Source organism: Capra hircus, chromosome 3, assembly GCF_001704415.2.
Source record: "Capra hircus breed San Clemente chromosome 3, ASM170441v1, whole genome shotgun sequence".
NCBI classification, from domain to species: Eukaryota; Metazoa; Chordata; class Mammalia; order Artiodactyla; family Bovidae; genus Capra; species Capra hircus.
In genome coordinates this window covers 26,823,369-26,883,097 of record NC_030810.1, presented here as the reverse complement: position 1 = coordinate 26,883,097, position 59,729 = coordinate 26,823,369, and the positions used below count along the sequence as shown (strand labels likewise).

Sequence of the window (59,729 nt, the reverse complement as noted above, 5' to 3'; positions counted from 1 at the left end):
AGACATGTCTGCCGTTTCCAGCTCTTCTCATTTATAAAATATATATGTAAAGTGATGATAGGATAGGCTACTCTTGTATTTGGTTATAGTCAGCTCTCAGTATCCACAGAGAATTAGTTCCAGGATCTGTGGCAGATACCAAAATCCACAGGTGCTCAAATCCCATAGTTGGCCCTCCATATCCACATCTGCAGATTCAGCCAAATTTGGATCATGTAGAACTGTAATGTTTATTGGGAAAAAATCTGCATACAAGTGGACTCATGCAGTTCAAACTCACATTATTCAAAGATCAACTGTATTCTATTATGGTGAATTCTTATAAATGGAATTATTAGAGAAAAAGGATAAAAGTTCACAAAGGTTCCTGCTGTGCTATGCTAAAAAAGTGGAGTCGCTCAGTCGTGTCCGACTCTTTGCCACCCCGTGGACTGGAGCCCACCACGCTCCTCTGTCCATGGGATTTTCCAGGCAAGAGTACTGGAGTGGGTTGCCATTTCCTTCTCCAGAGGATTGTCCCAACCCAGGGATTGAACCCAGGTCTCCCACATTGTAAGCAACACGCTTTACCGTCTGAGCCACCAGGGAAGTCCACTGACTTAGCTCTGCTGTGCTAAGTCACCTCATTGTGTCCAACTCTTTGCGACAGCATGGACTGTAGCCCTTAAGGCTCCTCTGTCATAGGATTTTCCAGGCAAGAATACTGGAGTGGGTCGCCTTTTCCTGCTCCAGGGGATCTTCTGGACGGAAGGATCTAATCCATGTCTCTTATGTCTCCTGCACTGACATTTTCCTGGCCAGCAGGTTCTTTACCACTAGTGCCACCTGGAAAGCTACATACAACAAAATTGCTGTATTGCCGAAAAGTGGTTACTAATTTGCAGTTCCAAGAATCAGTATATAAAATGTGTTGGTAAGGTTATAAAAAAGCCCTAAATGCCAAATACAGTTTTTCCTTGTAAAGGATAATCTGTTTATTACAAAAAAAGCATTAAATAACAGTATAAAAATCACTAAAAATTCCATAAACCAGAAATACTATTAATATTCAGTGAATTTCATTCTTTTAAACCATCTCTTTAATACATACACACATATATATAGTTACACATACATAGGAAAAGTTTTACAAAAGTGGGTTCACATGCTGTATTTAGTACATATAGCAAATTAATTTTACTTCAATTTAACTGAAGAAAAAAATGTAAAATTTTCAACTTATAAAAAATTTTTTTCTACAAGAGAATCTGGTTCTAAGGACTCCTGAAATTAAGGACAAGTATAGAAAACATTGAAGAGGCTGGAGTTTTTTTTTTTTTCCAGCTTCATGTATGATTTAGAGATTGTATGACTCTTGTCATAAAAAATTGAGTTCTACTTCCTGCTTACATTATTTCTGTACAGTGTTCAAATATTTCATTTGTCTTAACGATTTCCCATTATTTTTATTTAAAATTTCTAAAGTGTTTACTGCCATTTCTTTTACTGCTTTTTTCCCTAAATCCTTACTTTGATTCATTTCTTGTTCGGTAACATCAGGCAGTTTTCCCCCTAGTGGTTGTATGCTTATAAGCACTTGCATACTTAAGAATGTCTATTCCCTTTATATTTTAAGGACAACCCTGGCTGGGTATAAAGTTCCTGGCACAGTTTTCCTTAGACCTTTGGAGGCTTTTGCTTCACTGCCTTAGTGGAGACCTGAGGCCATCTTGATCCTTTCCCTCACTATACATGACTTGATTTCTCTGCTTGGGTTCCCATATTCTGTTTCTCTTTAAATCAAGGTGATTTTTCTTCTATTTGAATTTTTTAAGTTGATTTGCCCAATTCCCTTTATCAGAAATATCAGTTAATCATAGGCACGGTTTCTTTATCTTATTATCTCTATAATAAAATAATATACATAGCTTGAAATCTATATAGCTTTTTCCATTTTTTATTCCCTCCAGTCTGTTTTCTATGTGCCTTGTCTGTTTTGTATTTTGTAAGGCTTTCACTACAAATCTTCATTTCTCCAAGCTCTGCCATGCTTGCTTTCCACTTCTTATCTTTTAATCTCTTTGAACTTGTATTCTTGCATTAAAAAAGAAACAGATCATTTTATCTTTTTTGAATCTGTAGAAACTTGTTCCTTTGTTTGGCTAGGAATGACCAGCATGTGAGCATTTTTTTCTGGTTAGTGCTTATTTAAATTTAGATCTGCCAAAAATAATGGAGAGGCTAGAGGAATGAACTTTAAGTTGGGTTGTTACACTGGAAGCCTCTCACCAAATCTATTGTTTCCTTTGCTCCTGAGAATACATATCCTTTAATTCTTTAGTATTAAAAGGTCATCATGCCCAATGGCAAACCTTTTAAAGCAGTATAATTCAAATTGTGGGGAGTATAAACAATTTAGTGGTTGTACACCCAACGGTAAAACTGATAATGCATAGAAATATCAGAATGTATTTTGCATACAGAATATTTTCTTGAAATGTTTTAGTGCAGAATATGTATAAGTATAGAGATAAAATGAAAAATATGTCTCTAAATACAGGCCAAAGAAAGTTGTAAACCTTCAGTTCCAAGGCCTCACTCATGCAGTAGGCTAGCACACAGATGACAGAAATGGTCCTTCAGCAAGGTTCGTCCTGAAGTCATCTGCTCTACAATTCTGTAGTTTATCAAAGGGATCTCCAGAGAGAGAGGTTTGACATGTCAGTTTGCAGTTTACACTTGGGAAGGTTTATTTTTGGTATTAAATATTACTGGGGTTTAGGTTGGATTTCTACATTTTTATACTTTTAAAACTAATATACTGGATGATAACTTGGTTGGTCCATAGGTCATTCAGCCAGAATACACTTTTTTTTTCATTTCTGCTAGGACTCTATATAACAGATACAAATAGAGGCGATTACATTTAATTTTTAAAGACAGTCCTATATATAAGTTGTATGATGAGCCATAATAACTCATGATTTTATTAGCTCAAATATTATCAGGAGAGCAATTATTGAAGAACATGAAATCTCAAATATGATCCCCAAACACTTTAATATTGATGCTAAAGTCCTTAAGTTCAACAATCAATAGGATGTTTAGCCTATGATTAGATATGAGTTTCTAAGAAACTGGATCCTGTGAGGCAGTTGGTCTTCATAATTGTTGCCAGGGGCAGAGCTGCAGGAAATATCAATTATGTTTTTCCATTTTAAAGGAGGAAAGTAAGTACAGGTAGACAGAACTCCTCTATCAAAGATCCAACACCCTCTTGATTATCAGTATCCATGGGCACTATTTAATCCTTATTTTGCTTCTTTGTCCTTAGCGTCCTTCCATCTCTCCCATTTCCTCTACCTTTCTGAAATGATTCAATATTTCAATTTTCAGTCAGTGTTTGCCCTTCTTCCTCAACAGAGTGAGTGTTGCTTATGATTCTACTAGTTTTCCTTACAAATGTACGCTCCCTAGGCATTCCATTCAATTCTACACCTACAATTACCCAAACATTGTCAATTCAGGGTTAGATCACTAGCTCAACTCCAGTTCTTATTTATAATGTCTGGGCTTTATCTAGATATACCATGGCTGTCTCAAAGTAAACTTCAAGTTAAGCTGAATGCATTTTTTTCTCCCTACTAACACAATCCTCTAAAACCTGGTTTCTTCCTGCTGTATTTTCTGGTTTTGTGAATGGTGCTGTTGTCCGGTAACTCAGGTTAAAACCTTGAGTGGCATTAGATATTTTTTCTCTCCATTGAACGTTTTCATCCTGGTTGCCCTACTGCTACTGCTAGTCTTGATAATATCAATGCTCATAGCATAAAGGTGCTGAGCACCTTAATTTGGAATTCAAGGCTGTAGGGAAGAAGAAACACTATACAATAATGCTATGTAATAGGTGTCAAGTTTTACTGTTTGTTGAACGTTTAATGCAACTGGATTAAATGATCCAGAAAAAGCCTTACAACTGAATTCATTCTTATAAAGCTGCTGATAACAGGTCAGTTTTCATGTTTATTACCATTTGCTGCTGCTGGAAGAAAAACCTGGAGCTAAAATATTTTACCGACTTGGTTTTTTTAATGGAACAGCAGCACATATCTCAGAATTCTCAAAACAGTTCAAATCTCAGTGTAAACCAAAACTAAAACCACAGAAAAACAGGAAATGGGTGTGTCAAGTTTAATAACAAAAATAACAAGGTGGCCACATCCTCCCCTTGTTTCATACACTCTATTTGAATCCATTCTACCCTCATAAATTTGAGTACAAACAAGTTTGATTGTACAAAGAAGCCAAAAGCAGCTCTCAGTTCAGGATGCATTATCTTTCAAATGTGTGGATTATGTACAATTCATAAAGAGATACAAAACTCAGCACCTCTTTCATGTTAAAAAAAAGTGAAGAAAACTTGGTTTAAAAAAACTCTAAAATACTCTCATAGCTGCCTGGGACTGAGTAGATCTTTCTTTCACGTAGACAGATGCCTTCATCTCCACAGAAGGCCACTTGTATTAAAACCAAACTGAGTCCATTACTCATTCCCTCTCCGGCTCTTCTTGTGGCTTTTCTTAGACCTGAAATGGTGACACATACAAATCATTAAATTTACCAGCTGTTTTAGGAGCTGAGGAAGGATTTCTGAGAAAGACTGATACGTGCTAACACTGATGGGGGACAAAGACAGTCAATATTCATTAAAGGTACTTGGTGTTTTTATGTTTAAGAGCAACACTGAGTTAGGCATTACTCCAAAATTTATCATTGAAGAAATGACCTCAGAGAGATCAAGTGCTTCCAACAGTGTACAGTTTCTAGAGGTATCTAATGAAAGCTTACCAAATGAAAATGACTTATCCAATGTCATTCAACTGCTAAGTATTAAAAATTGGGACTGAGACTTCCCTAGTGGTCCTGTGGTTAGGAATGTGCCTGCCAATGCAGGGGACACGGGTTCAATCCTTGGTCCAGGAGGACCCCACGTGCTATGGGGCAGCTATGCCCGTGTACTGCAGCTGCGAAGCCCATGAGCCCTAGGGCCTGTGCTCTGCGATAGGAGGGGTCACTGCAGTGAGAGGCCTACACACCGTGGCTGGAGAGTGGCCTTTGCTCACCACAACTAGACAGGGCCCAGGAGCAAAGAAAGCCCAGTGTGGCCAGAAGTAAATACATTTTAAAAGATCTTAAAAGCTGGGACAGAACCCCAGGTCTCCTGAGATTAAGGCTCATGCCTTTATCCAAAGCCGCAATCCTACAAGAAAAATAACTTCATGTATATATAATTCTAGTAATTTTCAGGGCAAGAGACCACTTTGTCCTATAATTAAGGAGAATTCCTAAACTGTATTGATGGAGATTATATCTCCATTAACACAAGAATATTTCAGGTCTAACTGAGTTGTAATTGGGACTTTAATTTGTGAGTAAAGACTTAAATTCTTAAGTCAAAATAGAAGCTAATCCATACCTTTCAGGAGATTTTGAGTGGCTCCTGTGTCTGTGACTACGGTGATGACCTAGATAAGAAAAAAAGACTATTCAGTGTACCAGTTTCTACCCTCATACTCTCTGCTGTTATTTCCCCTAGTTCATTTTTGGCTTGTGATAGGGACACCTTGTTGGTAGCGAAGAACTGAACCCACTTAGCCTTCAGGGCTTTATGGCTAAATTTCACTAACACCACACTGGGTATTTACCACTACTCTGTCATGTCTTACTCCTATAATTTCAGATGAAAACTGAAGCTCACCATCCTATCAACAAAGCTGGCAAATGACAGTTAAAATGTCAACTCTAATTTTCAAATTCTATGTCCACTTCCTTTTCTAGGCAGTAATAAAGTAAGGTACTCCTGTATTGTAGGAGGCTAATTGCTCCTATTACATTTCTTTATTGAGACAACCAACAGCAAGCAAAAGGCCCCAATGCTATACCTGGGGACTTGGAGCGGGATCTGTGCCGTCTATCTCGGGACCTGCTGCGATGACGTCTTGGACTCTTGCTCCGATGCCGTTCTCTGCGAGGGGAGGGGCTGTGGAAATGACTGGTCAGACTCCCATATCTGTCCTGACAATATAAACACAACAACAACATCCCCCCTCCCCAAATCTCTATACTTCATCACAAGTCACTAAAGGCCTACCTCCTCCTCTTGGGAGACCGACTCCGCCTACACGGAAAGAAGAAAGAAAGAAGAACCTTAGTAGGTGCCCTGGACACTGTAAATTGCAAAAATTGCCCCAAATCTTAACCCAACTCTGTTATCCATGTCCTTTGTCATTTAACTTTAATACCCTCTGACTCCAAGTCTGGGACTGGCCATGTGACTTGCTTTGGCCAAAGGGGTATTTGTACATGTGATGCAGATGCTAGAAAGATTACTTGCATGGTTGGGCTTGTTCAGTCTCATATTCTGCCACTGCCATGGGAACAGGCCTACCCTAGCCTAGAATGTGACACACACACAGATGAACTGCTCCAGTCATCCTAGCTAAGGCCATCTACACTAGCCAACAGAGAATATTGCAAAACAAGTGAGTGACCATAGCTTATACTCAAAAAACTGCCTAAGCCCAAATTAAATCACTGGCCACAGACCTGTGAATTAAATAAATGTTTGCCACTGAGGTTTTGTGGGTGGTGTTTTTGGAGCAACTAATACATTGGCGAGCACACATTCTCCACAGGCTAGCATTTTCCTTCCATGAAGTCCAAACTTTTACACTCCAGTGCTTAAAGTATCCCTGGAAGATGCCAATGCCTAAGGCCTTACCTTCTGGGAGACCGACTCCTACTCCTCCGATAGCGTAGTGTGGGAGAGCGACGGGGTTTGTCCAAGTCTCGGTAGCTTCTCCGGCGATGATCAGGTGATGGCACTCTTTCCAACTGGAAAAGAGAGGGCCTGGGTCAGTGATGAGCACAGGCTTATAGAGAGCCAACCAGGAACATGGCTTATACCCTCCTCCCCATCCCATCCCAAATTCCACCTCCAACTGACTTTAAAACACAGTAATTTGAATATATATGGGATAACACTGAGGACAAGAAAACACACTACCAAATAAAAAAATCAAAATCTAATAATCCCATTACTGTTCTAGTGCTGGTACCATTATTGTGGAACTATGTACGAGTAATGAGAGGTAAGTATGCTTATCTCCTAAGAAGCTGGATTTCCAATGTGAAAGAAGAAATAGAGATGCAAGACTGACGAGGTTAAATAGAGTGTATTTTAAGCTTAAAATTTCTTTTTCCTTTAGCTTTATCCACTGTAAAGGCCTAGAAATACCATGTAGCAATAAGCCCAGACTGGTCTCTAAATAACATATCTCAATTAATGGAACTAAGAGCTTCTTGGGAAAATGGCTACTTTTAGGTCCAGGCTACAATATAATAAGACACAACTAGAACATATCACTATCAGATAGCAAGGGGCTGAAACTACTATGATTGCATCAAAAAGTGAAGTTGAGGGGGCCCCACTGGCCAGACATAGGACAATTTCAGCATCAACAAGGACAATAATGGTCCAGAACACCAAATATATTTTAATTGATAAATTCAAATGTTACCAAGGGCAAACCTTCTTAGGAGAATACTATAAAATCAACTCTTGATTTTAAAACATGACAAAGGGAAATAACTTACCTTACTTTTCTTATATAAACTTTATTAAAAAAAATAAATGTTGATTTGGGAGACTTTTTTAAAAAATATCATTATTTTACAATCCTTAATGGATCTATGCAGAGATCATCAGTGGATCTGAATATTACAGAGAGCAGACTGTTTATCTTGGAGGAAGTACACTATACCTATGAAGCAGGTTGCTCCACTCCAAAACCCCCAAATCCAATTAAAGACTCAAGAACTAGTTAACAGAAAATAAAATAGACAAATGAACATGTTAAATGATACCACAGGGACACAATAACAAAAATAGAGATGATAAAAATTGTACAGAATGTTATGACCTGACATTTTAATATTAAGGAATCATTGATTTAAGGGCTGATGATGGTATGTGGCTGTGTCTTAGAAAGGGGTCCGTGTTGTTCCCAAAATATGAGATATATGATGGCTGTGATCTGCTTTGAGATAACTGGTGGAGGACAACTGAGTAGATGTGGAGGAAACAAAACAGCTGAGCTGATCACTGTTGAAGCTAGGTGATGGGTATATGGAGATTTATTCTCTCCATTTTGGTATGTGATAAAATTTTCCATTAAAAAAAAGAGTGCATATTTTTGGTTCACTCCCCACGGAAAAGCCCCTCAGCCGTGCCTGGCTTTCCATTCATGACTGACTGCTTCCCTTAGCACTCATCTTAACTGGAGCCTGCTACGCTCAGAACTACACTTCCATCTGCGCTACCTCAGATATCCACAGGCCAGAATTTCTTAAATTTCCCCCTAGCTTTTTCTACACATATAATTTTAATCACAAATGTTTTAGATCTTAAAAACAAAACTTACTGTAATCGTTTCCACGTTATCACATATTTTTCTGGCTGCACCAAGTGGCATGCAGGATCTTAGTTCGCCTAACAGGGAGAACTAACTTAGAACTTAGTTCTCCACACCGCCCCGCCCCACAGCGGATGCATGGAGTCTTACCCACTGGACCTCCAAGGAAGTTCACTTGTTACTTTTCATAATACTTCTAATGGCGGCCTAATACTCTGTTAAATCGTTAATAGTTTACCTGACTGCTCCCTGACAACTTGCTTGATTTCAAGTTTTCAGCATTTTAACAAATAGTGGAAGGACATGACTATGCAGTAGGTGGTTTTTATTTCCCTAAACTAGGTTTACTTCTTAGTATGCATTCAATTATGAACATTATTATTTTTGTCCCAAGTGTTTAAGAGTTACCACTTATTATGCAATTATAATGTCCCAAAGCTAAGGGCTTTATGTATATAATTTAATACTCATAAAAGTCCTAAAAGAAAGGTATCATAATCCTTGCTTTATAGAAGAGAAAATAGAGATTATATAATTTACATAACATAATGCCACTAGTAAACAGGAGAGCTGAGATACGGATCAAGTCCATTTAACTCTAGGACCCACACTCTCAATGATGAAATACTATATTTTGGGGTTTTTCTTTTTTAGTTAAAACTAAATAAAATTAAAGTTTGAAAACAAAACAAAAAAACTATTCCCATTCCCTGTAATTCTCCCTCCTTCAACCCTTAAGCTCCCAGGTGCCTGACCTTCTCATCCTCTTCTTCCTCCTCTTCACTGGACTCCACGTCATCCATGTCTTCTTCCAGAGCACTAACCCGAGGCTCCAGCTGTTCAGCTTCCTCTAGCACATAGCGTTTCTACAGAGACAACAATGAAAGTTAGAGAGGGCCCTTCTATCTCCTCTATGTCCTGAAGCTCCAACACTGGGCTTCTGGAAGTGACAGAAAACCTATGGCACAATAGCTGAGGCAATTTCATCTCAAAGATATCCCAGACACAGATATTCTTAGAGAGTTTAGCATACCTAGGATCTATATATATAAAGTTTCCCTGTAAAGAGATAAATAACAAAGATGAAGAGGATATCACTTTTCTATTGTCTCTATTCCCTGTGACCATATACTCTAAGGTCACTAGAATATCAATCAGTATAGCTGTAGCATTGAATAGAAATTATGGACTTCACACAAAAGGGTCAATAGTTGAAGACAATGTTGGCTGGGAGTTTTCCAGGAGCAGCTCAGACCAGAATCCACTAAGAGATTCACTAAGACTCAGTCCACTGTGGGGGTTTGGGTCCTCCTGCCCTTAGCACCAATTGTCTATTAGACCCAGGATTTGGGGAGCTGTATACAGACATGCATTTTGAACAAGGCTCAGGATATAAACAAACCACCTCCTAGTTTCATTTTCTTCTAAGATGTGACTTAGCAATCCTAAGTGACTAAGGACCTGAAAGGCAAAGGTGAGTTCAAGACGGACAAAAGGACTGGCTGGGTCATAAGACCCTTATGGTTTTGTTTGTGTGTGTGTGTGCACCAAGGACATACAGATCACTGGATGGCCCTAAAATAAATAGTACCATTTGTACTCTTATTTTGCTCTCATTCATCCCTGACAAAATTGTGTAAGGGTTAGGAGAAATGAGATAAAGATGCCATTCAGTGACATGAATCCCTTGAAAAAGGGTTCCTTGGAAAAGATCACCAGTCTGGGATCTAGGACTGTATGAGACACGGCATCCAGAAGCCCTGATGTTCACCAGACTTCGAAGTGATCAATGTCAACGTATTAACTTACATTATTTGTGTTTGATAAAATTAGAATTCATTCCAGAGAAGCTCCCTGCCAATGCCAGGGCAGGTGAGAAGCTATGCCCTATGGATTGCTTAAAAGAAACAAATCAAAGCTAAAGGTAGTCTTAAGGGTCACTTCATCCAGCACATAGAGAGGCCCACACCAGAACACACCTCTCAGTGATGTGGTAACATGTATCAGTCATAGTTCAACTTTCCTCTCCTGAGTGAGGTCTGCTTTGTGGGTTTTCCTTCTAGACTGCAGCAGACCACCCCATTTGCATCAACACGCTTGCTCAGAGATGACTGGACTCTAGAACCCTCAGTCCCAACCTGACTGTAGTTTGGAGTCTATCCTTTTTTACAGTATTTCTAAACATAATATCACAGCTAAGGATAAAAAGTGTGAGAACTGGACCCTGAAATCAGGTTTTCAGATTTGAAATGTCATCCTTTTCACTACAGTCTATAATAATCAATATGGAAAAGGAGAAATAATTTTCAGAATTATTTTCTATGATTTTCTGTAATTGAGTCCCTCTGGAGGAAGAGTGGTTCACTGCACTTATCTGTGAGCACTACCAACTACCAACTATCTTTATCCATCTGCTTTGCTGCCTCAAGAAAGTTAACCTTGCCCATTTATCATATTTACAATCCATTCTATACTCCATATTGACTTTTTCAGGTCCCTTTTATGTTTTTTATTGAGGTGAAATTCACAATGTACACAATCAGCAATTTTAAAGTGTAAAATTCTTCCATCATCACCTCTTACTAGTTTAAAAACTTCCTCATCACACCAGAAAAACATGCCATACTTATTAAGTAATCATTCCTCATTTCCCTTCCCTGAATCCCCTAGTAACTAATAATCTCTGCTTTGTCTCTCATATATTTACCTAGTCTAAACAGGCAAGTTTGTCCTTGGGAGTACAAAATGCAACAGGGCAAAGGCTAACAGAGTTTTGCCAAGAAAACACTGGTCACAGCAAGCACCCTCTTCCAACAACACAAGAGATGACCCTACACGTGGATATCACCAGATGGTCAATACTGAAATCAGACTGACAAAAACAAGACCCGGAACTGACTGGCTCAGATCATGAGCTCCTTACTGCAAAATCCAGGCTCAGATTGAAGAAAGTAGGGAAAACCACTAGACCATTCAGGTATGACCTAAATCAAATCCCTTACATTTATACAGTGGAAGTGACAAATAGATTCAAGGGATTAGATTTGGTAGACAGAGTGCCTGAAGAACTATGGACAGAGGTTCATAATGCTGTATAGGAGGTGATGACCAAAACCATCCCAAAGAAAGAGAAATGCAAGGCGGCAAAATGGTTGTCTGACTAAGCTTTACAAACGGCTGAGAAAAGAAAAGACATGAAAGGCAAAGGAGAAAGAGAAAGATACATCCATCTGAATGCAGAGTTCCAGAATAGCAAGGTAAGAAAAGCAAGCTTTCTTGAGTGAACAAGGCAAAGAAATAGAGGAAAACAGTAGAATGAAAGACCAGAGATCTCTTCAAGAAAATTGGAGACACCAAGGGAACATTCCATGGACAGATGGGCTCGATACAGGACAGAAATGGCAAGGACCTAACACGAGCAGAAGAGATTAAGAAGAGGTGGCGAGAACACAGAAGAACTAAAGAAAACAGGTCTAATGACCCGGATAACCGAAATGGTGTGGTCACTCATCTAGAGCCAGGCATTCTGGAGTGTGAAGTTCAGTGGGCCTTAGGAAGCATTACTACAAAGCTAGGGGAGGCGATGGAATTTCAGCTCAGTCATTTCAAATCCTAAAAGATAATGCTGTTAGTGCTACACTCATTAAGCCAGCAAATCTGGAAAACTCAGCAACGGCCACAGGACTGAAGTTTTCATTTCGGTCCCCAAGAAGGGCAATGCCAAAGAATGTTTAAATTACTGCACAACTGCACTCATCTCACATGGTAGCATGGTAATGCTCAAAATTCTTCAAATTAGGTCCAACAGTATATGAACAAAGAACTTTCAGATGCACAAACTGGATTTAGGAAAGGTAGAGGAACCAGAGATCAAATTGCCAGCATACACTGGATCATAGAAAAAGCAAGGGAATTCCAGAAAAACAACTACTTCTGCTTCACTGACTATGTGAAAGCCTTTGACTATATGGATCACAACAAACTGTCAAAAGTTCTTAATGAGAATACTAGACCACCTTACCTGCCTCCTGAGAAACCTGCATGCAGGTCAAGAAACAACAGTTAGAACCGGACATGGAACAATGGACTGGTTCAAAATTGGGAAAGGAGTACATCAAGGCTGTATATCATCATCCTGCTTATTTAACTTCTATGTAGAGTACATCATCCAAAATGCTGGGCTGGACGAATCACAAGCTGGAATCAAGATTGCCAGGAGAAATATCAAAAACCTCAGATATGCAGGTGATACCACTCTAAATAAAGGCAGAAAGCGAAGAGGAACTAAAGACTCTCTTGATGAGAGTGAAAAGAGGAGTGAAAAATCTGGCTTAAAACTCAACATTCAAAAAACAAAGATCATGACATCTGGTCCCATCACTTCATGGCTAACAGGGAAAAATCGTAACAGTGGCAAATTTTATTTTCCTGGGCTCCAAAATCACTGCAGATAGTTGACTACAGCCATGAAATTAAAAGATGCTTGCTCCTTGGAAGAAAAGCTATGACAAACCCAGACAGCAGATTAAAAAGTAAAGACATCACTTTGCTGACAGAGGTCCATGTACTCAAAGCTGTCATTTTTCCTGCAGTCATGTACAGATGTGAGAGTTGGACCATAAAGAAGGCTGATCTCCAAAGAATTTAGGCTTTTGAATAAGGGTGTTGGAGAAGACTCTTGAGAGTCCCTTGAACTGCAAGGAGATCAAACCAGTTAATCCTAAAGGAAATTGACCCTGAATATTCAGTGGAAGGACTGACTCTGAAGTTGAAGCTCTAATACTTTGGCCACCTGATACAAACATCCCATTCACTGAAAAAGACCGATGCTGGGAAAGACTGAGGACAGGAGGAGAAGGGACAACAGAGGATGAGATGGTTGGATGGTATCACCGACTCAATGGACATGAGTTTGAGCAAGCTCTGGGACATACTGAAAGACAGGGAAGCCTGGAGTGCTGCAGTTCTTGGGGTTGCAAAGATTCGGACACTACTTAGTAACTGAACAGCAAAAATACGTGACTTTTGATCTTTAAATTATTCCTTCTTGGCTTTTATCTAGAAAGGCAAGGTGGGATACAGCAAACTGCTTCAGAATTACTGAGCTACAGCAGCATCAAAAAGATCTGAAGTTCTGGGTCTTCCCAATTTGGGTTTCTGTGGTTGCTTAAAACTCTGAAGAATCTGTTCCCAGGCCCCATCTTAAACACTGTCTCTGGGAGCCTTTCATCAACGCTACCAATTTTACACAGAATATCAGAAACTGAGAGTCAAAGGCTCTTAGTCTACAGGTATCCCAATGATTTCTGCAATACATTTTACAATTTCACTGAGGTACAAGTGATGCACAATAAACTGTAATTTTTATAGTACACGATTTGATGAGTATTGTGTTGTATACGAATGTAAGTCAATACATCAGTATAACAGATAGAGCCGCTCCACCCAATAGTTTACCTGTGGTCCTTTCGGGTTTCTCATTCCCTCTCCTCCCCAATCCCTTACCCTATACCTAGGCAACCACTGCTCTTTTCTGTCAGTAGTTTACATTGATTAGAAAGGAATTACACAGTACATACAATTTTGTGTCTTTTTTCACTCAGCACAGTTATTTTATGATGCATCCATGCTACTGCTATTTATCAATAGTTCATTTTTGCTGATGAGTAGTAGTATCATTATATGGCCACATCACAATTTGTGTATTCATTCACTTGATGGACATTTGGGTTGCTTCCAGTTTCTGGCCATTACAAATGAAACTGTTAAGATTATCTGTGCTTAAGACTTTGTGTGGACATATGCTTTCATTTCCTGAGTAAATTTCTGGAAGTGGAATAGCTGGATTCAATGGTTAACTTCTTTGGAAACTTCCAAACTCTTCCAAGTTTGGTTGTTTCAGTTTATATTGTCACCAATAGGCTTTGGAGACTTCTAGTTCCTCCTAACTAGGAGGAACTTCTAGTTCCATCCTCACTAACACTTGATATGATCAGTCTTATTTTACACATTTTACTAGGTATATAGTGCATATTTCTATGCTTTTAATTTGCATTTCCCTAATGACTAATGTCTAGTCAAAGCTATGTCAAGTCTAGTCAACGTGATGGTTTTTCCAGTGGTCATGTATGGATGTGAGAGTTGAACTGTGAAGAAAGCTGAGCGCCAAAAAATTGATGCTTTTGAACTGTGGTGTTGGAGAAGACTCTTCAGAGTCCCTTGGACAGCAAGGAGATCTAACCAGTCCATCCTAAAGGAGATCAGTGGTGTTCACTGGAAGCACTGATGCTGAAGCTGAAACTCCAATACTTTGGCGACCTCATGCGAAGAGTTGATTCACTGGAAAAGACTCTGATGCTGGGAGGGATTTGGGGCAGGAGGAGAAGGGGACGATAGAGGATGAGATGGCTGGATGGCATCACCGACTCGATGGACATGAGTCTGAGTAAACTCTGGGAGTTGGTGATAGACAGGGAGGCCTGGCATGCTGCAATTCATGGGGTTGCAGAGAGTCGGACATGACTGAACAACTGAACTGAACTGAATGATCAATGATATAGAATGCCTTTTTATGTGCTACTGGTCAACTATATATTTTCTTTGGTAAAAGATCTGTTAGAATTTTTTGTTCATTTTCCCACTGGGTTGCCTTCTTGTTAGTAAGTTCAAGAGTCCTTTATAAAGTACAGATTCAAGAACTTTTATGGATATATGTTGTACAAACGTATTCTTCCAGTCTGTGGCTTGCCTTTTTAGTTTTGTAATAGCATCTTCTGAAAGGCAAGTTCTTAATTTTTATAAAGTCAGTTTATTAATTTCTAATAAATAATTCACGTAACAGGAATTTGTCAAACACGAGGTCACTAAGATTTTCACCTATGTTTTCCTTAAGTTTTCTACTCTTAGCTTTTATGAGTCTATTACCCTCTTCAAGTTTATTTTTACATATAATGTGAGCGAGGGGAAGACATTCAATCGTCTCATATGGCTATTTAATCGTTTTAGCACCATTTGTGGAAAAGATTACCCCTTTTCAATTGTTATTGCCCTAACATCTCTGCAGAAAACCAAGTGACCATAAAAATGTACTATACACTTGCTTCTGGTTCTTTCACTTTGTTCCACTGATCTGCTTGTCTAGCTTTATGCCACTACAACACTGTCTTATAATTAAGTAGTGTTTATCCTACTTTGTTCTTTTTCAAAGCTGTTTTGGATATTCTAGGTCCTCTCCATATTCCTATACATTTTAGAATCAGTTTGCCAAGTTCTATCAAGTTTTATTTGGATTTTGATTGGAACCGAATTGAATCTAAAGATTAATTTGGGAGAACTGACAATTGTTGAGTCATGGTATCAGATATACTATGAACACGATATAGCTCCATTAATTATATCTTCTTTAACTTCTGTCAGTAATGCAATGTTTTATATTGTTTAAAGTCTTACACATTTTTTGACAAAATTATCCATAATTATTTTGTATTTTTGATGCTGTTATAAATAGTATCTTTTATACAAAATCTCAAATTTAATTGTTCCTAGCTCATGTAGGGAAATACAACTGACTTTTATACATTGACCTTGCACCCCACAATTCTGCATAAATAGATGACTGGGTAAACAAATTGTGGTATATATACCCATGCAACAGAATATTATTCCTATTGAGCAACAAATGAAATAAAGAACTATTCAGTTCAGTTCAGTCGCTCAGTCGTGTCCGACTCTTTGCGACCCCATGAATCGCAGCACGCCAAGCCTCCCTGTCCATCACCAACTCCCGGAGTTCACTCAGACTCACGTCCATCAAGTCAGTGATGCCATCCAGCCATCTCATCCTCTGTCGTCCCCTTCTCCTGCCCCCAATCCCTCCCAGCATCAAAGTCTTTTCCAATGAGTCAACTCTTCGCATGAGGTGGCCAAAGTACTGGAGTTTCAGCTTCAGCATCATTCCCTCCAAAGAAATTCCAGGGCTGATCTTCAGAATGGACTGGTTGGATCTCCCTGCAGTCCAAGGGACTCTCAAGAGTCTTCTCCAACACCACAGTTCAAAAGCATCAATTCTACAGCTGATGCAATTATAAACAGTATCTTTTATATAAAATCTCAAATTTAATTGTTCCTAACTCATGTAGAGAAATACAACTGACTTTTATACCCTGACCGTGCACCCCACAATTCTGCATAAATAGATGACTGGGTAAACAAATTGTGGTATATATACCCATGCAACAGAATATTATTCCTATTGGGCAACAAATGAAATAAAAAACTATTAGTATATGCAAACATGGATATATTCCAAAATAACTATGTTAAGTGAGGAAAAATTAAAATATTCTTTTTCTAATTATTTTCCTATTTAGGTTATTACAAAGTATGGAGCAGAGTTCCCTGTGCTACACCGTATTGGAAGATATTATTCTAAGTGAAATAAATCAAAGACAAAGACAAATACTGTATGTTATCACTTATATGAGTCTCAAAAAAGGAACAAACTAGTAAATATAACAAAGAAGCAGACTCACAGATACAGAGAACAAACTAATGATTAGCGGTGAGGAGAGGGAAAGAGGGAGGGAATTAAGAGGAACAAAGTATTCGAAATAAAATAAGCTACAATGATATATTGTACAGAGCCACTGTTTTATAATAACTATAAATGCAGTACTACCTTTAAAAACTGTGAATCACAATACTGTATACCTATAACATATAATATTGTACATCAACTACACTTCAGTTAAAAAAAAATTTTGAGATCCATGGTGTTTTATAATGTACGTGTATAAAGAAACCTTTACACACGTTATTGTGTACTGTGTATGTATGACCTTTATCTCTTACCTGTAGCCGGGGAAGAATGATATCACAGACTCTCTCACTGTGCAGTAGCTCATCAATAAATTCATCTACATGCATCAGCTCAAACTCTGAAAGAAAAACCATAAGTTCAAGTAACTTGGAAATAAGTTTAAATAGTGAAAAACTTTAAGAAGTTTAAGACTCTTTATGCAAGATATCTAACAGGGTATTTGGTATAGAAAGTGTGAATTCTCTGCAGTTTCCCTCTGTGTGTGTGTTAGTCACTCCGTCGTGTCTTGGCTCTTTTGACCCCATGGACTGTAGTCCACCAGGTTCCTCTGTCTATGGGATTTTCCAGGCAAGAATACTGGACTGGGTTGTCATTTCCTTCTCCAGGGGATCTTCCTGACTCAGGGATAGAACCCAGGTCTCCCGCATTGCAGGTGGATTCTTTACCAACTAAGCTACGAGGGAAGCCCCTTCCCTTTGCCTGCACATGCACTAATAAAGCTATTGCAGTGTGGAAATTATCACTGAATAGATTACTGTCAAACGTGGGCTCAACCTACAGGCTTTCACTGCCTTGTCATCACCACCGATCTTCAACCAGTCAACTCCCCTTTATTGAGGCCATTTACGTGCCATGCTTCTTCTAGGAACTGGGGATAGTGGGATGAATGAAGCTGTCCCAATTAGCAGGAAAGACAAGCACAAAAACAAGCAGTGACTCCTGAATTATAAAAGGGTAATGTTTTTGAATAAAACTTACAACTCAAGTACAGCATCTCCTGTGAACCTACTAAGTTCCTAAAAATAAAATATGTATCTTTTCCCCTATGTGGGTCAGCAGACTTTATTAAATGGATGTATAATTGACTTGGGGCTTCCTGGGTGGCTCAGTGATAAAGAATCTGGCTGCCGCTGAAGGAGACGTGAGTTTTATCTCTGGGCTGGAGAAGGAAATGAAAACATGCTCCAGTATTCTTACCTGGAAAATTCCATGGACAGAGGACACAAAGAGTTGGACATGACTTAGCAACTGAACACATGTGCAAACCTGACTTAAGATATTATATTAGTTCCAAGTGATTGTGATTTGCTGTTTTTAAGAATCGTGTATCTCACACAGTAAGTGGAGCAATAGCTTTTTAGAATTTCTATGGTAAACATTACCTTAGTTTAGTGGTTCTCAACCAGGGGTATTGCCCCTCCAACTATGGGGTGCTAATGGCCTTTAGGGAGTACAAGCCAGGGATACTGCTAAACATTCTACAATGCACTGGACAGCTCCCCATAACAAAGAAATATCTGGCCCAAATTATCACTAGGTTTAAAAACCCTATCTTAGTCTAGCATAATATAGTCATAAATAAGTAATCTCATGATGGCCAGGACCATGTCCATCTTGCTCATCACATTATTTCCAGTTTGTAGTACAGTACCCGGTGCAACATTGTCACTTAGTATGTATTTATTCCAGTGAACAGGTAAGCTAACGAAAGTTTGAAGAATAATACCAAATTCTTAACCTTGTACTCCTTTATGTAATATTTAGATGGTAAAGGCCAATGTTACTAATCTTCTGTTATGACACTAAGAGAGAAAAAGTTCTGATTGCATTCTCTGAATCCCATTTCACCATAAAATGTGTCTCTTTGTAAAAGGTATGGAGCTGCCCCTCCTGGATATACTTATGTTTTAGGAAGATTCCTACATAAGTATGAGCACACTCAGTCCATGTATTACAGGGTGAAGTATCATATAACAGAGGCTAGTAGAAAGAACTGTGAAGATCCAACAAATGGAAAACTAACTTTGGGAGGTCTGGGGAAGGACTTTAAGGCAAAGGTCATTCGGGAGCTAGATCTTATGGGATGTAGCATGTGATGCAAAGCAGGGATTACCATAAGATGCAGCTGGAAAGACAGGCAGACAGGGGCAGACTGGGTGAGGCTGACAGGAAGCTAGTAGTCTAACGGAGTATTATTACTCCTCACGGGAGATGGAGGACCTGACTAAAGACACTAACAATCTGGATTATGTGATGCCAGAGATACTGGTAAAATAAAAACTGGCTCAGGGATGAAGGCCTGGATACTTAGCACCATACTCACCTCCATTTCGGTTCTGACTCTTGATTTTTCGATAGTCATTGTATAGAGGCTCCAAGTACTTGTAGCAATCAATTGCAGTACCTGTCAACCTCATGTAAAGTGCTCCCAGCATGCGGACATACCTGACAGATAGACAACAGTGAAACAACAGGCCATTCCAACAAGTTCCTGAGTTTTACAAGTAACTTTTCTCATGACAGCAGTGGATAAACAAGTTCTTTTTTCTCTTTGGTAGACGAGAAAGCTACATTTTTAGAGGGAGCATAGGGCAGCAGAAAAAAATAGCTAAAATATGGAAACCTGGGTTCAAGTTCTCATTCTACCACTTACTGGCTGCAGTGACTTGGGATATAATGCTCAACTTTCATAGTCTATTACATCATCTGTAAAACTAAGATACAACCTATTCACCTCATGGGATTATTTTAAGAATCAAATGAGATACTGAATTTAACAACAGAAAGTAGAGGTTTATTTATTAACAATATAATTTACACAGATTGCTATTTGCTGGAAGGCAGAATGCTGGTTATGGAAAAAAGTCAGTCATCTGGGTTCAAATTTTGATTCCATTATTTACTAACTCTGTAACACTAGGCAATTTACTTTTGCTTTCTCAATCCTTGTAAAATGATAGTCCCTAATTTGATGGCTCAGCATATTAAGTAAAAAATGAATGTTAGGATGCTAAGCGAGGTATATAGCATAGAGTAGGTACCTAATAAAAGTTAGTTATTTTCTAGCCATTAATGTTTGTAAGATTCCTTTATTTTCCCTTTCTCCTATACCCCAACTACCTACTCATATCTCCATTTTGATAAACAGTAGGCATTTGAAATTCATTTCCTTATATGACAAACAGAATACAGTGGCGAAAGAAATGGACCCTGAAATCAGCTTTGCCACTTATCAGCATTTGACCTTAGGGAAATCAATCTCTCTGTGCCTAAGTTTTATCTCCTACATAATGGGGATAATAATTTTACAGGGTAGTTGTGGAGGTTAAATAAATTATTGCATGTAAATTTCTTAGAATAGAGATTGGCAATAATAATCTATTATTACATCTGTCTCCTGTTCTCATCTGCGAGCTCCTCGAGCAGCTTATATTTTGGTGCCAGATACCATGCAACAGGTACCGATAAGAGATTTACAGCTCTTTCTTCCTTAATCCTCACATCTATCCTGAGTTGGTATTATTGTTTCCATTTTACAGGTAAAGAAAGTAAAATTTAGAAAATTAAGTAACTTCTCCAAGGTCACAGTTCATAGGTAATAGGGTCTGGACATGAACCTACAATTAACACAAACGTCTCCCTTTTCTTTACCACACTTTATGTTGCTTTCTTCATCCTTAAGTATTCAGTGCTACCAACATATTTGGCATTAACTTCTGCTTAATATATGTCAGTGAGTTTTGTGAAATACTTTTTTGGAAGAAAAGTCACCAAGGCTCAGAAAGTAAAGAAGGTTAATACAATCAAAACAGACAAAACAAAAACTCAAGGGGCAGAGGAACAAAATACCAGAGACTTTGGAAATGAGATACACTGTTTTCACTTCTTTTAACCAAAGCCAAATTCTGGGCCATGAAATTAAAATATTTATATTAGCTAGTAAATATTTTACTCACTTGAAATCTTCATTTTTTATAAACTCTACAATGATATCCTTCTCGGGTTGAATCTGAAGCATCTTCAAGGTTAAACACAAAAAAGGAGTTGGCTTTATGTTGCCACCGTAGACACCACCCACAAATCTTAACTCCATAGCTTTATCGACTACAAGTTCAGCTAAAAAACAAAAACAGAGTGGCATTGCAGACATAGTAAGACTAAGCTTTTACAGGTCTGAAGTGCAGAGAGTTAAAGTTAGTTCAAAATTTGGTGCTCCTGAATTAACAGCTTAATATTAGGAGAACAAGTGTGTAATAAATAATAACAGCAGCCAATACACACTGAAAGATTATTATATGCCAAGTACTCTGCTAAGCATTTCATATTATCTCATTTAATCTACTCAAGTCATGAGGTTAAGTTCTAGCACTGCCCTTGTTTTCAGCTAAGGAAAATGAGGGCTAAGAAAGGTTAAATGATTTGCTCAAGATTCACAGCCAGAAAGTGGCAGGGCCTGGATTTTAGTCCAAGAAGTCTGACTTCAGAGTCTGTGCTTGTCACCATCATGTTAGAGGAAAAACTGCCAGATTAAATAAGAGAAGGACGAAAACTGCAACAAACCACTCCTCAACTACGAAGTTCATCTAGACAACAGGGATAACTTTTCGATGTTGTCATCAAAATCAGACACCAGTTTTGTGAACGAGGGCAAGTCATTTCACCTCTGGAATGAGAAAAGGCCCCCAAAGTAAATCTTACATGACTCCAAAATTTAATGGCGACTCTGAAAACCAATATGACTCTGCCGTGGACACACAGCTAGGGTGATGGCAGAGCAGTAACAGCACAGGAGCAAGTAACAGTGGTAACAACCTGCACCACTATCACCACTGATTACTGAGTACTTTTATTAATATATGGCTGTAGCTAAATATACATAGCATCACCGACTCAATGGACATGAATTTGAGCAAACTCTGGCAGACAGTGGAGGAGAGAGAGCCCGGCAGGCTACGGCCCAGGGGGGTCACAAGAGTCTGACACTACTTAGTGAACGAACAAGCTGTAACTATATACCAAACACTTCTTACACTTTATTTCATTTAATCCTTAGATTTCTTGGGTTAAATCATTTAATCCGTTGACCTCTGATGTGGGTATTATTGTGCTCGTTTTACAGTAGATGAACTAATGGTTCACAGGGGAAACACAGGTACCAAAAAAAGCCAGATTTAAACCGAGTATCAAAGACGACCTGGAAGATTTCTCTTAAGAACATATATTGATATTAGGACTGGGAATGTGAAATATTGCAAATGGTCCAGATTTGGGGGTAGTAAGATTATAAATTTGGTTTCGGGAATACTGACGCTCCTTTAAGACCTTCAGGGTTAACACTACTACTACTACTACTACTACTACTAAGTCGCTTCAGTCATGTCCGACTCTGTGCGACCCCATAGACGGCAGCCCACCAGGCTCCCCCGTCCCTGGGATTCTCCAGGCAAGAACACTGGAGTGGGTTACCATTTCCTTCTCCAATGCGTGAAAGTGAAAAGTGAAAGGGAAGTCGCTCAGTAGTGTCCGACTCTCCGCGACCCCATGGACTGCAGCCTACCAGGCTCCTCCGTCCATGGGATTTTCCAGGCAAGAGTACTGGAGTGGGGTGCCATCGCCTTCTCCGGGAACCCAGTAACTTATCATTAACTATGGAATGCCTCAAAGAAACGACGTGTGACACCCTTCCGAATAAGGTCCTATCACATCTATCTGTGTTCCCAAAGCCCAACACAACACTAGGCACAGAGTAGGCGCTCAGATTCTTCCGAATGACTGAAAAATTCCCCCTAAATCTCACCCCCAGTGGGCCAGTCCTATTGTACTACTCCGGAAAACTGGGCCACGGGACGACAGGGGTTGGGGCAGGGATGGGGGGTGTTCCGCACGCTCTTGCTCACCTGTAAGTCCAAAGCACTCCTCTTTCCAGTATTTGGACTCATAAATTCGCGTCCGAATGATTTTCTCCACCAGATACTGAGGGTTGGTGCCGTGGATGCTGTGCGCATCTTTTACCGTACGGTTCGCCATTTTAGAACGCCTGACGTTCTATTTCCGTCGGGTCCTTTAAGACGTCACATCCAGGTTAAAAAAACCAGAGAGAAACGATGAGGTTGGAGGAAGTCTCACTAAACAGTTCGAGCGTCCATCTTGAACCCGGAAATGTTTTCGAGTTAGGAACTTTCTTCGGCGAACGGCTTCGCAGACCTAATCAATGATGGCCGCGGCCCGTTGGCGGATGTACGTCGTGCGTCCCTCCTTAGATGGGCGGGGCGGAAGGGCTGGCTGCTGACGGAACGTGGAGACACCCTGGGGGCGGGGCTACGGCGTTTGGCGCGAAATTTCCTTTTCTCCACCTTCTTTCCATACCTAGCGAGGCTTCCGTTTCGGCGTTGTTGCGCGCCTGGCAGCTATAAGAAGAGTCCCCCTGGGGCAGGTAGATTTGCTGCAGTTCCACGAGCTCCTGAAGCGGGGACGCTGGAAGGAGGCTTGCGCCCAGCTCCAACAAACTTTGGCGCCCGGTGAGTGTGACGTCCCAGGCTGGAGAGGGGCCTGAGGCGCGGGACTGTGGAATTTGTTCTCTGCGGACTCATTCAGCCCTAAATCCATTCAGCAGATATGTACTAAACGCCTGTTAAATGCCAGGCACTGTTCTAAGTGCATTAGGAGCGTCTTACTTTCCACATGGCGATTTCTAACAGCTTTCTGCCTCTGCCGGGGATTGCGATCTTGCAGTGGGAAACCGGAAGGTAACAGCGGAGAAGCGTGAACACTCCTGTCCTCAGCTCCTTAAGACTATCAGTGACCTGAGTCATATGAACCTTACATCCACATGGCCCGTGGGAAGCAATCGCATCTTTCTTTCAGGGTACTGTAACAAGCACCACAGGGAAGCGGAGCAGCAGAAGTTATTACTCGATGTGGATGTCGCTATTGCTCCCAGAGGGAAAAAGAGACTAGTCTTAAGTCCCTTTTCGTGACTAAGGGGCCTGAGCTCCTACTCAGATCTTTTTTTTCCCCTAGACGAGCTGCTCTTAACTGCAGTGGCACCTCTTTTACTTTCTCTAGTCTAACCCCGAAATAGAAGGGCCTTCTCTTCTGGCAAATTGGTAAAAGCACTGGACTTAGAGAAATGAGATGCAAGATTCTTATCTTGGGCTATCTGCCAAATTGCAATAATTAGATATGGTAGTTTTCTATTTTGGTTGTCTGTAGAAGTGGTACCCTCTTCCCTGCTGTTTTGGAAGGTGTCTGGTGCGAGATCATGTTCATCAAGTCCCTTTGCAACAGTTTTTAATGTAACAGGGCAATATGCAACTTCAGAAGGTTTCTGAATTCCTTGAAATTGAACGCAGAATTTTGTGTGAATTCTGTTTCATAACATTCATCAAAGTATTAAAAAACAAAACCAAGAAAAAACCACTGTCCCGTATGAATAAATGCAAAGGGTTAAGGGAGTGGGGAAGGACTTTCCTGGCAGTCCAGTGGGTAAGACTTGGTGCTTCTACTGCAGGGAGCGCGGATTCGATCCCTGGTTGGTGAACTAAGATCCTGCATGCTGCGGCCAAAAATAAATTTAAGAAAAACACAGAGAGTGGGGAAATAAATCGACCATTTTGCATTTTCTCACTTAATCCTCAGTGATTGTAGGATAATGCCCCCAGCACAGAATGGATGATTAATAAATAAATACTGGTTGAATAAAAGAAAGTTTCTATTATTATTTGCATTTTGTGGGTAAGGAAATTGAGACCCATTTGACCACTCAGTCAGCAGGTAGGAAGCCTGGCTTATTGTAAATAGCATACCAGAAGCAAACTTGTATGCCTGTGTTTTCAGTCACATGTGACTCTGTGACCCTATAGACTGTGGCCCGCCTGGGTCCTCTGTCCTGGGATTCTCTAGGCAAGAATACTGGAGTGGTTTGCTATTGCTTCCTCCCCTTAGACATGTATTAACATTACCCACTTTCACAGAAGGTGTTCTAAGGTGAAGCGCTTAAGAGCCCTGTCATTGGAATCCAGCTACTCAAGGTTTGAATTAAGGCTGTGCCATTCTGTGTAACACTGGGACAACTTACTATCTTGAAGTGCTAGAGTTTTGGTTCTACCTTCTGTCTTGGTGGATCAATACATATATGCTATCATTATTTTTAGGGCTTCCCTGTGGCTCAGTGGTAAAGAACCCAGAGACATGGGTTCTATCCCTGGGTCAGGAAGATCCCTGGAGGAGGAAATGGCAACCCATTCCAGCATTCTTGCTGAGAAAATCCCATGGACAGAGGAGCCCAGTGGGCTATAGTTCATAGGGTTGCAAAGAGTCGGATGTGAGTGAGCACGGACATTATTTTTTTTTTTCTGCAACTCATATCTGTTTTTCTTGGGTGTGGCTCCTGGACTAGATGGTGTGTATGTTCAAGATTTCTGGTATCTTCGACATTGAGCCTGTAATACGTGTCTCCTAGAAGCCAAAGTCTTCACTGGGCCAAATCTGGCCTGCCTTTCCACTCTGTTCATCACTCCTGTTGGGAAATCTCTTTGCTGATGATGAGATGCAATGCTGGGTCAAGGGTAGGAAAGTGCTGCCTCTTCAAAAGGAATCCTGATTAATTTTTTGAACTTTTCATGGAAAAATAACTCACATCGTAAGCATACAGCGCAGTGAGTTGTTTTGAAGAAAACATACCTGTGTAACCTGCATTCTAGAAGCACCCCATTCCCTCACTGGGCTTCCTTTCAGTCACTGAGGTTTCCTTTTAGTCCAACTTCTAGCATCATAGGTTACTTTTACCTGCTTTTGAGCTTTGTATAAATGGAATCAATATACTATGTATTTTTCTGGTGTCTGATTCCTTTAGCTCATTGTTATTTTGTAAGGTTTTCCTCATGTGTACAGTTGTGATTGGTTTGATTTCACTGCTTTATAGTGCTGCTACAGCCATTCTGGTTCGTGTCCTTTGATGGTTTGTTTGTTTTTCTGTTGAATATATTTTGTTGGAACTACTGGATCATAAGATATGCACATGTTCAATTTGAGTAGACCCTGTCAGTTTTCCACTTTCTCATTTATACACACTCTATCAGTGTATGAGAGTTCTGGCCGCTCTGCATCCTTATCACACCTGGTATTGTCCAAATGATTTTTAAAAACCTGTTCATTCGTTCATTCATTTGGTCACCTATTATGTGTGAAGTCTTAACCTAGGCCCTGGGGATGCAGTTATGAACAGACAAACAAGATCCCAAGATCCCTGCTGTTTTGGAAGTTAACACTCTGATGTAGAAAGTACAGAAAATAAAGTAATATAAAGGTTATTGCTTTGATAATAGAGTGGTGCAATAGAACGTGACCCTGAAGGACAGTATAAAGGGGTGGGGAGTAACTTTCCATTGGGCATCAGTGAAGGCCTATCTGAGGAAGCTTTACTGGCACTGAGACCTGAGCCATCCCTGCAAAGATATGCCAGAAGAGAGAACAGCAACTGTCTAAGTCTGAGGGGACTAACAACATGGTGTGCTTGAGATTCAGAAAAGCAGTCCTGAAGCATAGGGATAGACCAAGACGGGGCAGGTTATGTAATCCAGGCCCAGAGAGCCTTCTGGTACTCCTGCCTTCTCAGCCTTTGGTAAATCATCCACCCTTGCATACAGATATGCTTATACTGTTCTCAGTGTATAGAGCTCATGATCTAGAAAAGGAGTGTTAAATTTAATTTTGGTTTAGTTTTTGAACTAGGATGCCTGCTTTAGTAAGCTAAAATATTGTCTCTATTTAAAATCATTGAAAGCATGGATCTGATGCCCTTAGATACACATGAATACCTGAGGAGTATGGAGATAGTCCTTCTGTATGCCAGTTTTTGGTTTGAAAAATGAGATCCCTGTGCCAGTGTAACCAAATATCATAGATAATGTGACAAGTCAGGGCATCTATTCTTCAGTTAGATTATTCAAGAATTGTAGAAAATATGTTGCGTGAAAGTCACTCAGTCATGTCTGCCTCTTTGCGACCCCATGGACCCCAGGGACTCTTTGTGACTCCACAGTCCATGGAATTCTCCAGGCCCGAATACTGGAGTGGGTAGACGTTCCCTTCTCCAGGGGATCTCCCCAACCCAGGGATTGAACCCAGGTCTCCCGCATTGCAGGTGAATTCTTTACCATCTGAGCCACCAGGGAAGAAAATGTGTTGGGAGATTCCAATTTGCTATAATATCACTCTCAGTGATATTCCGTATTTTTCAAAAATGATTGAACTTATTTACTTGCATCTTTTGTCTGTACCTCAGTAGCCTATTTTGCCTGATTTCATTGTGGAAAGATGAAAAGTTCCATGGAACTTCTAATAGTTCCATGTTACATCTTCCATTAAAAGGAACATACATTGAAAGGAAGTTAGAGTTAATATATTCCCTTGGACATTTATTGAGATCCAAACACTTTTATTAATATTTTATCAAAAGATTATTGGATATAATGAATGCAAATACATTTTTTACTTGAACCCAAGTCTCCAACCTGTGTTAACTCCTCGGTCTGCTGTTTGTTCATTTCTACGATGTATTTTGTAAAAATTAGATTGATTTTAGTAGTACTGTGTTGTGAATTACACTCTAAATGTTCCTAATAGTAATCATTGAGGCATCATTTGTAAGCTATGCATTTACTGACTCGATATCTTCTTTTGCTAATTAGTTTCCTCACAGTGTATTAAAAAAATACATTTTTTAAAAGCAGAAAATTTTATGGGTCAGAATGTTCCCAAGTAGAATGTAGGACATAATGCTACTGGACTTTAGGAAATCAGCTTATTTAATCAGGATGTCTATATACTGTTCTAATTCTATTGTTTTCGACATGGACTGAAATTATTGGTCCCTCTCTCAGTAAGTCAGAGTATTCTGTCAGACTGAATTAAAAAAAATTTTTTTTAACCCAGTTTTGGCAAACTTTAGCTCTATAAGAAAAGCATTGAATTTAAAGGAAAGTTATTATTTTCTTAATAGCAAACTTAAGATGATGAATTGGCATTATTATTAGGACTAGTAGATTGTTGCTTCCAAATTGTAAAGATTGTTAAATATGTTTGGATTTTTCATTCACATTTCAGTATTGTCAGTAAAATGTCTTCTTTTTTGTGTGTACTTTAATACAACTGTTTCTTTTCATCTATTCACAGTACTTATATCTAGGACCTGTCAGTTGCAAAGAAAAATACTCCTTCCAACTGCCAGAGCAGTACAGGTTAGTGACACTGGGATTTTGTTTTGTTTTTAATGTAAGTGGAATGATACATTTGATAAAACCCATTGCCATTCCCCCAAATGTCTCTTGCATGTTTTTCCCTCCACCCCTTGGAAACCCTCATTTCATCCATCTTATCAAATAGCTATCCATTATTCAATATTCAGTTTAGAAAACCCCTCTAAGAAACCCTCCCGGAACAGTCAAAAGACCTGGGCCTTTACCTTAGCCTTTCTGGCTCTTTCTCTTGGCTCTGTACTGTTAGTTGTCCTTCCGTGCATTTTTATTTCATCCCTGCCTAGGTTATAAATGTTATAAATGTTAAAACTACTGTATCGCTGGCTTTTAGTTTCATGTTGGTAGATGTTTCTTATCTCATTATGCCTTGTGCCAAGTACTTCTAAATATCTGTAGTTTCTTATATTGACCTTTCTGTTTCCCTGGATAGGAAGAGATAAGGCACAGTACCAGATAATGCTGAATTGCCTATGTTTGATCTTCGTGGAGCCTGAATTTTTCCTCAAAAAGTTTTTCTTCTAAGGCTACAATGTGTGGGAGTGTGGTAGGGGCAGAAAAGAAGGCTGAACCCATTGAAGGCAGGAACTGTGCCCTAGAATTCATCAGAGCTTGTCATGTTAACTCAGAGTTAGTGACTTTTACACAGGAGCCATGGCGTACTGTTCTGCAAGACTGAGGACCAGACAAACTTATTCGTGGGTTGGCAGGCCATTGTTGGATCAAAAACTACACTACCAAACCTACAAGTGAGTGATAGAATTCTTTAGTACTGAAACTAATAGCTTCTCCAAGCTAAGCTGTTAATAACTTGTATCCAAAGTGTCCTAGTTATTGTAGGTTGAGGAGTGTATGTGTGTGTGCTTATGGATACTCAGTCATGTCTGACTCTGCGACTGCATGGACTGTAGCCCACCAGGCTCTTCGGTTCATGCGATTCTCCAGACAAGAGTGCTGGAGTGGGTAGCCATTCCTTTCTCCAGGGGATCTTCCTGACCCAGAAAAGTGAAAGTGAAAGTGAACTCGCTCAGTCGTGTCTGACTCTTTGCGACCCCGTGGACTGTAGCCCACCAGGCTCCTCCGTCCATGGGATTCTCCAGGCAAGAATACTGGAGTGGGTTGCCATTTCCTTCTCCAAGGGATCTTCCCGACCCAGGGATTGAACCCAGGTCTCCTGCATTGTAGGCAGACACTTTAACCTCTGAGCCACCAGGGAAGACCCATATGAAATGACAATAAGGCAGCAGGGGTTTGTTTAATGGAAGAAGATAGTAGCATAAATAGAGCAGCTAGTGATACAGGAAGACATTATGTCAGGTTAATAAAATTTGATATGTATGAGACTGTCTTACCTATTTCAGATAGGTTCTGTGTAATTCTGCATGATAGCAGGGTAGGATTAGATGTTACTATATCCTCTTCACCCAAGACTTCTCTGAACAATTTGATGTTGCTCTTGGGCAGCTTTCATGTCTTAGGAAGTGTTTGTTGTTCTTTGTGAATAACTGAGAGAAGTTAGGTTTCATAAGGAGGCCTCTGGATTAATCATCCATGCTAAAACAATTCATTTAACTCATTTCATCTGCACTTGCATATGACTGGTATATTGGTTTCTAGTATAATTGGTCAGCAGAGAAAAACTATTCAGGAGATTTTCCAGTTAAAGAGCATATTCTTCTGTGCCAAGAGGTCTGAAGAGCTTGGCCCACCCTATGAGATTTCCTAACTTGTTTCTCTGTTATTTCCTAGAGAGATCAGTGTGAAAAGAGAAGGTTATTCGACGGAGATTCACATCCAAGTTGGACAGTTTGTGTTGATTGAGGGGGATGATGATGAAAATCCATACGTTGCTAAAGTGGTTGAGTTGTTTGAAGATGGTGAGTTTGGGGGTGGAATGAAAAGCATTCCTTGTTGTGAATGATTGGGAAGTACTCCATGATGGGGGAGAAGGGTGGTTACTGATTCCTCTGCTCAGAGCAGTATATCGGGTGTGCATATGGGGTCACTTAAGCACCAGCTGTACCCTCTTCTACCTAGTGAATGTCTTTACTCACTAGAGCAGTACTGGGAAAGAGTGGGATTGGGGGGGAGGGTCTCAATAATTTAGCTTGTCCATTGTTTTTAGGAGTGGGTGAGAATGGCCGGGAAGGCAGGATTGGTGAAGTGGAAAAGATGATTTAGGAAAGGGGGGGAAGGGAAAAAATAGGTGATTTGCACTCTAATAGAAATGTGTCCTTTATTTTGGCATCAGGAAGTCAGTAATTTTGCATGCAAAGTTACTTTTACCGGGGAGTTCTTAAGTTGGATTGTGTATTAGTTGATTGATGTTCCGTCAGAAAAACAAAAACACGAGGTGTGTTATTTACACAGAGGGACTTGTATTCAAGTGTTGAGAAGGTAGGAGAGCAAACATTGGTGCTTTCCAGAGATCAATAAGGGCAGAAAGCCACTACTGCCCTTAAAGCTGGAGAAACCAAAGGGAAAGGAGTGTTAAATGGGACCTGCAAGGCCACACTCAAGCTGCTGCTAATTTTCTCTGCTATTAACCCTCTGCAGAGTAGAGAAGAGCACTGAAAAGGAGAAATGGGGCAGAATTCCAAAAGGAAGATGAAGGATAACAACTTAAACTATATAAAACTGCCTCTTCCAAAAGCTAGGAGAAGAGTATATAGTAGTTAGTCCTAGCCTGTGGCAGTTTGTGCCTAAAAGAACTGATAGAGTGGATGAAGATGTTTTACATTGCAGAGACAGAGAAGATTCTTCACCAAGTATGGAGGAGAACGTCATCAATCTAACGTCCACTAGGGGGAGCACGTCAGCAGGGTGGGCTTTTGTATATGTGGTTTGGACCTTTCTGTATAGATACTGGAATTTGTGTATTGTGCTGCATCGAATGGCTCCAGTCTTTCTCTGAAGCAAGATAAGGAAGACAGGAGGCAGTGATGATAGTGGCACTAATGCGTGTATGTGCTTTCACTTGGAGCTAAGACTGGTATGGAGTGATGTTAACAGTACATTACAATGATGAAGCTGAAGACTGCAAGCATATATTGGCCAGAAGTCATCTCAGTAGCTTATGCTCTGAGTCTTACTGGGAGTTTTCCACAGATTTGCAAAATTTGTTCAGTGCCTGTGATTAGAATTGCTCCTCTCAAATGCCTTTTATAATTTATTTGGTGACTGATGACACCATTGGGAATGGGGCAAAATGAGAAGAACATGGGTGCTGGGTGGAGTCAGCAAGCTGGTTGGTCCTGTGACCTTTGACACATCACTTAAGGTCTCTGTAATGGATTACTTTACCTGTAAATGGGAGACAGCCTTAGTGTCTGCCTTGTACAATTATTGTGAGGATTAAGGATAATGTATTAATCAAGTATTATTAAGTACTTCGCACAGTGTCTGGCACATAAGAAGTGCTTAATGAAATGTTATCGTGTTTTCTTAACCTTACCTTTTCCATCTGTCCTTCCTAGATTCTGAACTTTATTCCAAAAAACGTGCTCGAGTACAGTGGTTTATCCGATTCTGTGAAGTCCCTATCTGTAAACAGCACTTACTGGACCGGAAGCCTGACACACAAGAGATATTCTGGTATGACAACCCGACCTGTGACAACAACATTAGTGTTGAGACCATCATTGGCTGTGTGCGGGTAGGTTGATCTTCAGTTCTATTGTGAAGCTTATTTATGACTTGACTCCTAAACTGCATGACCTCAAACTAGCTTTAGTTTACCTCAAAGAAATGAATTTTTCCTGTTTGTCATTGTCCCTGCTTGCCTGCCTACTTCCCTTTCAACAAATATTTACTGAAAGCACTTAACATGTGTTAGGACCCTTCGGGAGGACGTCACATTTAGGTTGTGACCTGAGGGAAGAGCAGAAATTGGCAAAAGTATCTCAGTGGGAAATTATATTTAGCTATGATTGTGGCAGGCATAAAGTATTATGAGGCTGAATATGCTTGCTTAAATGAGGACTAGTACAAAGAGTGCTAATTGCTATAGGCAAATATATGTTATGGGATTTTATGATAAATCAGGTTCTAATGAGGTGTAGGCTGAGCTGGGACACTGGAGACTAGGGTGTGGGTTATTTCTCAAGCTACTTCAGTTCTGTTCAGTTCAGTTCAGTCACTCAGTCGTGTCCGACTCTTTGCGACCCCATGAATCGCAGCACACCAGGCCTCCCTGTCCATCACCATCTCCCGGAGTTCACCCAGACCCACATCCATCGAGTCCGTGATGCCATCCAGCCATCTCATCCTGGGTCATCCCCTTCTCCTCCTGCCCCCAATCTCTCCCAGCATCAGAGTCTTTTCCAATGAGTCAACTCTTTGCATGAGGTGGCCAAAGTACTGGAGCTTCCTTCAGCTTCAGCATCATTCCTTCCAAAGAAAGCCCAGGGCTGATCTCCTTCAGAATGGACTGGTTGGATCTCCTTGCAGTCCAAGGGACTCTCAAGAGTCTTCTCCAGCACCACAGTTCAAACGCATCAATTCTTTGGTGCTCAGCCTTTTTCACAGTCCAACTCTCACATCCATACATGACCACAGGAAAAACCATAGCCTTGACTAGACGGACCTTAGTCGGCAAAGTAATGTCTCTGCTTTTGAATATGCTATCTAGGTTGGTCATAACTTTTCTTCCAAGGAGTAAGCGTCTTTTAATTTCATGGCTGCAGTCACCATCTGCAGTGATTTTGGAGCCCCCAAAAATAAAGTCTGACACTGTTTCTACTGTTTCCCCATCTATTTCCCATGAAGTGATGGGACCAGATGCCATGATCTTTGTTTTCTGAACGTTGAGCTTTAAGCCAACTTTTTCACTCTCCTCTTTCACTTTCATCAAGAGGCTTTTTAGCTCCTCTTCGCTTTCTGCCATAAGGGTGGTGTCATCTGCATATCTGAGGTTATTGATATTTCTCCCAGCAATCTTGATTCCAGCCCTGGTGACTCAGCTGGTAAAGAATCTGCCTGCAATGCGGGAGACCTGGGTTCGATCCCTGGGTTGGGAAGATCCCCTGGAGAAGGGAATGAAGGTTACCCACTCCAGTATTCTGGCCTGGAGAATTCCATGGACTGTACTGTCCATGGGGTCACAAAGTTGGACATGACTGAACAAGCTACTTAAGCCCCCCAAAATGGGTTTAGGTCATGATGTGATCATGTGGTGATTAGGTGGTTGGTAGGGCAAGGAAACCATGGTTTGGCAGGACTATAATCAGATTTTTCCAATCTATGGGCTCAGCATATTGTGTGCCACAAAATAACCTTTGAGTTAAATGAGTAAAGAAGTGAAAGGCGGATGTAGAAGTTGAAGCAGCTAGATGGGTGGATTTGGAAAGGCAGAGAAGGCGTTTAGGCGGGAATGAGCAGGACTGTGACAAGCCACAGTCGACTAGTGGTGGGAAGCCATTTTGAAGAGTACTGAAGACTCGAGATAAAGTGGGGTCAGATTTAGAACTCACTGCTAATCAGTTTAAGTAATCCGATCTTGCTAGAGTGGGTAACCACGGTAGGTTATTGAAGCATTGTAGACTATGCTTAGAGAAGTTTTTGTGGGAAAATCTGGCCTCGGTGAATAAAATGGATTGAAAAAACAACATGAGGCATTCGTATCAGCAAGGAGGAGTCTGGAAATATGCTATATCGTGTTCATGACTGTTTTATTTGGAAAAGTAATGTTCCAGGTAATGCAGACTTACATGCTTTTTAATCATAGCACTCATAGAGCATTCCTTGACTCTGTTGCTTCTCCTTTCTTTCTGTCTTCTCTACTTCCTAAATTCAGGTAGTAGCTTTAGCCCCAGATGAAGTCATGCCTATAGATCTGAAAAATGAGAAGACATTCTTTGTGAAACTATCTTGGAATGAGAAAAAATTCAAACCACTACCTCCAGAAGTATTTGCTCAGTTGAATAAGCTTCAAGAAGACAATCATAGATACCAGAAGTCCATGGAAGCCAAAACTAAGAGTGCAGAAAGCCCTTCTTGGACCACAACAGAACATGCAGTCAAAAGGATCGAGTCAAGGCATTCCACTTCCAAATCTCGTCACACTGCTTCCCATCCTGTCACCCCAAGGGCGAGGAAGAGGCTGGAGCTCAGCAGTAAGTGTGAAATGGGTGATAATGGGCAGTATTCAGGCCAGAGGAAAATGGTGAAATATTAATTCATGCTACAATACAGCACTGAGTTATGCAGCATCGGGCCAAGTACTGATTGGACATATCTTGAAATATGTGTCATGTAAGATTGACCATTTCCATCATTTTAAAAAATGTACAGTTCAGTGGCATGAAGTGCACTCACACTGTTGTATAACCATCCTCATCTTCTTCTAAAACAGTCTTTCCAACCTTTAAGCAGTAACTTCCCATTCCCTCGTGCCCCATCCTCTGGCAACCACCTTTCTATGTTTCGTTTATTCTTGTCTCCTTTGTTGTAAATTAATTGACCATATATACTTGGGTTTGCTTCTGGGCTTTCCATTCTGTTCCATTGATCTGTGTGTCTGTTTTTAATGCCAAAACCAAATGATTTGGATTACTTATTGCTTTGTATTGGGTTGGCCAAAAGGTTTATTTGGGTTTCTCCATGCCATCTTACGGAAAAACCTGAATGACACTTTTGGCCAGCCCAATAATATAGCTTCAAATCAGGGACTATGATGCATCCAGCTTTGTTCATTTTTCTCAAGATTGCTTTGGCTTGTTGGAGTAAGATTTACTATTTTTTTTAAGGCTGAATCATAGCCATTGTACATATATACCACATTTTATTTATTCATTCACCTGTCAATGGACATGTGGGTTGCTTCCACTTTTTGGCTATTGTGACTAATGCTGCTATGAAATTGAGTTTACAAATATCATATCGAGTCCCTGCCTTCATTTTGAATATGTACTCAGAAATGGAACCATGACAGCTGCATCAATTTTCTTTTTACATTCTCATCAGTAATATTAGAGTTCCATTTCCCCACGTGCTCACTAAGTATTTAGATCTTGTTATTTTATATTGTTATTTTCCGTGGCTTTGATTGTAGCTATCCTAATGGGTGTGAGGTAGTACGTCATTATTAACATTTTCTTAATGATTACTAATGTTAAGCCCTATAATCAGCTAATTCTTTAAGAGCCCAGCTACTAAGGTGACGTTGCTTTTAGATCCTTAGCGGAAGAACTAAGAACTATATATATGTATTTGTTATAATCTTAAAACTCTTAAATTCATACTGATACTTCTAATCTACACCACAGGGTTCTTCCCATCCTTCCCACGTTGCATAATTCCAAATTGTAATTAATTTGTTATTCTTTATATTTTTAGAATATATTCCATTGAGGGAGTAATGTTACTTTGATTAAATATTTTTCTTCTGCTAATCGTTATTTATTGGTGATATACAGTTAAGTTCTTTCATTTATGTTTAATTTTAGGGCTTTTCCCATCTTTGACTTTTAAAACATGTGAAACATTAGCACAGAGTCAAAATAAGACGAGTGTCCTTAGAGAAGCCCCATCCCTTTCTTTATCCTCTCACCCTGATTCTGCCTCATCTTTTTGTAATAAATTATATTAGTTTCCGATTTATTTTTCTCCTAATTTTATTTCCCATTATTTCTTAGCCAGTAGAGCATTATACTGGATGTATTATTTTCCCTCTTAACTTTTTTCACTAATAATGTGTCTGGAAGCTACTCCATGGCCATTCTGTGAGCTCATCCTCATCCTATTATGTGTCCTTAATTTTTTTGTTTCTGTGCCAAGTTCACTGAGTAGTCTTGAAACTTCTTAGTATAATGTATGTTTCAGTTCAGTTCAGTTCAGTCACTCAGTCCTGTCTGACTCTCTGCAACCGCATGGACTGTAGCACGCCAGGCTTCCCTGTCCATCACCAACTCCTGGAGCCTACTCAAACTCATGTTCATCGAGTTGATGATGCTATACAACCATCTCATTCTCTGACGTCCCCTTCTCCTGCCTTCAGTCTTTCCCAGAATCAGGGTCTTTTCCAGCGATTCAGTTCTTCACATCAGGTAGTTTCAGCTTCAGCATCAGTCCTTCCAGTGACTGTTCAGGACTGATTTCCTTTACGATGGCCTGGTTGATTCTCCTTGCTATCCAAAAGACTCTCAAGAGTCTTCTCCAACACCACAGTTCAAAAGCATCAATTCTTCGGCTCACAACTTTCTTTATAGTCCAACTCTCACATCCATACATGACTACTGGAAAATCCGTAACTTTCACTAGGCGGACCTTTGTTGGCAAAGTAATGTCTTTGCTTTTTAGCATGCTGTCTAGGTTGGTCATAGCTTTTCTTCCAAGGAGCCAGTATCTTTTAATTTCATGGCTGCAACCACCATCTGCAGTGATTTTGGAGCCAAAAAAAAAAATAAAGTCTCTCACTGTTTCCATTGTTTCCCTATCTATTTCCCATGAAGTGATGGGACCAGATGCCATGATCTTAGTTTTCTGAATGTTGTTTTAAGCCAACTTTTTCACTCTCCTCTTTCACTTTCATCAAGACGCTCTTTAGTTCTTCACTTTCTGCCATAAGGGTGGTGTCATCTGCATATCTGAGATTATTGATATTTCTCCCGGCAATCTTGATTCCAGCTTGTGCTTCATTCAGCCTGGCATTTCGCATGATGTACTCTGCACAGAAGTTAAATAAGCAGGGATATACAGCCTTAACGTACTCCTTTTCCTATTTGGAACCAGTCTGTTGTTCCATGTCCAGTTCTAACTGTTGCTTCTTGACCTGCATACAGGTTTCTCAGGAGGCAGGTAAGGTGGTCTGGTGTTCCCATCTCTTTAAGAATTTCCCACAGTTTCTGTATGTTTAGGAGCTGAATATGAACATAATGAAACTTTCTGGAAATGCAGACGACTACTAAAGAAATAATTTGTACAGTCACCATTTAGAAATAATTGCGGTATTTTTTTCACTGTTGATTTTGTAGGACCTTGAAAGTTAGGGTAAGAAATTTAAACTTGACACAGTGACATAATTAGATGTGGCAGTTATGAGGAAAATATTATGGATTGTTTTTGACAGAAAGATGGGGAAATGAGACATAAGGGAGATGAGGATATTGGGACATTCTAGACATGCGTTATCCTCGTATTTGCCACACAGGTGCTAGCTGACTTCTTGCCTTGCCTGCAGCAGCAGTTCCACACACACCCTGTGCTGTGGCTGAAGTGAACTCTGCCCAGTGCTTTCCTGTCTCGCTGCCTTAGCTCACATCAATCTCAGTTATTCTCTTCACTCGTCCCCCTCCTTCCCCTTTCAACTCTGTTGAAATTTTGCCTTTCTTTCAAGGCCTGTCTCAAGAGCTGTATTTATTAGTGTGCAAGCGAGTTAAGTTGCTTTATTCGTGTCCGACTCTCTGCGACCCTATGGACTGTAGTCCACCAGGCCTGTCTGTCCAGTGGATTCTCCAGGCAAGAATACTGGAGTGGCTTGCCATGCCCTCCCTGCAGGGGATCTTCCTGACCCAGGGATCGAACCCACATCTCTTATGGTCTCCTGCTTTGGCAGGCAGGTTGGTGACCATTAGAGCCATCTGGGAAGCCCTCTTTATTAGCACTAGATGCTTTAGGATCATTATTAAACTTGGTATTATAGACATTTATGCATCTCATCTGCCCTGTTAGACTAGAGTATCTTAGGATGGGAACCAGGATTGGGTCTCATTCAACTTTTGTCTCCTAGCACCTGGTATATACCTTGGCATTTTAATAGCTCAATTGATGAGCTATTCGTCTGTGAATGAATGTCCAGGTTCTTGATGCCTTTGATCATGATGAAATTGGAGGAGCCCCAAATGTGGTTCTGTGTACTCTCAAAGCCCAGTTGATTGCCTGCAGGATCCATCTCTCCACTGGTATAATCTGGGTTAAGAAAAAATGTAAGGCCTTGGTGTTACTCAACAGAGCCATTGGAATAAATTTCAGATGGGGTTGAATGGGGCTTGAGGATGTGCAGTATCACCCTGGTTGAGAACAACTGTTCTGGGAGATTACTTCATGGAACACCTGATGTTTGAACATTTATCTATGAAGGCTGAGTTAACTGTTTGTTTCAGCTAGCAAAATTACCCTTAGAATTTAAGAGAGAGACTAAAAATATAAGAGCTACCTAACCTGGGAAAAGATAGTATAGAATAATTCCAAATATGGATAATTCATGTCTTTGTATCACTCAGTGGAAGAATTTATCTCTAAAGAGATTAGCAATCTGTACAGTGCTTGTTATAAAATTCACACACTGTCTATAGTGATTTCTCTTGAACTTAGGTTTCCCTAGGACTCCTAACACAAGGATTTCCCAGGCAACTTCGTGTGCCTCATTGGATTCTCCTGGAAGAATGAAACGGAAAGTGGCCTTCTCTGAGATCATGTCACCTTCAAAGAGGTCTCTGCCTGATGGTTCTCAGACCTCATCTCCAGCTCTGAAAGCCCCAGAGAAAACTGGAGAGATTCAACACTCCTGTACCAAAGATGCCAGGAAGACTTCACCTGATCATGGCATGATCCTGAGAACTCGAGTCCCAGCTTTGAAAGCAACAGAGACTAGTGAAGAAAGAAGACTTAATCCTACCAGCGGGGGACGGAAATCCTCATTGGTGCCTTCTGTGATTCTGAAACCAGAATACATCAAAAGAAGGTGACTGGGGATGTTATCCTGCCTCCCACAGAGCAAATCAAGATCCTTCACATGATGGAAATGTGTGGGTCACAGCCAGTCAATCTGTCTATGTCACAGAATCACCAGCTTTTCTAAAATCCAGATTTCTGAGCCTCTCCCCAGATGTAGTGAATCAGTCTCCAAGTGTTGGGCCCAGGAATCTGTATTTTTGAGACACTCTTAGGATGATTCTGATACACCCAGCTTTCCTTTGGGGATTGCTGCTCCAGAAGATAATTCCCAGACCTGAATTGCTTCACAGTCTTGGATTTCATTGCTTGCTTGGCTCTTAACCACATTTTAACAGTGATTTTCTTAGTCAGTTTCTTTCTGTTTTTTAAAACCGGAAACCATTTTCAAATACATAAAATACAAGAAGATAATGCATCTATAACAACTCTGAAGTTTGACACTGGGCATTGTCTGTACATAATGGGCTGTACAGACATGACAATCCTGAAATTTTAGTGTTTCCTGCTCAGAAACTCTAGCACCTGGCTTTTCTGATTTTATTTGGTTTCCTTTTTTTTTTTTTTTTAAGGTTTTTTTTTTTTAATGTGTATCATTTTTAATGTCTTTGTTGAATTTGTTACAATATTGCTTCTGTTTAAGTTTTAGATTTTTAGCCCCAAGTTATATGGAATTTTAGTTCACCAACTAGGGATCAAACCTGGTTTGATCAAACTTGCACCCCCTGCATTGAAAGGCAAAATCTTAACCACTGGACTTCCAGTAAAGTCCTTTACCTAGATTTCTTGATAAATGCTTTGCATTGAGAGTACACCTGCATTGCTACTAACCTTAAGTAGATAGTAAATTATAATACATCAGAAATTTAAAAAGAATAAGAAACTCTGTGTAGAGTTAGTATTAATATATTCTGATTTCTAGTTGTGGAGGTGATGAGTCTACTTTAAATGATAAGCTTTTGGCAAACTTTAATTTCTGGGTTTGAGTCAAACTTCCATTATAAACTTCTTGGCAAATTTTGCTTAGCTCCTTCCAAAGTAGCTGCCGAAAGAATAAGAGCCTGTTAGGCTACCTGACTCACTTCCAGTCCTGCTGCTGATAGCTGGCACCCAAAACCGCTTTCCGTAATCTTGCTATGATATCTTGCAGGGAGGGTAAAGAACCAGAAGTTCGGGATGAAGCTCCCTCTACTTCCCGTATCCGCAGGAAGAGTTCTATCTTGACTTTGAATCGGATTAGGCAGCAGCTTAGGTAAGACTGCTCCTTGGCGGGCAGAAAAACATCACTGCCATCTGTGAAATCTATAATCCTGTTTCTTAAATCTTAACATTTCTTGTTTATTTGCTAATCCATTGAAATTTACCTTTACCTAGTATGTCTGGAATTGTGTTAATTTCACATAAACATCATAGTTTGAAAGGGACAAGAAACACTGCCTTTGGCTTAGGTGGCTCCCGGGGCCCCATAATCATCACACCCACCAAGACTATTAGTAGGGTGCCTAAGAACATGAACTTTGATTCTGGTAGACTTGGATTTGAACCTAGGCTTTGTCATTATGACTTTGTGACTTCCCTGGTGTCTCAGACAGTAAAAGCATCTGCCTACAATGCAGGAGACCTGGGTTCGCTCTCTGGGTTGGGAAGATCCCCTGGAGAAGGAAATGGCAGCCAACTCCAATATTCTTGCCTGGAAAATCCCATGGACAGAGGAGCCTGGCAGGCTGTAGTCCATGGGGTCACAAAGAGTCGAACACGACTGAGCGATTTCACTTTGACTTTGTCATTTATTAGGTTGGTGTAATTGCGGTTTTGGACCATGAATTTTAAACCATTATAGCTAGGCTCAAACACATCTTTACTAATCAAAATAGGAACCATTACAATCAAATCATTTTTGCCAGCGAGAAATAAGTCTGTTTATTTATTACTATAGCGTAAAAATTTGTGCTTTGGGATTCGAGGAACTCTTGGAAAGCATTTCTGTTTCCTGCTGGTTGTGGAAGTGTTTTCCCTGCAAAAAGTTGTTGAGATGCTTGGGGCAGTGGTAGTTGTTTGGCAGGAGGTCAGGTGCATGTAGTGGATGAGGCAAAACTTCAGAGCTTAATTCGTTCCGCTTTTGAAGCGTTGGCTGTGCATCGTGCAGTCAGGTGGTGTTGTGGAGAATTGGGCCCTTCTGTTGACCAATGCTGGCTGCAGCCTTTGCAGTTTTCGGTGCATCTCATTGATTTGCTGAACGTAGGTTTCAGATGTAATGGTTTCGCTGGGATTCAGAAAGCTGTAGTGGGTCAGACTGTCAGCAGACCATCAAGCAGTGACCACAAACTCTTTTTGGTGCAAGTTTGGTTTTGGGAAGTGCTTTGGAGTTTCTTCTTGGTCCAACCTCTGAGCTGGCTGTCACCAGTTGTCATATAAAATCCACTTTTCATTGTATGTCATAATCCGATTGAGAAATGGTTCATTGTTGTGTAGGATAAGAGACGACACTTCAAAATGACATTTTTTTAATTTGTGGTCAGCTCATGAGGCACCCAGGTATCAAGCTTTTTCACCTTTCCAATTTGCTTCAAATGCCGAATGTAGAATGTAGAAAGGTCGGTTTTAAGTTCTTCAGCAACTTCTTGTATAGTTGTAAGAGGATCAGCTTCAGTGAGGGGCTTCCCTGGTGACTCAGATGGTGAAGGATCTGCCTGCAATGCAGGACACCCAGGTTTGATCCCTGGGTTGGGAAGATCCCCTGGAGAAAGGAATGACTACCCACTCCAGTATTCTTGTCTGGAGAACTCCATGGACAGAGGAGCCCGGTAGGCTGCAGTCCACGGGGTCCACAAAGACTCAGACACAACTCAGCAAGTAACACTTTCAGCCTTGATGATCCTCTCAGTTGGTCACTCTCAACTTCTGATGACCAGTCACTGCGCTCCTCATCTTCAAGGCTTTTGTTCCTTTGCAAAACTTCTTGAACCACCACTGCACTGTATGTTGGTTAGCAGTTCCTGGGCCAAATGCGTTGTTGATACTGTGAGTTGTCTCTGCTGTTTTACAACCCATTTTGAACTCGGATAAGAAAATTGCTTGAATTTGCCTTTTGTCTAACATCATTTCCCTAGTCTAAAATAAATATAAAATAAACAGCAAGTAATGTTGTTAGCAAAAAAACATGAAGCAACAAATATGCATTAAGATGATATATAGCATAACCACAGGTATTTAAGAATGTATTACAATATCAAACAGCAAAGTTCACCAATGTAAAACTGAAGTTACTTTTGCACCAACCTAATACTGTCTGTGTAGCCTTGGGAAGATTACTTAACCTTTCTAAGCTGTGGATTCCTCATCTGTAAAATGGGAAAAGTAATATACAAGTCACAAAGTTGTTGATGGGTTTAATGAAATAATATAAATAAAGCCCTTAGCAGAGCTTCTCAGTAACAAGGGCCCAAGAACTGGAGCACATCTGATATTGCTCAGTTGCAGGAGAGACTGCAATACTCGCATCCACACTGACCTGTTAGGAGCTTCTTATTTAGACTTCACACACTGAATATCAGAAAATAACATGTCCTGCCGTTTAGGTTTTTAGGTAACAGTAAAAGTGACCAAAATGATGAAGAGTTTCTGCCAGCAGCCGAGATTTCAGACTCTGACAGTGAGGAGGAAGAGGCTTCCACAACCCCGCTTCCAAGGAGAACACCCAACAGTATGTCCAGGAACCTACGCTCTTCCATGAAGTCATCCTTACAGACCCCCTCCAAGACACCAAAGAAAACTGTAAGGTTCTTTTAGGTTTATTCCCAGTGAAGCTCCTCTCTTAATTTAGAAATCGTGATGACTAAAGTCACACAACTAGTAACAACTGGATTTTGAGAACATGTCTCTCAAATTCAAAGCTATGCCACTTGAAATATTCATAGAGGAAAGCTTCTTTTTTGGTGGTGGGGGAGAGTGTAGTGGATTTACAGTGTGTTTCAGGTGTAGAGCCAGTTGATTCAGCTATACATGTATCAGTTCTTTTTCAGATTCTTTTCCCATACAGGTTATTACAGAATATTGAATAGTGTGCTTTGTGTATTTATGGAGGAAAGTTCTAAGTGAACCCTAGGACTAAAATGGGGACGGCTGTCTGCTTTGTGTGAAACTGAGCAGAACACTGAAAGCTATTGAGAAAAGAGGTCCTACCGTGTTCAGATATGTTTGAAAAATATTTGGATTAAAGTTAAATTGGTTTCACTGTCACATGACTTCTCAGGGCCTTTAACTTATGTTATTGTGACCTTCCAGGAGACTATTAGTATATTAGGAAACTTTTCTTCATGAAGCATCTTGTTCCTTAGAGCAATTTAGAAATGCCTAATTAGGAGAATTTTTCTAAACCCATCTCCATTTCTCCATATCAAGAAAAATGTGATTGAGCTTGGGTTGAAGTCAACAAAAGATCTTTAGGGAAAGAAATCCAATTCAGCAGCCCCCAACCTTTTTGGCACCATGGACTGGTTTCATGGAAGACAGTTTTCCCATGGACTGGGTTGAGGGAGGGTGGGTGTGTGGATTTAGGGATGACTCAGGCGCATCACATTTATTGTACACTTTATTTCTATTATGATGTAAGCTCCACCTCCAGTCATCAGGCATTAGATCCTGGAGGTTGGGAACCTCTGCAGTAGATCACCTTTGGAGACCAGGCAATCTTATATAAGGGAATAGCTCTGGTTTGATTCCATTTTCTGAGTCCCACCCAGAAGAATGGATTTAGGGTGTGGGGGGCCCTCTTTAGCATAATAAAAAAGGTCAGAGGACAGCCTTTTTTAAAAAAATACCTTCTCAGCAAGGTTTTGTTACTATTTCCCTGTTTTCTCCAAGTTAATAATGTAAAGCTGATTTGAGTCTTTAAGTGCTTCTCTGCTTTTGAGAAAAGGTGCAGAGATTGTCACTTTATATCTTGGCTGGAAGCAGAGGGTTGGTAGGTGAAACGCCTCCACAAAAGAGAGTGTTTTGTGAAAACCCTATGGATACTGCTGGGTAGCAGGCCTGCTCTAGTGAGCCAGTGGCAAGGAAAAGAATAGTAAAATAGGGCTGTTGGCCTAAGCTGGACAGTGACCCTGGGGTCTGGAGTGGAAAAATCTGGGGCAGTTTCTCTGGGTACTATATAGTGAATTGTGGAAATTCTGAACTAAAGTTTGGCCATATTTTCAAAAAAGTCTAAAGGAGAATCTTTTTTTAGGGATGATTTTTTAAATTTTAATCAGTAAATGCAACTCACAGGGGTGGAATAGAGGAGGGTCTTATGAATCAAACCTAGTTTATGCCTTCTACTCTACCCTGTATTGGGGCAGAATATTTAGGATTTCTTAATATTTGTCTTTCTTTTAAGATAAGTTTATTGGAAAAAGTATATAACCCATACTTTTATTCATTCCTTCATCAGTTCAGTTCAGTTCAGTCACTCAGTCGTGTCTGACTCTTTGTGACCCCATGAACTGCAGCACACCAGGCCTCCCTGTCCATCACCAACCCCCGGAGTCTACTCAAGTACATGTCCATTGAGTTGGTGATGCCATCCAACCATCTCATCCTCTGACATCCCCTTCTTCTCCCACCTTCAATCTTTCCCAGCATCAGGGTCTTTTCAAATGACTCAGTTCTTCACGTCAGGTGGCCAAAGTATTAGAGCTTCAGCTTCAGCATAACTCCTTGCAATGAAGATTCAGGCCTGATTTCCTTTAGGATGGACTGGTTGGATCTCCTTGTAGTCCAACAGACTCTCGAGAGTCTTCTCCAACACTACAGTTTAAAAGCATCAATTCTTCGGCACTCAGCTTTCTTTATAGTCCAACTCTCACCACTGGAAAAACCATAGCCTTGACTAGATGGACCTTTGCTGGCAAAGTAATAATGTCTCTGCTTTTCAATATGCTGTCTCTTTTGGTCATAACTTGCCTTCCAAAGAGCAAGCGTATTTTAATTCCATGGCTGCAATCACCATCTGCAGTGATTTTGGAGCCCCCAAAAATAAACTGTTACTGTTTCCACTGTTTCCCCATTATTTGCCATGAAGTAATGGGACTAGATGCCATGATCTTAGTTTTCTGAATGTTGAGTTTTAAGCCACCTTTTTCACTCTGTTTCACTTTCATCAAGAGGCTCTTTAGTTCCTCACTTTGTACCATGAGGGTGGTGTCATCTGTATATCTGAGGTTACTGATATTTCTCCCAGCAATCTTGTTCTAGCTTGTGCTTCATCCAGCCCAGTGTTTGTCATGATGTTCAGTTCAGTTCAGTTCAGTTCAGTCGCTCAGTCGTGTCTGACTCTTTGTAACCCCATGAATCGCAGCACACCAGGCCTCCCTGTCCATCACCAACTCCCGGAGTTCACTCAGACTCACGTCCATCAAGTCAGTGATGCCATCCAGCCATCTCATCCTCTGTCGTCCCCTTCTCCTCCTGCCCCCAATCCCTCCCAGCATCAGGGTCTTTTCCAGTGAGTCAACTCTTCGCATGAAGTGGCCAAAGTAGTTTGTCATGATGTACTCTGCATATAAGTTAAATAAGCAGGGTGACAATATACAGCCTTGATGTATTCCTTTCCCGATTTGGAACCAGTCTGTTTTTCCATGTCCAGTTGCTTCATGACCTGCATACAGATTTTTCAAGAAACAGGTAAGATGGTCTGGTATTCCCATCTCTTGAAGAATTTTCCACAGTTTATTGTGATCCACACAGTCAAAGGCTTTGGCACAGTCAATAAAGCAGATGTTTCTCTGGAACTTTCTTGCTTTTTCAATGATCCAGTGGATGTTGGCAATTTGATCTCTGGTTCCCCTGCCTTTTCTAAATTCAGCTCAAAAATCTGGAAGTTCGTGGTTCACGTACTGCTGAAGCCTGGCTTGGAGAATTTTGAGCATTACTTTACTAGCGTGTGAGATGAGTGCAATTATGCAGTAGTTTGAGCATTCTTTGGCATTGCCTTTCTTTGGGATTGGAATGAAACCTGACCTTTTCCAGTCCTGTGGCCACTGCTGAGTTTTCCAAATGTGCTGGCATATTGAGTGCAGCGCTTTCACAGCATTACCTTTTATGATTTGAAATAGCTCAACTGGAATTCCATCACCTCCACTAGCTTTGTTTATAGTAATGCTTCCTATCGCCCACTTGACTTCACATTCCAGGATGTCTGGCTCTCGGTGAGTGATCATACCATTGTGATTATCTAGGTCATCAAGATCTTTTTTGTACAGTTTTTCTGTGTATGCTTGCAACCTCTTCTTAATATCTTCTGCTTCTATTAGGTCCATACCATTTCTTTCCATTATTATGCCCATCTTTTCAAGAAATGTTTCCATGATATCTCTACTTTCCTTGAAGAAATCTCTTAGTCTTTCCCATTCCATTGTTTTCCTCTATCAGATCTAATCCCTTGAATCTATTTCTCACTTCCACTGTATAATCATAAGGAATTTGATTTAGGTCACACCTGAATGGTCTAGTGGTTTTCCCACTTTCTTCAATTGAAGTCTGAATTTGGCAATAAGGAGTTCATGATCTGAGCCACAGTCAGCTCCCGGTCTTGTTTTTGCTGACTGTATAGAACTTCTCCATCTTTGGCTGCAAACAATATAATCAATCTGATTTCAGTATTTACCATCTGGTGATGTCTATGTGTAGAGTCTTCTCTTGTGTTGTTGGAAGAGAATGTTTGCTATGACCAGTGCATTCTCTTGGCAAAACTCTATTAGCCTTTGCCCTGCTTCATTCTGTACTCCAAGGCCAAATTTCCCTGTTACTCCAGGTGTTTCTTGACTTCCTACTTTTGCATTCCAGTCCCCTATAATGAAAAGGACATCTTTTTTGAGTGTTAGTTCTAGAAGGTCTTGTAGGTTCATAGAACTGTTCAACTTCAGCATTACTGGTCAGGGCATAGGCTTAGATTACTGTGATATTGAATGGTTTGCCTTGGAAACGAACAGAGATCATTCTGTCATTTTTGAGATTGCATCTAAGTACTGCATTTTGGACTCTTTTGTTGACCATGATGGCTACTCCTTTTCTTCTGAGGGATTCCTGCGCACAGTAGTAGATATAATGGTCATCTGAGTTAAATTCACCCATTCCAGTCCATTTTAGTTCACTGATTCCTAGAATGTCAATGTTCACTCTTGTCATCTTCTGTTTGACCACTTCCAATTTGCCTTGATTCACGGACCTAACATTCCAGGTTCCTATGCAATATTGTTCTTTACAGCATCAGACTTTACTTCCATCACCAGTTATATCCACAACTGGGTGTTGTTTTTGCTTTGGCTCCATCCCTTCATTCTTTCTGAAGTTATTTCTCCACTGATCTCCAGTAGCATATTGGGCACCTACTTGACCTGGGGAGTTCCTCTTTTAGTGTCCTATCTTTTTGCCTTTTCATACTGTTCATGGAGTTCTCAAGGCAAGAATACTGAAGTGGTTTGCCATTCCCTTCTCCAGTGGACCACATTTTGTCAGAATTCTCCACTGTGACCCGTCCGTCTTGTGTAGCCCTACATGGCATGGCTCATAGTTTCGTTGAGTCAGACTGACAGTGTTTTCCTATCCTAATACTATATGTAAATTAGAAATAAGAAATTGTTTGGACTGTGAACAAAATATAGGTGTAATGTGAGGGGAGAAAGGGAGAATTTTGGCACTTTATACAGGAAAAGACTAAGAGGAGTTGACTCGCTGCCTCTCTTGCTTTTATCGGATCATCACAAATCAGATTTGCTGATGCATCCTGGATGGAGTTTGCTTTGTTTTTCCCTTCTAAAATATGTTCTCTCTCTTTTAAAAACCTTTATTTTGTTTTGGAGTATTGGTGACTTACAATGCTGTGTTAGTTTCAGGTGTACAGCAGTGATTCAGTTATATACATATACATAGATCCACTGTTTTTCAGATTCTTTTCCCATTTAGGTTATTACAGAATATCGAGTCGAGTTCTCTGTGCTGTACAGTAGGTCCTTGTTGATTATCTAAATTTCCCTCTTTTGAACACAGCCTGAGCCCAGAACACCACGTGATGCCACTCCCCAGATCCGCAGCCGAAACCTGCCTGCCCAGGAGCCCACCAACATGCTGGAGGAGGCCCGGCTAAGGTGACGCCGCTCTGGGGCCCCTTTCAGATAGGCTGAAACAGACCTCTGCTTTTATTCCTGTGAACTGGCAGTGCTTCATAGTCATTGTGTATATAATAACAAAGTGAAAGTCACTCAGTTGTGTCTGACTCTTTGCGACCCCATGGACTATACAGTTCATTGAATTCTCTCGGCCAGAATACTGGGGTGGGTAGCCTTTCCCTTCTCCAGGGGATCTTCCCAAACCAGGGATCAAACCCAGGTCTCCCGCACTGAAGGCAGATTCTTTACCAGCTGAGCCACAAGGGAAGCCCAAGAATACTGGAATGGGTAGCCTATCTCTTCTCCAGCAGATCTTCCCGACCCAGGAATCCAACCGGGGTCTCCTGCATTGCAGGCGGATTCTTTACCAACTGAGCTATCAGGGAAGCCCAGTATATAATAAAGGTAGAGGGTAAAATGAAGGTGCATGTTTAGAAAGGAGAAACCTCTCAAGCAGTGTCTGAGTGAACTACTGTGGACAAGTTCTGGGAGGAGTCTGCAGTGCACTGCTACCCCTTTCTCAGGGACGCAAGGTCATGACACTGTTTCTCAGTTGCAGTACGTTTTAGAACTTTGTGGGGACTTTTTAAAAATAGGTGAGCCTAGATCCTGCCAGAAATCAGCTGAATCATAATCTCATGTGAGATGAGGTCCACCCACGTGATCTGGGGAAAGCTCCCAAGTAATACGTACTCTTGATTAGAACCACTGAGCTGGGTAATTTGTCTGGGTGGAGAAGGGCCAAATGAAGAGGTTTAAGAATGAAGGCATTCCCGTGGATTTGTGATTAAGGTTTCCAGTAGAAACTGTAGATAAGCCTTTTCCTTTATTACAGAGTTGATAGTAAATTGTTTCTAATGCCCTCTTTTTCTCTCATTTACCACCACTGTAGGCTGCATGTTTCTGCTGTACCCGAGTCTCTTCCCTGTCGGGAACAGGAATTCCAAGACATTTACAACTTTGTGGAAAGCAAACTCCTTGACCACACTGGAGGGTGAGTTGTGTTGAGGGGGGCAGAATGGTCAGGAGGCCCCTGCTAGTGTACCACCATAGGTGCAGTTCAACCAAGCAATCTTTCCCTAGTGTTGGAAAAACAGGCAAGCTCACTGCTGAAGCAGCTTTTATTATCACAGTATTTCTATAGAAATTTTGTCTTACACAGAAAATAACTCTGGCCTTTTGGGGGAGGCATTTTGCATACAGCATTGCTTATGGAATGAGTGACTGTATATAAACAGGTCCTGCTCTAATCAGCTTCCAGAAATGACCCCTACTCCTCCCACCTCCACATTTCATGGGTCTCTGTCCTTCCTTCAGCATACATCCTCATACTCATAACTGACGATAGTGTGACGCAGCTACACAGATCTAGCTGAGGTCTTCTCCTCTCGCCCCAGGTGCATGTACATCTCCGGGGTCCCTGGGACAGGGAAGACTGCCACTGTGCACGAGGTGATATGTTGCCTGCAGCAGGCGGCCCAAGCCAATGAAGTTCCTCCCTTTCAATACATTGAGGTCAATGGCATGAAGCTGACAGAACCCCACCAAGTCTACGTGCAAATCTTGCAGGTGAGCAGAGCTTGTTGAGCTTTCTTGGTTTATTTTGTTTTGGTTTGGGGTGTTTTTTTTTGGTTAAGCAGCTTGCGGGATCCTAGTTCCCCAACCAGGGATTCAACCCAGGCCCTCAGCAGTGAAAGTGCAGAGAGTCTCAGCCACTGGATTGCCAGGGAATTCCGATTTGAGCTTTTTGGAAAATATCGTTTCTGGGTGGCACATGAAAAGGGAAAGGTTTAGTTAGTTTTGTGCATATAATATGTTTTCAACTTGCCATATGTATAGCAGTAGAAAGGGCAAAGAAGGCAGAATTCGTGCCCTCAAGGACCTTGAAGTCTGGGAGCTAGTACTTACCAGGAGGGTGAAAACCATTTGTATACAGCAGGCATGGCAGTACACTAGAAAAGGGTAGGCTGGACTTTGAGTCTCACTCTTTGACTCACTAGCTGCTGTCCCGGAACAAGTAATGTCCAGTCATGCAGTGATGATTCTGGAGGGGCTTCTGGGATTGGCCTGTGGCTCGTGTGCATTTCAGACACAATTTATGTCTCTTGTGGCCTTCTCTCCTCCCATGTGGAAGGCAGAGGGTAAGATACTGAAGTCCTCAGGCTAAATAGCTTCCTCTATAGGCAGATTTAACTTTAAACTCTTAAAAGGGGAGTCAAATCCTTAGAGTATACCACTCCCATTCTTTTCCCCCTCACTGCAGAAGCTGACAGGTAAAAGGGCAACAGCTAGCCACGCAGCAGAACTGCTTGCTAAGCGATTCTGCACTCAAGCGTCCTCTCAGGAGACCACCGTGCTGCTTGTGGACGAGGTGAGAAGGCGCCCACGGGAGGACCGGAGTGGCTCTGGACTGATGTTCGGGAGCAGATACAAGGCAGGAGGGAAGTCTTGGCTCCCTTCTCCTTCACTCAGGCACATTCTCTGGTGGTGGGGGTGGGGCAGGGCATGTGTCCATCGACATCCTTGCTGCTCAGGTGGTGTGACCTGAGGGCACGTGCTGCTGAAGCAGTGGTAACCAGCTTCTCTCTGGGGGCCCGGCTCATTCTCTGTGGTTGACCCTGCGTCTCTCTCCGTTTCCTGGCAGCTTGACCTCCTGTGGACCCAGAAACAAGACGTGATGTACAGTCTCTTTGACTGGCCCACTCACAAGGAGGCCCGCCTTGTGGTCCTGACCATTGCTAACACCATGGACCTGCCAGAGCGCATCATGATGAACCGGGTGTCCAGCCGACTGGTAGGGCCATTTTCGAGCTGTTCTTATAGTCCCAGAAGCGGGGCCGAGGAGCTCTGCAAAAGTGAATACATGGGAATCTAAAATAGATGGGGAGAGGAAGAAGTGTGACTTCTGAAATTCTGGTAATTTCTACATTAGAATTAAATATGTCACCATTGCATGGCTTTCTACAAATGTATCTTCTTGGGCTTCTACTACTACCTCTGCACTCAAACTGCACAGAGCACTAAACATTTAATTATTTTAAAAACTATTTAAGTGCTTAGCCCTTGGCAGGCAGTGTTAGATGCACGGAATATGGCAGTGAACAGGGCAGACCCAGTCTCTGGCCTTGTGGACCTTGTGGTTCAGCAGAAGTGAAACCAGACGCTCAGCCGGTGTTATAGAGCCAAAGATCCTCTCTAGCTCTAACGAGAGCACCTCTGCCCAGATCTACTAGTAAATGATTCCGGTAGAATAAAGTTTCTTTTAAACTAAATGGAAAAATCATTGAGAACTACTGCCCTATAGGGTCCCACGGGCCATTGTCAGTAACAAAAGGAGCAGGAAGCAGTGGTAGTCCTGGGATGAATGTGTAAATTGTTATCTGAGACTTGGTTTGGGGGATTTGCAAGTGGCTTTCCACCAGGACTGTCCCGAGTGGGAAACCCATGAACTTGTTCCTCTGTCGTCTCGGCTCCCCAGGGTCTAACCAGGATGTGCTTCCAGCCCTATACTCACAGCCAGCTGCAGCAGATCCTACTGTCCCGACTCAGACACGTAAAGGCTTTTGAGGATGATACCATCCAGCTGGCAGCCAGGAAGGTAAGTCGCCTTTGGGACGCCCCTAGCCACACTGACAGTGTTTGCTGACTACCTGCCCATGTCAGGCCCTAGACTAGGTGCTCTGGAGGTGAAGAAAAAATTAGGAAGTCCTATAAAAACAAATTCCCAGAAAATAGAAACAAAATTCTGAAAAATTCCTTAAGCTTCTTACTGTAGGATTAATTATTAAAAGGCTCTGAGTATGATGGGCGCATATATATATATAAACGAAGATTAATTGATTCAGTGTTTTGTGTGATTAGAAGAGCAACATAGTCAATGAGGTAGACAGACGTGGTTTGAACACTAATAGGTATGTGGCAAGTTATAGAAAAGTTACTTTAAAACTTCTGGGCTACAGTTTTCTGAAAAATGGGAATGGTAAGAGCTATGTCATAGGGTCATTGTGGGAATTAAATGAGACCGTGTCTGTAATGTGCCTAGCAGGGTGCATGCTCTGTGGTGGGTATGACGTGTGGCATTCTCCCACTTGAGGCGCACTGGGAGAATGCCAACTGAGATTCCATTAAGAGTTCTCCAAGGCTGCTGGGGAACAAAGCAGGTTAAACATCTACCTGGGGCTGAACAAAAGAAACCACACAGCCACAGTATTTCAGCACTTAAAAGAATTGTAAACTTATGTCTAGTTTCTCGCCAGAAACAATGTGAATTCGGAATGGTTATAGCAGCAACACCTGTCTATAAAACGTGCTCAGAGCTGAGCACTCCAAGTATTAGGGTAACCAGAGAGCCAGATATGGTGTTTATCTCCAAACTATGCTTTCCAGGAGAGAGAGCCTCAAAGTTACTCTCTACCCCCTCTGTTGGGTAGAGTTTCTCCACCCCTCAGTTCAGTTCTGTTGCTCAGTCATGTCCTACTCTTTGCAAACCCATGGACTGCAGCACGCCAGGCTTCCCTGTCCATCACCAATTCCCAGAGCTTGCTCAAACTCATGTCCATCCCATCGGTGATGCCATCCAACCATCTCATCCTTTGTGGTCCCCTTCTCCTGCCTTCAGTCTTTCCCAGCATCAGGGTCTTTTCCAATGAGTCAGTTCTTTGCATCAGGTGGCCAAAGTATTGGAGCTTCAGCATCAGTCGTTCCAATGAATATTAAGGACTGGTTTCTTTTAGGATGGACTGGTTTGATCTCCTTGCTGTCCAAGGGACTCTGAAGAGTCTACTCCAACACCACAGTTCAAAAGCATCAATTCTACCCCTGCAGTCATACAGTTTCTGAAAGTTCTTTTTCCCCCTATGAATTGCCCTTTTATATACCATCCTACTTATTTGAGGTTTTCTTCCTTTGACCAGGGGAGGTGGGCTGGAGTCAGGGAGGGTGGAGGTCTTCAAATTCAGTATGCAAATAGTAACTGTCTCTATTTAGTAAGGGACATCCCCTTCTTGGCAACAGTTGCTAGTGTTCCAGGTCGATAAACTTTATCTTTCCTTGAGAATAAATGTCTGGTCTCCTGCCATGGTATAAGTGGGATAATCTCCAGGGCAGAGAGTTTTATGGAAACAGCACAAATTACCAAGGCATAACACTTTCTCACAGAGCCCTCAGTTGCTCTAATGTTCACCCAACAGCATGAAATGGGGCAGAGGCCTAGGCAAGGGTCAGCAAACTCCTTTTGTGAATGGCCAGTAGTAAATGTTTTAGGTTTTGTGGGCCATAATGGTCTGTTACCACTATTCAGTCCTGCCCTTATATTGTGAAAGCAGCCGGGTAAACAAATGTGCAAAGCTGTGTTTCAATAAAACTTTATTTACAAAAACATGTAGCAGGCCATAATTTGCTGACTCCTAATCTAGGGCGTCCGTTTCTTAACTTTCAACCAGTCCTCCTCATTTTAGACAAAGTTCCCCCTTTACCCCCAGTTCCAGTACCACTAACAATTTGAGTGTTTTGAAGATTTTTAGTGTAGCTTTAGGTTTGTTCTTGGATTCCTCACTACTGATTCAGGACTGGGCTTCCTACAGTCAGCTAAGTCAGCCATTACTACCCTGCCACCTCTTTCTAACTTTCAGAATTATATTGTTTACTGCTCTCCAGTTGCTTGCTTATTTAGGGTTCTTGGTCTTTAAATAATGTTTCAGAAGGCTTCAAATTTGGCTGCTGTTTTTACCCAAAACTCTGGCCTGTAATTTCAAACCTCTCTTTTGTTCCTTAACATAAAAAGAAACATACCTATATTGTTTATCTTGTAGTTATGATATCTGACGTCTTTGTGAGTTTACTTCTATTACTTCTATAAACAAGGCCACGTCTCTATGGCCTTGTTTCCTTGTTTTTTGTGTTTTGCTCCTTGGAGCTTTATCTGGAAGTTGATTGAGGCCTGGGTTGAACTTGAATTCATTTAGTTCATTTTGTGCTTCTGTCAGTTACCAAGAGGCACTGCCGACTGGGACCATTTTTAAACAAAATTCTCCACTGAGGGTTTTTAGGAGATACAACATAAATTTGGACTGCAGATCCACATGAGGGCTTGTGGTTTAAAGACTCAGAGGGTTTTTTCCCCCCAACACCCCTCAATACCAAAGTCACACAGGCCGTTTTTCTTGCCATCCCTTCTGCATGAAGAGTGTCACTCACCCTCATACTGGGGGTGTGGTGGTGTCTGGACCCCAAGTTTATGCAAGATTCCATGTTTGGTGGCCCCCGCTTTTTCTCTTGACTCCCTCACACCAGCAGCAGTCAAAAGGAGTGCTTATGGTCCCCAAGACTCATGCGCTTGGAGGGGGAACTGCTTTGGGTGTTTTCTTGCTTCCCAGGGTCCCCTGCCCACTCTGATTCTAGGCCTCTGCAGCAGCCCTTGAGTCCCTGCTATTATCCTCTGTATGGAGCTGCTCCATGAGGGAAGGAGGAAAGATAGGGAGGAAACACCCCCAGGATATCCTCACCAGCTGAATATGGGGGATTAGAAGGAGGGAATAATATACACTGCTGTTCATATTTCTGTCTTGGGTCACTGGAAAAGTGACCCAAAAGTATTTTGAATGTCTTATAGTTGAATTTTGAAAGCAGAAATAGAAAACATATAAAAACTATAATCCCACTTCCCAGAAATAACTCTTTTTAATGTCCTAGTTTGGTATATGTGTGTACACCTATATAATTTGCTTTTCTGTTGTTTAATCTTATCACTTTATTTTTGATTTGTTTCAGTATTTATTTGTTTATTTGGTTGTGCTGCCTTGTTGCAGCACACAGGATCTTTACTTGCAACATGTGAACACTTAGTTGTGGCATGTGGGATCCAGTTCCGCAGCCAGAGATGGAACCCCGGGCTCCCTGCATTGGGAGCACAGAGTTTTAGCCACTGGACCACCAGAGAATTCCCTACAGTTTGCTTTTTTAAACCTGATGTTGTATAAATTTTGGAAGAAAATATTTTCGGGGGGATACCATCAGACAGGATGTCATGGCCTGCAGTGGTTGTTAGGCAAATGATGGTGTTGCTGGCAAGCACTGGGAATACTGAAACAGAGGTGCCTGCAGACAGCGCTGAGTTTAGGAGTTCCCTCAGTGCAATTTAAAATGCAAGGGCCCTCTGTCACCTCGGGAGAGAGTATAGGCTTCCCTGGGAAGGGAGCCCAGGAGCCCCTCAGCCCCAGTGCACATGGAAGGGCAGGCACAGAAGTACAGCCGTTGGCATGGGGGATTGGTCTGATTCATCTAATCACGGATTCCTCTGGGTCCTCCGGTTTCATGGCTTCATTCCCTCTTGATTCTGGTTCATTTAGCCATTGGCCAGGCGGTTTCCAAAACTGACCACGTGCTATGAACCTCAGGCTCTGGCAAAATAGGCTCCACTTCAGTCTCTTGGCTTTTTCTCTTTATGCAAGGAACAGACCCTTGTTTTTCCAGATGGTTCAATAATAATCTTGGGCCAGGGGTCTCTTCTTGTAGGTTTCTTCATTTCTCTATTATTAAATACAGCTGAGAATTACTGCCTTTTCCATTCTGGAATTATCTGTAAGGCCAAGACAAAGGTGTGGACTCGGGGAAGAGTTCCAGACACAGTACGATAATTTACAGTGTACCTGGGCTCCCACCAGGTTCCCAGCAAGGGCTAAGTACTTAATTTCAGGCTTAAGTCCATTCGTCTTTATTGAATTTGCTGCAATGTTGCTTCTGTTCCATGCCCAAGAGGTATGTGGGATCTTAACTCCCTGACCAGGGATCGAACCCTCACTCCATGCATCGGAAGGTGAAGTCGTAACCACTGGACCACCGGGAGAGTCCCCCTACCTTTCCTTTTTAGCTGAACACAGAACCAGTTGGTTTTTCTCATGGACTGAAAGGACACGGGGATCTCAAGGAATAAAACATTGCCTCTTGTAGGTAGCAGCCCTCTCTGGAGACGCACGACGCTGCCTGGACATTTGTAGGCGTGCCACAGAGATCTGTGAGTTCTCCTGCCAAAAGCCTGGCTGCCCCGGCCTGGTGACTACCGCCCATTTACTAGAAGCCATAGATGAGATGTTTTCATCATCATATATCACTGCCATCAAGTAAGACCCTTCTGCCTCCTGACTCCCAACCTCCGTTGGAGGGCACTGAAGAGGGCCACGGAACCATGTTCTCCTTTCAAAGCTTTCACTCATTCAGCCTGCATTTACCGACAATGCTGTTCTTTTTCTTCAGGGGCGTAGTCTAGTCAGAGAGACAGAAATGTAATCCTAGTATGATATATTGAGTTACACTATAGGTGTTTATGAAGTAAAGTGCTGTGGAAATAAGATCGAAGTAGCTATTCTCTAACTTTGAATGATGTACTCAGCCATGTAATGGGACTGCTGGTACATGTCCAGATATACTTGCTGTGTCCCCACACCTCCAAAGGGGTATTTTTCATATCATTTTGAGACTTTAGAGGGGGAAGGAGAATCCTTGCCAAATAATATAGGAACATAGGAGGAAACAGTTCCAAGTTTTTTCCTGTCTCTTCTCTAAAAACACAGAATATCTTTATTTGACTTTTCTCCAGGTTGGTGGTACAGGAAGTCCCCTACATACACATGAGTTCCGTTCTGAGAGTGTGTTAGTAAGTCTAACAAAGTTAGTCTAGGTACCCAACTAACACAATTGGCTATATGGTACTGTACTGTAATAGGTTTATAATATTTGCACATAATACATAAAAAACAACAACACAAAATAAGGAAAACATTTTTTCATCTTACAAAAGTATATAGTACAGTTCAACACCTGGCATAGAGGAGCTGGCAACCAGTGCAGGCAAGCAGAGTTACTGACTAGAGCAGGGAGAGGTGGTGGGAGACGGTAGAGCTGAGCGATCATCAGCAATAGGAGATGGAGGGCAAGCTACCACTTTACTCACCCTGAGGTTGACGGCACAGGTTCTGGTTCCTTGCTGGACCCAGGTGCACGTTCGTATCTTTGAAGCTTCACACGTTTACTGTGCAGCCACTTCGGAGAACTCACATTTCCTCATTTTCTTTAAGAAATTCCTCCATTCTGGAACAGAGCTTCCTGAGAGCGATCCTTGCAGAGTTCCGTCGATCAGGACTGGAGGAAGCAACATTTCAACAGGTGATTGATCTGTTTTTCAAAAATCCTAGATTTTGCTCTGGTGCCTTTAAAATATGTGGGAATATCAAACCAGCTCGTTTTTATTGAGCTGGTATATTGAAAATAAAACCATACTGAATTGCATGAGGAGAGACCTAGAGCAAATGATTTCTGCATATGAGACTGAAGCTTTACTATGTGCCAGATACTTTTATGCAAGTGGGAGATTCACAGATGAACAAAAGGTACTGCCCCGATAAAGTTTATGGTATGGTGGGAGGCATGGCTCTCAGAACAAGCCTTGTTTAAAAACAAATCACAAAGACCAATCCAAATGCTCTGAGCATAATTTCAGTTATGTCAAGTAAAGGAATCATTAGGGTTCATGCCTTAGTGAGCCGGGGGCCTCCCACTTATTCTACACCTCTCATGTCTCTTCACCTTCCCACACTAGAGTCAAGTTCAATAGGGTCTTCTTTCCCCGCTGATTCTGCCAAGCCCATTCCCTTGGCTGTGGTTTCGATGGATAGTAGGTAGAGACAGTGGGAATCTCTCATCCATTCGTGTGAGTCACTAATCAGATGACAAGGCATTTTGGCTATCTTAAGAGAGTCATGGTTACTCCTGCCACTTAGCGGTGCTTCATGGAATTTCTTCACTTTGACATTCAGAGCACTGGGCAGAAATCACATCGCATCAACACCTGCCTCAGGCCTTCTCTATGCTTTAATTAAACAGTAGGATTCCCCTGGTCTGCATCAGTTCTAAGTTGGCTGCTAGACACTGGCGGAAGCGAGGTTTGTTTGAAACTGGTGTGCATATGTACTGGGCTGCCTTTGAAGACGAATTATCAAAGATGTTTGAGTATATACCCAGCAGTTTGTATGTCTTGTGTGTACATTTTAGATAAATAGAGAAGTCAGGAAAACATTTCCTTCGAGCTTTCTTCATTTCTTTATGTTTGGCTGCTCTGGGTCTTTGTTGCTACTCTTAGGTTTGCTCTTGAGGCGAGCAGGGGCTGCTCTGTGGTGGTGTTCGAGCTCCTCATCGTAGCTGCTTCTGCAGAGCACAGGCTCTCGGTTTGCAGGCTCAGTAGCTGCGGTGCGTGGGCTTAGCTGCCCTGAGGCACGGGGAATCTTGCTGAACCAGGGATCGAACCCGTGTCCCCTGTGTTGGCAGGTGGGCTCTTGGCTGGACCACCAGGGAAGTCCTGAATTCTGTTTTTAAATATTTAGTTGCTAATCATGTTTTGCCTGTTACTGGTTTTCTAAAGCCTGAGACAGCTCTTCTGCAGAGGGTTCTGTATTCTCTCTGGACTTTTGACTTTTCCAAGGGTCATGCCTTGGCACTTGCTCACTGTTTCTGCCAAGGAAAAATGCCTGTATAGCAAAATTTGACTTGAATTATGACAATCTCAATTGGAACCATCAGCCCCTGGAGATGAGGACTGTTTGTACAGCTGTGACAGTTACTAGGCATTTCATATCTATTAACTTATGAGGAATATCATATATTTAATAGATAAAACTGAAGCTTAAAAGAAATAACTGGCCCAGTTTGCTTATTTAGGTAATTGGTAGAACCAGGGTTCAGACCTGCTATTTTCTGATCCTCAGGCCAATACTACATTCTGTCCCTGTCTTTTCATCCCAGTGGGGCACCCCTTGGTTCCCTTCTGGGGTCCTGAGTATCCTGGAAAAGAAGTGTCTCAGTTTCCCAAAAGAAGAAATAATGATTGGATACAAGACTACCTTTCTGACTAGCTGACCTCAGGTTTGCTTTTTGTTTCTAGGTATACATCCAACACGTGGCGCTGTGCAGGATGGAGGGCCTCCCGTACCCCACCATGTCGGAGACGATGGCAGTGTGCTCTCGCCTGGGTGCCTGCCGTCTCCTCCTCGTGGAGCCTAGTAGGAATGACGTGCTCCTTCGGGTGCGGCTCAACATCAGCCAGGATGATGTGCTGTATGCTCTGAAAGAGGAGTGAAGGGCTTCACAAGGAAGGACTGTGATCTGTTTTCAAGGAGCCCTATTTCGTTTTTCTAAGCACATGGAATCATTGTAGCAAAGTATGGAAATGGCTGTCATGTATTTTGGGATTTTCCATTAAATCAGTTACATTTCTGGGGTGTTTAGGAAGTTTTGTAGTCATTATAAATATCAAATTATAAAACCACACACCATCCTTCCTATAGTAGGCCCTCTTTCTGGCTTTTATTTCTGTTAGTAGCCCTGCCATTTATTTAATGGTAACATACCATGTATATAAATACATGCACATAATTACTATATCTATATAAAATAGTTCCAGGAGAGTATGGAATTAGTTATATTGGTTGCCTCTGAGATGGCTACCTTCAGGGTTAGAGGAAGACCTTCACTCTGTCATTATGTTTCTTTTAACTTTTGAACAATGTGAGTGTAACTTACTTAGTGTATAAAAAAGAACTGCCGAAAATAATATCAGTAA

At 41.3% G+C, this 59,729-nt stretch overlaps 2 protein-coding genes across 2 annotated transcripts; one reads left to right on the top strand and one right to left on the bottom strand.

The window, feature by feature from the left end:
• On the bottom strand, positions 1,229 to 23,277 carry PRPF38A (pre-mRNA processing factor 38A). Its single transcript, XM_005678419.3, has 10 exons — positions 22,950 to 23,277; positions 21,009 to 21,168; positions 19,376 to 19,497; positions 17,304 to 17,389; positions 9,209 to 9,319; positions 6,761 to 6,873; positions 6,131 to 6,157; positions 5,922 to 6,019; positions 5,456 to 5,504; positions 1,229 to 4,565 (listed from the first exon to the last, which is right to left on the bottom strand). Exons 1-10 carry the CDS (start codon positions 23,077 to 23,079, stop codon positions 4,523 to 4,525), a joined length of 939 nt encoding a protein of 312 aa, XP_005678476.1. The 5' UTR covers positions 23,080 to 23,277; the 3' UTR covers positions 1,229 to 4,522.
• Positions 23,385 to 59,383, top strand: ORC1 (origin recognition complex subunit 1). Its single transcript, XM_018044165.1, has 18 exons — positions 23,385 to 23,570; positions 28,228 to 28,292; positions 28,957 to 29,056; positions 30,057 to 30,184; positions 31,784 to 31,962; positions 34,102 to 34,420; positions 38,619 to 38,988; positions 40,129 to 40,230; positions 42,557 to 42,752; positions 48,003 to 48,100; positions 49,014 to 49,115; positions 49,519 to 49,690; positions 50,385 to 50,492; positions 50,766 to 50,915; positions 51,600 to 51,719; positions 56,069 to 56,238; positions 57,193 to 57,280; positions 59,052 to 59,383. The coding sequence occupies exons 3-18, from the start codon at positions 28,962 to 28,964 to the stop codon at positions 59,244 to 59,246; spliced, it is 2,592 nt and encodes an 863-aa protein (XP_017899654.1). The 5' UTR covers positions 23,385 to 23,570; positions 28,228 to 28,292; positions 28,957 to 28,961; the 3' UTR covers positions 59,247 to 59,383.

Bases quoted from the DNA above. Each gene is read 5' to 3' on its own strand.
- PRPF38A (XM_005678419.3), bottom strand. From the start codon at position 23,079: ATGGCGAACCGTACGGTAAAAGATGCGCACAGCATCCACGGCACCAAC. The intron at 21,169-22,949 runs GTGAGCAAGAGC...TTTGTTTTTTAG, and splicing joins GGAGTGCTTTGGACTTACAG to CTGAACTTGTAGTCGATAAA. The intron at 4,566-5,455 runs GTATGGATTAGC...TCACCATTTCAG, and splicing joins CACTCAAAATCTCCTGAAAG to GTCTAAGAAAAGCCACAAGA.
- ORC1 (XM_018044165.1), top strand. From the start codon at position 28,962: ATGGCGTACTGTTCTGCAAGACTGAGGACCAGACAAACTTATTCGTGG. The intron at 31,963-34,101 runs GTAGGTTGATCT...TCCTAAATTCAG, and splicing joins CCATCATTGGCTGTGTGCGG to GTAGTAGCTTTAGCCCCAGA. The intron at 49,691-50,384 runs GTGAGCAGAGCT...CCCTCACTGCAG, and splicing joins TCTACGTGCAAATCTTGCAG to AAGCTGACAGGTAAAAGGGC.